The 72,089-nt window shown below is 47.9% G+C and overlaps 1 protein-coding gene across 1 annotated transcript; it reads right to left on the bottom strand.

Annotated features, from left to right (window-relative positions):
* Positions 1-2,642: 2,642 nt before the first annotated feature.
* Positions 2,643-49,141, bottom strand: RBP3 (retinol binding protein 3). The gene is made up of 4 exons (XM_073681242.1): positions 46,069-49,141; positions 29,450-29,640; positions 9,440-9,582; positions 2,643-3,357 (listed from the first exon to the last, which is right to left on the bottom strand). Exons 1-4 carry the CDS (start codon positions 49,069-49,071, stop codon positions 3,041-3,043), a joined length of 3,654 nt encoding a protein of 1,217 aa, XP_073537343.1. The 5' UTR covers positions 49,072-49,141; the 3' UTR covers positions 2,643-3,040.
* Positions 49,142-72,089: the final 22,948 nt, after the last annotated feature.

Here is a 72,089-nt window from a genome sequence, read left to right on the forward strand (position 1 = left end):
AATACAGCATCAAAACCCTCATCAGTACAGGAATACATCACAAGAACCACGATCAGTACATGGAACATCAATTGTAATGTCAGGTCAGACCCATATACATTTATATTGCATGAACCTACAACTTCCAGTACATCCTTAACAATGGTAAAGAGATACTGGGAGTTGTTGCTATCAGTCATCATCAGATTGTGGACCATACAGAAACCACAATACTGATGAGAATTAGTCTGTATCGCAAAAAATGTTTACATCCAGGTACCTTATAAATGACGTTGATTGGATTCATTCTCTTACTTTTCTTCATCTTGTCTAGAATCCATGATGATTTCTCATAGCCACATCCCTTCTCTGCAGACTTTCATCTTTGTTGGTCTTGCGCACATCCCCACACGATACTCTTAAAAATAACAGTGTTATCATAATACTCTTGAATAAAAATATCTGCCCTACGCTGAGCCCCTGAATAAATAATTGTCCCTCACTATATTCCGTGCACAAAATATGACCCACACACTGTCCCTCTTATGGTACATGCCCTCCACACTGCCCTCTCCTTTCCATACTGGGCCCCCTCTTCACACCATCCTCTCACACTGGGTCCCCCCTATAGGGCCCAGCTTCTATACTGTGTCCCCTCATCACACTCCCCCTCATTGGTATACTGTCCCAGGCTGGTTGTGCTCTTCACTGTACCCCCATGCTACTCTCCCACACTACTCAGTTCCATTTTGTGCTCACTCACACTTTTCTCCCCCCATACTATTTCGTCACACTATTCCACTCAATAATCTCCTCACACTTTTCCCCCTCTCTCCTCATACTGTCTCCTTTCACACCCTGCTCTTAACCATACTGTTTCCTCACATATTTCCCTCTTCGCTCTCCATACTGCCTCCTCACACATCCCCCCGACTCCCCATACTGTGTCTGCACCCATGCCATCACCATCACTCCCTGTACTGTGTCCGCATACATTCCCCCTCACTCATAATACTGTGTTTTCACCCATCCCCCCACTCACCATACTGTTTCTGCACCCATCCCCTCCCTCGCTCCCCATTCTGTGTCTGCATATTTTCACAGCTCACTCCTCATACTGTGTCCACACCCATCCCCCACTCACTACACTGTGTCTAAACCCATGACCCCTCATACTGTTTCCTCATACATGCCCCATCTACCCCCTTGCTCCTCATACTGTGTCCTCATATTTCTCCCACTTCCCCTTCTCCCATTCCTCATATTTTGTCTGCACCCATCCCTCCGTCATTCCCCAAACTGTGTCTTCAAATCTTCAAATATTGCACCCCCTCTTCCTCCTGTGACAATAAATCTTTGCTGTCTTCAGCTCCACTGCAGCACTTACCACAAATTATTGAAGGAAAAGGGGAGAGGGTAGTTAACAGCTCACCACGTTGGTTGATCCAAGTCTAATTTTCATATGGAGTTGCTCTGGTGGGTGCCATATCCGCTGGTGATTGCAGCCATAGTGTAAGGGAGGTAATGAAGAGATCCTATGAGTAAGGGTGCTTTCATTCACCAGAAACGCGTCAGGTTTCTATGTTTTTAAATATGGATTTTGCAAGTTACTAATAAAGGATTGAATGTTATATTCCTGGTTGGACGTGCTTGTGAAATCCTCTCCCTCCCTTACACTTACCACCAATGTCGTTCGTGACTCTACCGCCGGTAGTAATGTTAGCAGCGTGATCACATGACCTGATTACGTTGTTGATGTTGTTGCCCTGGTGATCACGGCTTCAATTGCACTCGTGTCTGAAATACGCCAGTACAATTGATCCCTGGGAGCAGGCGCACTGCACCTTCTCTGAGCCAGCTGTTAGACAGCCGGTTCAGAGAACGGCCGACTACACGTCTGGGGGGCAGCAAAATGCAGCTGCTGGGAAGACACTTCGGACCACCACATCAAGCGGCCCAATGGTGCCCCCCCTGCCGGGTGTGCCTGGGGTGGATGCCTCTCCCCCCTAGATACGCCTCTGCATGTATCACAGGTGCTATATGATGGAAAGTGATTAGTATAAAATATTTTAAAAAATGCAGGTATTTAATTGAAACAATATTTTATTTGAAAAATGTTTCTCCAGAAAAACTCTTGTGAACAATGTCATGCAAAAGAGCACCCTTAAAGACCATCTTTTATGAATATACTGTAAATAGAACCAAAAGTCAATATAATACACTTATATTCTGCTAAAGAGCTCCAAATCCCCTACACCGACATAAAGCGGATCCTTTATTTTTTTCTGGACAGTCAACAATTTTTACGGAAACCTTATAAAACCAAATCATTAAAATTTTAAGTTATAAACCTGATATAAAAACATTAGCTCCTAAGTAATTACAGTCATAAAGATCTGTATAGGTGTCATCAAGCTTCAAAAAAATTACTATTTTTTTTAATAAAGAGGAAAAAAATGGGTTCTAATTTCCAGACCGTAATGTAATTTCTGGACGGTTGCACACCCTGCACTCAGCAGCCACTTGAGGAAGGTTAGAACCTAATTGATTATTATTACTCTAGTGTCTTCAAAGTAAAAACAGCATGCAGTGGGCGCCCTCTAGTGGCAGCAGCAGAATTTTATTGTTTTACTCTTCAGGGGATATGGAGAAAAACACAACTCTGAATAATATAAAGATATATTCAACAATTAATTACCTCTTATTGTTGAAAGTGTTAAAAGGTGGACATTCACTTTACAGTTACAAAACAACTACAATGGGCAAGGGTTTATTACACAGGACAGATTAATACATACATCTATTATTATAACAGGTAATGTAAACGTTATTACATACAGAACGCATAGAACTATTGGGTTTGATTTCTGCATATAGTACCAGGGTGTGTAGTCCAAAGGATCCTAGTTTATAGATACCTGTATGTAGCATGTGTGGCATGTTGTATGGAAAGTATATGAAAATTAGAGTATATTTTATATTAGTTTTTTGGTTCTAATGCCCATAAAAATATTCTTCCTAAACCCACACATAAAATAGTCATCAGTCACCTACTACTGTCTTATAACTGAGACGCCAAGATCTGCTTTGCTTGCTGCAGAGCTGTTTCAGAGGGAACCTCCAAGTCAGGTAAGACCCCCTTTCCTTCCCAAGAATCTTTGGGCTCACCCATGGCTGATCGCAATGTAGGTATGGTTAGGTACAGGTGGGTATCATCCACATGATAGGTCTGCGGAGGGTGGCAGCCTCCACTTGTTTTTTCTCCAATGATATATGCCCTTCTCAGTCTTTTCATTATATACACAAACTCCTCCGCTGCCCCCTCCGTTACAGAGCTGGTCAGAATGATGAGGGGTTTCGCAGAGCCATATGGAACACCTGCAAAAATAAGAAAACAGAAAATTAAATCTCTTTCCAAGGCTTAGAGATTAGGTCATGTGTACAAAGCTCAGTACATGCTTGCCATTTTTATTGCACATAATACTGTCATACGACTGTATAGTGCCAAGATAAAACAGCCATAAACTACCCACAAAATACCACCACAAAGTGCAAAAATTATTATGCAAGGATTTGTCACAATTTGATTATGTAGCATTTACAAAATGTGTAGTCTTTAAAGGGGTTGTTGTTGTTGTTCACTACTCAGATAAGCCCTTCTCAATTACTATATTTCCCTTATAAAATGATAACCGCTACACTCACCCCCCCCCCATGCTGACGCAATTCCAGCAATGTAGAGCCGAGTCTCCCAGGGCTCGCTTGACGTTGTTATGCTATATGAGCCCTGCAGCCAAACAACAGCTGATTCACTCTTACCTTCTTTGGACCTAACTGACATTTGGAGAAAGTCATAGAGCAGAAGCAGCTCTCACTTCTACTGGGTGTCAGTTTTGTTCAAAGGAAATGTTTGACTGCAAAGCTCATATGGCATAACAACGTCACGTGATCCCTGCAAGACTCCGACATTGTTGGAACAGCCTCATCACTGGAGGTGAGTACAGCTGTCATTATTTTGCAAAGTTGGATATAGCAATTGAAAAGGTCCTGTCCGAGTTGTGGACAACCCCTTAAATGCCATGCTTGTAACAACATATATTATGCAATTGTGATACATTTAGTATTTTTTAAGTTTGTGACCGCTTTTTTTCTTTTGCTGTAATATGCAGATAATACTTTTTTATGTGCACTGTTTTGCTGTCATCTGTGGCCAAGCTGTGTTAGACATTGTATGCCATGAATGCAGCAGAATGTTTGAGGTCATAGGGCCATCCTGGAAAGGGTTAATTTTACTGGGAACCCCATCGATTCTGAAAACGGGCTTTGGATCACTGTGTGGGAATGCAGGAGTAGCTGCAATGGGACTGTCGGATCTCTGGTAAAATGAATTTAGAAAAATGCATGGTGCCAGTGAAACATGGTGGTGGCAGTGTCCTTATGTGGGGCTGCTTGAGTGCTACTTGTGTTTGGGAGCTACATTTCATTGATGGTATCATGAATTTGCAGACGTACTGGTGTATGTTGAAAGAGAAGATTCTACCATCAATAAGTGCCCTTTGTAGACATGCACTTTTCCAACATGACAATGATCCAAAGCACACATCTGATGCCATTCTGAAGAAGAACAGGGTGGAAGTAATTCAGTGGCCAAATATGTCTCCTGAATTGAACCCGGCACTCATGAGGAATTCTGAAGACACAAGTTGAGCATCACTCTCCATCCAGCATCCAGACTCTAAAAGCGGTCATTATTGAAGAATAGAAAAAGATAGATGATGCAATATGTCGCCAACTTGTTCATTCCATGTCTAGAAGACCTGGTGTTGTCCTTAACAATCATGGAGGTCATTAGATGTAGAAGGTTTTGATGTGGGGTGTATTCATTTCTGAAACAACTAGTTTGAATAAAACTGAAGATTTTGTAATTAAAGTTATATTATTAAGCTAACTTTCATGTTATAGATTAAAAATGTTCTATGAATCTCAGTCTTGTTAAAATTTTGGAAATTGTTCTTGTATTCAGTGAGATATTGATTAAAATCTTACCTTTCAAAGGGGGTATACTCATTTATGCTGAGCACATATACACTCCACAACAATTGCAACCTCAAGAAGGAGAAGTTGTGGACTTATGGAAATCACAGCATTGATAGATATGTTCATGATATGCAAATGATGAAAAAATGGAAACAACATTTTCAAAGTAACTCGATAATATTGAATATCGAATACTTTGGTTCTACAACCAAATAAATGCAATGCCAAGCTGTTGGTGTACATGGAATGAAGACTAGCTCTGTTTAAAATCTTGATCCTACCTCCCCATATAATTGTAGGCTTTTAGCCCGGGAGAAGCATCATGGTAGGTTTAAGGTCCCAACAAAGGGGTACGCCTTGTCGATGGCTGTTGGGCTCACATGAATTGGCCAATTTGTGCGCTAAGTTCCTTAATTTTTTAACAGCATTAATGTAGTTCCAATTTCATATATTCAATGTTTATATATTAAGGCATTTCAGAGTGCAGCTTTAATTTGTTAGCTATATAGAGTGGCTCTCTTAACTTGCACCTGTTCACACTTGTTTTTTCCTGTTTGAAAGTCAGTTTTTTGAAAATTACAGAGATGAGTCATAGATGAATGTATAGCAGGGGCGTGATGATGATCTCTGTCACAGATTGCAGTCACAGAGAGTGCAACCGGGCACATACAGGAGGGGGCTGCCGGAGTCTATTTCAGCTGGATGTCCAACCAAGGATGCACATTAAGCTGAAATGTATAGCAGCGCTGAGATCTGATGGCTCCGTACACTGCAATAGACATCAAGGGCCAATTAGAGGCCAGCAGCAGACATTGGCGTGCCCGTCACAGGCAGCTCTTGGCAGTGACGTTATGCACCGACTGTGTCTGACACGCCGATGTCAGCTTCCAGTGTCTGTCCTAGCTATGGAAGAGGATGCCGCATGTCATAGGAGTAGTAGAAGGTGAGAAGAATCATTTACCGTATTTTTCAGACTATAAGACGCACCCCAAATTTTGGGGTGGAAAATACGAAAAAAATTGTTTTGATAAGATGGGGGTCCGTCTTATAGTCTGAATAAGTATCTCACCTGGATGGGCCGTGTAGCGGGGGACACAGGAGGCAAGGTCCTTCAGGAAGCCAGGCCTGGTGCTGGTGGCTTGCGCTGGTGGCCTGGTGGCCTGGGTGCCTGGGGCTGGTGGCCTGGGGCTGGGCGCCTTGTGGCCTGGCCGCCTAGTGCTGGTGGCCTGGCGCTGGTGGCCTGGGGCTTGTGGGCTGGGGGCCTGGTGGCTTGCACTGGGCGTCTGGTTGCTGGCGCTGGGGGCTTGGGTGCCTGGGTGAGTGGTGGCTGGCGCTGGGGGCTTGGTGCCTGGGTGAGTGGTGGCTGGCTCTGGGGGCTTGGGGCCTGGGTGAGTGGTGGCTGGGGGCTTGGGGCCTGGGTGAGTGGTGGCTGGCGCTTGGGGCCTGGGTGAGTGACGGCTGGCACTGGGGTTTGGGGTCTGGGTGAGTGATGGCTGGGGGCTTGGGGCCTGGTACCGGGGCCGGTGTCTTGCTGTGAGTAGCGTGGCAGAGCGGCGTGAGCGGCTTCCAGTGCGCGCGGCCATCTTTCTGAAGCTGAGATATACAGGAAAATGGCCACCGGCGAAGCAGAGCGCAGGTGCCGGCTCCGGTGGCCATTTTCCTGTAGATCAGCTTCAGAAAGATGGCCGCGTGCACCGGAAGCCGCTCACGCCACTCACAGCAAAAAACCGGCCCCGGTACTGGGCAAGGCCCCGGCTCCCAGGCAGATACCTCTTCTGCTGCCATCGCCTGCTGCCGCCGCCTCCACCTGCTACCGCTGTCGCCACCACCGCCTTATGGTCCTTATTTTTTAAAATGTGTTGGAAAAGAGCAGCAGAACAGGGGACATTATTATATGAAGGGCCAAGGATGGGGGCCATTATATCAAGGAGGGCCCAGAATGGTGGACATTATACCAGGAAGGGGACAAAGATGTGGGACAATATACTAGGAAGGGTCCCAGAATGGCAAACATTATACCAAGGAGGGGCCCAGGATGGAGGACATTATATCAAGAAGGGGCCCAGGATGGAGGACATTATACCAGGAAGGGGCTCAGGTAAGGGAAATTATTACAGATCAGGACCAGGATGGTGGACAGAGGCCTAGGGTGGGATATATTATTACAGGAAGGGGCCCATGATGGAGGACATCATTACACGGAGGTCAAACTGTAGCTCTTTATAGGATATAAAACGCTATAGCTACAAGGGCTCATACATTTTAACAACTCGCAGGTGGGGTCCCAATTTTGCTTCGGGCCCACTGGACTCTAGTTATACAACTGATGTACAGTATATGCTTGCAATATTTGGTTATGGTCTGGTGGTATTATTTGTCTCTAATTTTGCAGGACTGATGATAATAGAGTGTTGGTACAGATGTAACGTGGCGCAGGGCGGTAGTCGTGGGCGAGGTATTCGTCTTACACGCCCTGGCACGCTACATAAAAATGGGGGTCCTGTCTGGGTGTGTGAGTTTTGACTACGGTGGCGCTACGCCCTTGCAGGCTGCATAATGCTGATGACTTCGGCTGGCCAGGACCAGATGTTATAAAATTCAGTGAGGGAGACAACTACTCAAAAATAAACTGTCATTTACTGAAAATCAATGTAGGGAGGGGTTTGTATAGTGGATAGTGGGTACATGCTTCATGGACGTTTCTCTTAACACACGGAATATCTTCATACACATTCTATCTTTTCTTTCCTAAACTCAATCAATTTGGCCTTAGTTATTTCCTCTGCCTTTACCACAACCAAGCACAGTGCTTCGGGAGGTTCCCTTGTGTCCAATAACGGCACTACAGTCCAGTCAGCGAGAGCCCTGTACTTCAATCTGCAGTCCTGCTTCCTTTTCCCCTTAGGGGAGCTCCTTATGCCACTAGGCCTTTCCTTAGGTTTGTCAACACCTTGGAACTACCACCCGGAGCACTCTCTTCGTCTCACATTATTCCCTGCACCATTTCGTGCCGTTACCTCTTCGGCTTGCAAACTCGGGAATGTCCCGCTAGGCACCCTGCTCCGGATCCCATCTCCGGTAAATCACTCACTCCAACTATCACTTTGTCTCGTCCCTACTCTGGATCTCCCTATCCGTTGCCTCTGTCTCCTCTCACTTCAAGGACACCCAATTCATGCTGCTCTGTTCACTGGTCAGACCTTAGGTCTACTTCTACTGCGCGCTGGGCCTTATCTGCCTTCCTAACAGGAAACTCCGTCTTTCCTTTCACTTTATCCCCTCCCACTCTGGGCTAGTCCCAACCGTTAATTAAACCTGACCCTATTTACTCCCTACTGCTGGGCAGACTATAACTCTATTACTAATAACATATGTCACTAAACACATTGCACATTCAAATGCATTATAACAATACACGTGCCTCCAAGGGGGAACATGGGCAACACTTCCATCTTCTTACAAAGCCATGCTTGATAATGATCAACATGGTGGCATTATTCTGCCACTATGTGGTGGTATTATGAGGTCATAGCATGACAATGTTATTTAACTAATAATAGCAGCATTATTGGTAATATTGGTCTTGCAGTAAATATTGATTTTCTCCAACTTCAAGCAGGGTAATATTTGTAATAGAGACCCCCGTCTGGGGAAGTGGGTGTTTGGTAGCAGTACAGGCTTGTGTAATTTCTAATGCCAGGGGTGAATTTCAGTCCCAGTCCTGCCCTGCATGTGTATCATTTAGCATTGCTACTTTCACATAGTAGCATATTATTTTTGCAGTGTTTGGTCACAGTTATTTAAAGGGAAACTGTTACATTAAAAATGCAGTTTTAGGAGTAACCGTTGTTTTAATTTTTATTTAGTAAATCAATAGTACAAGCAACTTTCTAATATATCTTATCAGAGAAATCTGCTTCTTGCTCCACCAGGACTGATCATAAATTCTCAAAATTATGAATTCACAGGCACTATATGAATTCAATGAAGACAGATTTTTACATTACTGAGATAGGAGATGGCAGCTGCTGATGATCAGGTTCTATGTAAAGGGAAGGGTGGGAGGGAGGAGGAGAAACTAGAGGCATAGCACCCCTTTTCTCCTTCCCCTCCAATCTACATAGAATCTTATCAGTAGCAGCTGCCATCTCCTGTCTCAGTAATGGGGAAGTCTGTCTTCACTGTATATGGATTTTATCTCAGAATTAAGAATTTTGAGAATAAATCAATTCTGAACTAGAAAGAAGTAGATTTTTATTACAAGTTATATTACAAAATGTCTTCTTTTCAAGTGTACTACTGGTTTATGAAATAAAAATTAAAATAATGGCTACTCTTTAAACTGCTGGTACTATGTTATGGGAAGGTGGGTGCCAACAGGAGGTATTGCACAGAGCACCAGGTTGTTTTAGCCCCTTCTTACCTGCAATTTTAGACAGGGTCCACACATCAGAAATGACATTTGAAATCCGACTGTAGACTTTATCTAACAGAACGGGGGTTGTCTCATCAAAGAAATAGGAGCAAAGTGCAGGGATAGAGTTGGTGGGACCTCCAATGTTGAATCTTAAAAAAAAGGAAAAGGTTACTCTGTTTATGATTGTTTTACAAAATACTGTGCATGTCATTATTATGGTTCGTACCATAAGCAGTGACTGGAAAAGACTAGACTAATGTATTTATTTTACTCACTTATATAGCACCATCATATTCCACAGCTCTTTATAGACATCATCGTCACTGTCCCACAGGCTCACAATCTAAATTCTCTATCAGTCTTTGGAGTGTGGGAGGAAACCGGAGAACCCGGAGGAAACCCACGCAAACACGGGGAGAACATCCAAACTCCTTGCAGATGTTGTCCTTGGTGGGATTTGAATCCAGGATCACAAGACTGCAAAGAAACAGTGCTAACCACTGAGCCACTAAATATTATTTAGCAGTGTATAATGGTATTATATGAGAGCTATGTATTATTTTGTTGTGAGTGCTAATATATGGGCTCTGTGAGTTGCATGTGTGATGCCCAGCTGCGCTTGGTATCACAGATCCTATAAGAGTGCATTGATGGATTCCTCCACAAGAGGCCCCCATAAACATTCACACAACTCCACCTTCCACCTTAGACCAGCAGAGGGTGCCCGTTAGGGATATAAATAGGGAAGGTGGATGTAATGCCCCCGCCCGGGCTGAGCGGCGTGTGCGTGTGATTGTAGTGATTCCACTGGACCGTGCCGGAGAGTGAATGCCTGGAGGGGCGTAACTAGGTATTCACCCGATCCGACCAGGCACACGACGGCATACGACGCCAGTGCACCAAGGAGGAACCGAGCAGAGGGACCAGGTGCTACTCCAGGACAGACCCCGGACACGGCTGTTGACCCACACAGGGGAATACAGGAACAGACTGGTAGGCTGGCACACAGACTGGTGGGTATAGGCAGGCACGACTGGTATGCAGGCAGGCGGGTATGCAGGCAGGGGGGTACAGGCAAGCACAGCTAGAGTGCAGACATGGAGGCACTAGCAGGTAGGAACACAGGCGGGATAGGACCCAGTACACACTGGGACTCAGGAACAATACAGGCAGAGGGGTACAGGCAAGCACAGCTAGAGTGCAGACAGGGAGGCACTAGCAGGTAGGGACACTGGCGGGATAGGACCCAGTACACACTGGGACTCAGGAACAGAACCACAGATGTGGCGGACAAACACAGCAGAGTGAGGCCGCCCAGAGAGGTGAGCGAGAACAGGGCAGGACAAAGCCGCCTGGAGCGGTGAGCAAGAGTAGAGCAGGACAAGGCCGCCAGGAGCGGTGAGCAAAGGGTCAGAGCTGAGCGAGACTGCCGGAGCAGTGAGCAAGAGTAAAGCAGGACGAGACCGCCTGGAGCGGTGAGCAAGAGTGGAGCAAGACTGCCGGAGCAGTGAGCAAAAGGATAAGAGCGGAGCGAGACTGCCGGAGCAGTGAGCAAAAGGGTCAGAGCGGAGCAAGGCTGCCGGAGCAGCGAGCAAAGGAGTCAGAGCAGGCTAGAACCGCCGGAGCGGTAAGCAAAGGAGTCAGAGCAGGCTAGAACCGCCGGAGCGGTGAGCAAAGGAGTCAGAGCAGGCTAGAACCGCCGGAGCGGTGAGCAAAGGAGTCAGAGCAGGCAAGGCTGAGCAGGGGGGATAGGGCTCTGTTCACACGGAACAGACAGGAAGGGAAAGGCAGAGCCAGATACCCACAGGGTACTTGCAGTGAAGTAGCGAGTGGACCACAAACTCACAAACGGGAGTACAGAGACAACAAGCAGGAGTTAGGTACGAGTTCAGACTCTGCAGAAAAAGGAAGGGAATGGACATAGAGGCAAAACAGGTAAAGGATAGGAGAGAGTTCAGACTGGAACTGAGTGTACGGAGGAGACCGACACTGCAGCGGAATACAGGAGCGGGTCTGGGAATACGGCCCCCAGAGAGGCAGGAAGAACAGGCAAGGAGCGTGTTCAGACAGGACAGACAAGATACAGGAGCGGGTCTAGGTAATCAGCCCCTAGAAGGCGGGAGGAACAGGCTAGGAGCGTGTTCAGACAGGACAGACAAGATACAGGAACGGATCTAGGTAATCGGCCCCTAGAAGGCGGAAGGAACAGGCTAGGAGCGTGTTCAGACAGGCCTGGAAATACAGCCTCCAGGATAGGCAGACAAGAGAACACAGACAGGACTCAGTTCAGCCACGGGAACTGATACCGCAAGGCAGGAGACATAGACAGGACTCAGTTCAGACACGGGAACTGAAACCGCAAGGCAGGAGACATAGACAGGACTCAGTTCAGACACGGGAACTGATACCGCAAGGCAGGAGACATAGACAGGACTCAGTTCAGACACGGGAACTGATACCGCAAAGCAGGAGACAAAGAACGGGACCTGGCACCTTCAGAGTGCAAGCACACACTGAATGAAACACTATGCTCAGGCAGGGATAGATGGGAGCAGCTGAGCTATATACCAGGTGACAGACAACAATAGGCTGAGGATGCACAAGGGGTGTGACCCACAGCAGGTACAAAAAGCAGGAAGTGATCGGGCGCCGCCCTTAAGCAGCAGAAACAGACACAAACAGACAGCATGGAGGGAAGCCAGAGAGACATTCTGGACAGGAGATCAAGTGCGCGCTCTTGCACAGTGGGAGATGGACCACTATGCAAGGACGTCGCCAGGTATGTTACAGTGGAGCTAGGTAGTTCAGTCTAGTCTAGTTTAGTCTAGTTTGCAGTCCAGTCCAGTACAGTCTGAGAAGAGTTACCTCAGAGGACAGAGCCTGTTCCAGCTCCTGCAGTTGCTAGTCTGCAGTGGAGCTCATCCAGACTAAGACTCAGTTGTAGCTCAGAATAGTGAGCTTAAGGTGTGCCGGCGCCATAAGATCGGTGAAGCGCGGCAAGCTGCCGTTAGTGTGAGTAGCCTAGTGAGGGCCCGAGTAGGCCGAAGGCAAGTGGAAAGTGAGCAGTAGTGGGGGACAGAGGAGCTTACCCAGCTCACCCCGAAACATATACCGGACACCGGGTCCGAGCTTACCGGGATCTCTACGACCAATTAAGGCATAACCGGAATCCCTGGAGAACTACAGGTCCCAGGTTCACCAGAGAGCTGATACGTAACAGAGCCAGGAGACACATAGGCCCCGTAAGCTGGGAGCATGCACTCCAAGAGAAGGCCCTACCACAACGTCAGCCGGTGCAGGACAGAGATAAAGTTAGGCCTAGCTCCAGGCAGGTCAGAAACTTACTACGCAGAGGCAAGAAACAGGAGGCCCTACACCCGCTCATTGGGGAGGATCCTGATATGCACCTTTCACCCTACAGTGCTCCGGGATGTGCCTGATTTTCCTCCAGTAAAAGGTACTGAAGTGACTATCGTGTCTGTCCCCGTTCTTGCTCTGACCCAGCTGGGTCTCGCCTGTCCTGCATCCCCCATCTCCATACGCTGCCCTGAGGCCTAGCTCCACCTGTGGGGAGCTATACCATCAAGCTGCCTTATCACCGGCCTCAGTGGACTGCGCAGTGCTGGTGATTCTCACCAGAAGCCACAGGTGGCGTCACGAACTTTCATAAAATTAACAAGCAATCCCCTTTTAAAAGCTGACCCCAGGGTATGGGCCCGGGAGCCGACCACCGCGACATCCCCAAAGGCCAGGCAAAGGCCCGGGTACCGAGTCATCCCCATCCCCTGGGCTTGTCATCTTTTCTGGTGTCACAAACAGGATCGTGTGCAACATCTAGTATGCAAATAACGGGGATCAATTCTGAGGGAATTTTTCCTCAATTACACTTGCTAAAATTGCAAATGCCTGGAGTCAGTTAAAGAAGGTACGAGGAATCAGACGATAACGCCTTTTCTCCTCCTCCTTCTTGCGCTCATTGGGCTTAACTTTGTCTAAATTTAACTTTGCTAAAGGCAGCAACGAAAATATCTCAATATATTCGGCCTTCCATATTTTTTCTATGGTTTCTTGTTTTAAAGGGGCACCCAAGGGGCCATCAAAATAGACATAGATTTCACCCCGTGCCGCATCATCTAATCTAATACCTGAATCGGCGGATCCAACGAACACCGCACCCGTGACTGACGGACCCGCGACTGACGGACCCGCAATCGCCGTAACTGGAACTGTCATACTAGATGGAAGCGGAGGGCGGGCCCAGACCCTTCACTATTTCCAACCCAAGCGCTAACCAGAGTAACTGGCCCTGTTGGCTGAGAAGCAAACTGTGACATTACCCCTCTAAATCCTGCCAAAAACTGACCAATAAACTCTCCAAATCCTTGCACGTTAACTAAACTCCCTGGATTAATTAAAGTTGGCGTACGATCCTCAACTCTACACACATGAGAAACACTAGGAGAATTACAAGACGAGGACAAACATAAAATTGGGTTCTCACCAGGCTGACTCTGGGCAGGAGCTGGAAGAGCCGCCATGATGGAATGTAAGCGTTGAACTCCTTCCCCGACATTATCACTGTCGTCCTGGTTGTCATTGCCTACCTCAGATGCTCCCTTGCTGGGTCAATCCTCTACAGCGCAAGAGGTCTGCCCTAGGACTAGCCCATCTGCCGACCGCAAATCAGCGCTGACCGCCAACTCTCTCCCCCATTGAATCCCGATGTTCCTGACCGGGGACGTTGCTGATGTGGAAAGGGGCAGAGCCATCACCTCCCACTGCAACCCCCCCAATGGAAGCAAGGCATGCAGACTCCTCCATGTCTGCCCAGAAGGGGGTGGAGCCCCATGCTCCCCCCTTGATTCTCCAGCCTCAGATCTCCTGGGCCTGGCCGCTGAAAGCCACATATGGGATCCCGCTGATGGCATGCCCTGTTGCAGGGCATCGTTGGTAACAGGCCCAGAAAAATTTTCGCAGATGCCGGAGGGGGTGGCGAAGGGCTCCTCACACGTCTGCTCCTGTGGGGGACGTCGGGGCTCAGGCATTCCGGTGCTCAGCGTCGTCTTACCAGAGGCTGCACTGGGCTGCTATCCGGTCGTCCAGCAGGGGGGCACGCTGCACTGCTGTCCTCTCGATCCCCCGGGACTTCAGCTCCTCCTGCAGCAACTCGCAGCCATGCTTCTCCCCAGCTTCTCTCAGGGAAGACATCAGGGATGGGTCCATGGCATCGCTCTCTGGTCCTGGAAAGATGGTCCACTGGCACGTTCACTGGTCCTGGATCCTGTGGAGAAGTAGTTGGTCCTGGATTCTCCTCTTCAATATAAGGCTAAGTGCCCACGTTGCAGAAATGCTGCGGAGCGTCTCTGTATCTCCCTGGCAGAAAAAACGCATGCGGATTTTACATGCGTCTTTCCTGCCAGGTAGAAGCGTTTGTGAATCGTTCTTCACATGTATTTCCGCATGCGGGTTATCAAGCACTTTTCCAAGCGATTTTAGCATCACTTGGAAAAGTGCTTGACAACTTGGTCACACTATATAAATCTATGCAACCGGCATGGATTTATGTTATGTGACCAAGTTACGATGCTGAAAATCCAGCATCAATAGTAAAAAAAAGAAAAAAATGTTGAAAAATAAAAAAACATTATACTCACCTTCCGAAGGCCTCGGTCTCCTTCTCCAGTGCGTCCAGTGTCTTCGGCGGCCGCCGGGATCAGACATGAGGCCATCAGAAGGTAAGTATATGTTTTTTTCTTATTTTATTCTTTTTTAACTACAGGTACTATGGTACCCGGGTCTGGAGCAATCCGCGCATTGAATCGCATAACATCCGCATGCATACTTGTATGCATGCGGATGTTATGCGGCTCAATGATAGTCTATGGCTGCTAAAACGCAGCGATTCCGCAAAATTAATGGACGTGCTGCGGATTTTTCCGCAATGATAATCCACAGCGGAAATTTCCGCAGCATGTGCACAGCACATGTGAATTATCATTGGGGATCATTGCAGATCTATTACCAAGCGTTTTTAAGCGTTTCCACGGTGGAAATTACTCTGTAGAAATGCTTAAAAAACGCATAGTGGGCATGCAGCCTTAGGGTACCCTATACTACTCCTCCCCCTTTAACTTTTCCTCAATGAAAACTAGTGCCCCCTGCATGACCTGCCCTTTAACCCATACCCCCTTCATCCCCACTTGTTCATGCCTACATGCAAAGCCTGCAGTTAACCCATTCCCTACCTCCTAATTTCAAACTCCTGTCATTTCCAGGTTTCCACTAGCTGCGCCCATTCCAATCCTATCTGGACGGACCCTCACTGATCAACAAGGTATCACATATCCTAACCCCTTTAAATGTCATCTCTGGTTGTCAGAATGAGAGCTTGGCCCAATTATTGAGCAAATGGTGTGACCACCAGGGTGTCTAGCCAAAATGCTGCATACAGATAAGTGGGTGAGATTCAACAAAGCCGTCAGGAGGCAAGCACTATAACTAGGTATAGTTGTTTGGGGGGCTGCATATTTACTTCTTTTACACTGGCTGCTCTAGACTACCAGGGATTTAAACATGTACTGCTAAACTACCTCAGGCCACAAAGGAGGTTAAATATAGCCACTTGACTCACCTATGAATAGCAGTATTATATGTGTGTTGTACAGTAGTAGTATCTATGTGTACTGTGGCGCCCCTGAGTGTTCAGTCGCCACAGGGGTACTGCACCTCAGATAGCGGTGTGGTATCTCCTCTTCCAGGTAAGGATGGAGCATCTCACAGGACCCCACTTCACCACTCAACACTACACCACTCCTGTCCTGTAGGGGGCCTAAATGCACCAGGGTGCTGCCCCGGTCCGGGATAGAGGAGATGGGGGAAACCAAAGATAGGGGGAACCATGTAGTGGGTGAGGGTGGAGGACACACTTTTAGGAAGCACTTATTGATTCATATTTAATCTACGGCCATCTTAAGTTCAAGGTCTTTGATTGAGGGTCTTCTGTCAGGGTCCAGCAAGTGGCTGTAGCTGGCGGAAGGTTCGCGGTCCTCGTACTCTGGCCTTGAGACGAGGTGCGGGTCAGAGTTAACCACTGTCTCTACCCAGTCAAGGTCCTGACCTAAGAAGGCCTTGGAGGGGAGCGGAGGAGATAGGCTCCACAGGCAAAAGGATCCCAGGGGAATACGGACGGAGCGGAGTCGCCACTTGTATTCTTTACTCTGGCCTAGCCAGAGGGATTCCTGCTGCAAGAGGGGTAACCGGCCCCCGATATCTGACTTTGTTACTTCACGTCTCAGTCACAAAAGCCCGGAGGCTTAGTGGATCCCAGGGGGATACGGACGGAGCGGCCTACGCCACCTGTATCTCTTAAACTGCGTTTATCCAGTGGGACCCGGCCTTACACCACGTTCATACCACACGCAGTCAGGAGAAGACTTAGTGGGAGAACTTACCAAGGAGAGGAACACACACCAGAGGGGTCTCGACAGGTGCTCCTGATCTACCTGGGAGGTGCTGAACCCCCTTCCTGGTGGCCGCAGTACGCCGTGAGTAGCAGAAGGAAGCTTTGCGGCTGAAAGTTCATCTGAAGTGAGTAAAGACCCGGATGACTTCATACACCGCCTCAGCTTCTTATTTCCTGCGCGGCACTGCACCCATCATTCCTCCTCACACTGCCCTGAGGCCTGCTCTGCCTGTGGGGAGCCGTACCATCTTAGCTACCCCTAACACCAGCCTCAGTGGACTGTAGCAGCGCTGGTGTCCATCACCAGAAACCACAGGTGGTGTAGTCGAAATACCACTCATCCTTGAAAGCCCAATACCTTCTTTTTATTGTGACAGCCCTGGGCACGGAACGGGTCGAGGCCAAGACTGCATCCCCCCGCGACCCTTACACTGACCCGGCTCCGAGTAACCCCACCGCTCAGGGAGGGCTGTGCGCCCCACAGTACTATTTATGTAACAGAGGTGTAGCTAAGGATTTGGTTCAGGGGGGGCGAAACTTCTGAGTGGGTGTCTAACCAGGTAACCTTGATTACAAAAATGGTGGTGGACCATAATAGTGGATGTAGGAGAACCTCAGGAGATGGCCGCGCTGTTACTAAAAAATATCTCTATACAACGACCAACACTGATATTACCGCCATATGGTGACCATATAGTGGTAGATATCAGTCCTGCAGAACATGTAAGAGATTACAGGACAGTTATAGATAGTGGTTTACAGCTGATGTTCTTTTTGGTGGAGTCATTCACTTATCCTGCCTTTTCCATCTGGCCCAGACCGACATGACAACTTCTCCCAGCCAGGACTCTGATTCAGAGATTACAGCAAAGACACATATGACTTCTCACATTTCCAGCACCGTCCTCATCTATCCCCAACCTGCAAAAACTTATTTTCCTGCTGATACCCCAATGCTGAGCCAATGCTGCCGTAAGTGTCCCTATCACTGCACCTACTGTGTGGTAAAACAAACCTTTAGAATATATTAATGCCCTGTGCAAGTGCCCTATAAAACAGTGCCCACATTTTGCCCCCTAGAAAGTAATACTATCCCTTTGACACTCACATTAACCAGAGTGCCCCTATAACAATAAGTGCCCACATAATATTTAATAATGTCCCGAGTCTCCCCCCATGTACAGCTCCCCTCTACACAGTATGATGCTCTTCTATACACCGTATAATGCCCCCACAATGTATAATAGCCTCCACACAGTATACTGACCTCATAGTAGCCCCCAAACTGTTTGATGGCTCCAACACTGTATGATGGCCCCTCACTGTATAATGGCCCTTACAGTAGTCCCCATACTGTATGATGGCCCCCTTGGTAGCCCCCATACTGTATGATAGCCCCCTAAGTAGCCTCCACTCTGTATCATGGCCCTTTAGTAGCACCCACACTGTCATGGCCCCCTTAGTAGCCCTCAGACTGTATCATGGCCCCCCTCAGTAGCCCCCGCTCTGTATCATGACCCTGTTAGTAGCCCCCACTCTGTATCATGGCAACTTTAGGAGCCCCCACACTGTATCATGGCCCCCTTAGTAGCCAGCACACTGTGTCATGGCCCTCTTAGTAGCCCCCACACTGTGTCATGGCCCTCTTAGTAGCCCCCACACTGTCATGGCCCCCTTAGTAGCCCCCACTATGTATGATGGCCTTCCCTTAGTAGCCGCTACTATTTATGGGGGCCTCCTAAGTAGCCCCGACTATTTAAAGAGGCCTTGTTAGTAGCCTCCACTATTTTTGGGGGGACACCACACTTTATGGCCTTAACACAATTTTAAAAGAAAAAAAATAAACATCATACACTCACCTTAACCCAGAAAGACCAGCAGCAGTCAGTAGTAGGTCTGGGAAGATGAATGTGGTGACGTCATCGCACCGACACCCACGTCCTGTGCTTGTCTCAGTGTGATTAAGTCATTGTGTCACTCCGCTCTGGACCTGCAGTTCTGTAGGCTACAGAACTAAAGCGACCTACAGCCTACAGAACAGAGAGCGGCAGTCAGGGGCATACATAAAAATCAATGGGCCCCATAGCAGAAGTTTCAATTGGGCCACCCCCCTCAAAAGAAAAAAAATAGTCCTTCATTTAGTATAATGCACTCCCCATAGTCCTCCGTATAGTATAATGCACTCCCCATAATCCTCCATATAGTATAATGCACCCCATAGTCCTCCATATAGTGTAATGCACCCTATAGTCCTCCATATAGTATAATGCACTCTTCATATTCCCTAATGCAGTATAATGCACTCCCAATAGTCCTCCATATAGTATAATAATCTCCCCATAGTCTTCCATACAGTAAAATGCACTCCCCATTGTACTCTATAGAGTATACTGCACTCCTCATAGTCCTCCATATAGTATTCTGCACTTCCTATAGTCCTCCATATAGTATACACTGCCCATATTCCTCTATATAGCATACTGCACTCTCTATAGTCCCCTATAGAGTTTACTGTACTCCACATAGTCCTCTATAGAGTATACAGCACTTCCTATAGTCCTCCATATAGTATTCTGCACTTCCTATAGTCCTCCATATAGTATAATGCACATCCCATAGTCCTCCATACAATATAATGCAGTCCTTATATTCCTCCATACAGTATAATGCACACCCCATATTCCTCCATACAGTATAATGCACTCCCCATAGTCCTCCTTATAGTATAATGCACCCCCATAGTCCTCCATATAGTATAATGCACTCCACATAGTCCTCCTTATAGTATAATGCACTCCACATAGTCCTCTATAATACACCCCATAGTCCTCCATATAGTATAATTATCTCCCCAAAGTCCTCTATACAATATAATTCACTCCCCATAGTCCTCCATACAGTATTCTGGCCACCACAATGTTCTCACTGATTAAAAAATAAAAATACCATACTCACCTCTCCTTCTGATTCCCCCGCTGCTTCAGTCTTTGCAGCGAGCGTTCTGAAGTGCCACACATCTCAGCACAGCGGGCATCATGTAGCAAAGTCATTGCGCCTGCTGCACTGAGATGTCAGACGTCTATGAAGAATGATGGGGCAGAGAGCATCTGCTGACACTCCCTCTATCATCATTGCTTTCAACTATATCGTTATCCAGGATGCTGATACAGTTGAACTCTTAATGATGGGTGGGGAGGCCTATTGCAGCCACGCGGCCAGCCGCCATTGGCGATAGTTCAGGAAAATCATGTCTCCCTGCTGTGTCACAGAGTTAAGGAGGAAAAGTTGGTGTGCACTCCATCTTGGAACTTTGAGGTGCTAATGAAATGGGATAGAACCCCGTGATTCGATTCGTAAGCAATGAATCACCGCACACTCTCAATGATATTTGCAGGTAATTTATTTCACACATAGTGAGTAAGACATAGGCACTGATACAGAAAAGGTGCAGGAAATATGCAACATAAATTAGTTTCAGTAGTGTAGCTACCCCGTTCTCAGGGGCCCACCCGGAGCTTCGCTAGTGCAACTGTATGGGCATGCACAGCCTATGGGGGTGAACCATACTATATAGACTGCTTATGGGGGTGGATTATACTATATACTCTGCCTATTGGGGTACATTTTACTATAGACTCTGCCTATGGGGTACATTTTACTATATGTAGGCCTATGGGAGGCATTATACTATAGAGACCTATGGAGTGCATTTTACTATATAGAGTCCGCCAATGGGGTTGTATTATACACTATATGGAGTTGTATAGGGGAGCATTATACACTATATGGAGGCCTATAGGGGTGCATTATACTATATAGAATCTGCCTATGGGGAGTGTAACATACTATAGAGGCCTATGGGGAGTGCATTATACTATATTGGGAACTATCTGGTGCATTATAACATATGTAGGCTATTTAGGGAGCTATCATACAGTGTGGGAGATAATGTGGGGTCTGTGCACAGTGTGTGGGCCATTATACAGTTTTGGATCCATCAGTTTGGAGGCTACTAAGGGTTCAGTATACTGTGTGTGGGGGTACTATACAGTGAGGAGGCATTATACTATGTATAGGAGAGCATCATACTGTTTATAGGGGAGCTGTATATGGGGGGAGACTCAAGACATTATTAAATTTTAAGTGGGCACTTATTGTTATAGGGGCACTCTGGCTATTGTGAGTGTCAAAGGGGCACACAGATGACATTATTATTTTCTAGGGGGCAAAATGTGGGCACTGTTTTCTAGGGCATTTCTATAGTCTAGAGGTTTGTTTTACCATTTAGAGGGCACACAGTACTACACAGTAGGTGCAGTAATAGGGACACGGCAGCAGCGGCTCTGTATTGGGGTATCAGCAGGATGAGGAGTTTGTGCAGGTTGGGAATAGATGGGGACGGTGCCTGAAATGTAAGGAGTCGAATGTGTCTTTGTTGTAATCTCTGTAGACGAGTCCTAGATGGAGAAGTTGTTGTGTCGGTCTGGGCCACATGGAAAAGATGGGAAAAGTGATTGATTTCATCAGAAACAAAGTCACCTGTCAGGTACTATATATAACTGTACTGTAATCTCTTTAGTGTTCTGCAGGACTGGTACCTACCACTATATGGTCATCATATAGAAGAATATCAGTTTTGGTCGAAACGTTATTTATCATTTTTGTCTCATATTTCCTGCACCTTTTCTATATCAGTGCCTATCTCTAACTCACTATATGTGAAATAAATTATCTGCAAATTTCATAGAGAGTGTACGGAGATTCAGTGCTTACATTTCAGAGTTTAACTGTATCAGCTCACTGCGCATCCGGATACAGTTAAAAGTAGTGTAGCTCTGGGTGGGCCCTTCAGAGAGCAGGGCTTAGGCCACCGTACACTCTGTCCCCCTTGTAGCTATGCTACTGTGTACACAATATAGCTATACTATTTACAGTACAGACCAAAAGTTTGGACACACCTTCTCATTTAAAGATTTTTCTGTAGTTTCATGATTATGAAAATTGTACATTCACACTGAAGGCATCAAAACTATGAATTATCACATGTGGAATTATATACTTAACAAAAAAGTGTGAAACAACTGAAAATATGTCTTATATTCTAGGTTCTTCAAAGTAGCCACCTTTTGCTTTGATGACTGTGTAGCACCCTGAGGATTCGGCTGCTACAGGGGTATTGCACCTCAACCCAGAGGTGTGATATTCCACTCCCGGGTAAGGATGGAGTGTGGAACTGAGCTCAGTTAGCTGCATGCACTACACACATCCCATTTCCGGGGAACAGACCGACGGTACTCCCACCAGTTTATGTGCAGGTACGACAGTGTCTGTTCCTGGCTGGAGTGGGAGGGGGGTGGAACATCCCAGTAGTGTAGGGGCAGATAGGGGGAGCAGCCTGGGTAAAGCTAGGAGCTCATTGGGTGCTGGTCACCTGAGCTCACACATAGAGGGAGTATATAAGGTGGGCACCATCTTAGGACAGGGTCTTTTGTAGAGTGAGTCAGTCTGTCAGAGTGTAACCTGAGGAGCAGACCAGAGAAGCTCAGCCAGAAGGGCTGACAGGGAGTTGTGGTTCCGGCTGGGCCCAGCTCCAAGGCCAAGAGAGAGAGAGGAGTCAGAAGGACCCAGAGAAAACAAGCAGGAACTCCAAGAACCCAAGATTAGATCAGTGGGTGAAGAGTTGGCACCTAGGGTACCGGATCCCAAGCTGGCAGAGAGAAAAGCACACCTTAGCCAGAGACCGGAGGTCGTGGGCAGGATCTGCCACGACCCTCACCACATCCACCAGGAAGGCAGACCAAGTATAGGGTCAGGGAACCCAGAGGAGGTGTACCCACCAAGAGACCCGAGGGAGCCGGACATAGGTGGATCCCTGGTGAGAACGGCCAGAAGAGAGGGAAAGTCAGACAGGAGCTGAGGACCACGCTCCAGAACTGCCTGGGGGTTAGCCGAGTCCAGGACCTGGTGGACGCAGCACGGCTCGGGTGGTCGCTTCAGGCCAGAGTGACCATAAGAACACCCGTAAGTAAAAACCCCTGAACTGCACAGCCCGACTCTGAGTCTTCTTGCTGATTCATCCTGCACCTTCACAACCACCATCCTCTACATCTGACCCCCTGAGGCTATACCCCTCCCGTTGGGGGTTATACTACCAAAGCTGCACACATACCAACAGCCTCAGCGGACCCTGCTGCAGCGGCGGCCTTTTGACCGCAAATCAACGGGTGGCGTAGTCGACATAAAAGAACATCTAGTAACATCTATAAGGACTGCCACACACTGAGCTTGACACCCTGGGCACGGACCGGGTCACCGCCACTCGGAGACTACAACCCCCATCTGATCCGGCTCCGGGTAATCCCCCAAACAACACTGGCCCAGGGGGCGCGTCAACTTTGGCGTAGTCGGCAGGATCACGTGCCCGCAACAACCGGGTACTGCGTGCCTGAAGAAAAGTTCACCGTTACCTCAAAAAGAAGTCTCCCGCCGGTTCCGGAGGGTCCCCGCCAACGGACCCCATCACAGGTCGTTTCCCGCCGGTTGTCCGCCATTTGCAGCTTTTTCCCGCCATCCATGGAGTTTCCCGCCACTGGGAGACGATTCCCGCCATTTCCAAAGATTTCCCGCCTTGGAAGAGCGGACGCCATTATGGGCGTGCCAGAGGGTGGCAAGAGGCCACCTCCCATCGTGGGCCAGGTCGAAGAATGGCGCCAAAAGCGGAAACCGCGCCCACCAACAGAGACTGTGATGCTGGAAGTGTCCATCAGCGTAAGAGAACTGCCCCTGGAACTGACAATCACAAAGTTGCCCCGGGACCACCCTAAATGTGGGCGGAGACAGAACAGGAGAGCGAAGATGGGTGCAGCCTGGAACAGTCTGGAGAGAGCGCACCCGGAGACAAGAAGTCTGGAGAGGAGTCCAGAGAGAGCCTACCCGGAGATGGAGGGAGAGTCAGGCAGCACCGACCCAGTGGTCAGGAGCCTGCTGCAAGCAACAAGCCCACGAGGCTTAGTGGAGATCCTAGCACAGCTCCCCCGAGACCGGGAGTGTGCACGGACCGCGCTGGAGGGCCTCGCACGGAGGATGGCCCGGGTGCAGCGGGAGACGTTGGCGGAGTGGAGCCGAGAGATGGCCCAGCAGACCGAAACCCATCAGCGGAGCACGCCACCCGAGACGAGGAGACAGACCGCCTCTGAGGATGGTGCAGGAGGACTGAAGGCCGGAGACGGCGCCGAGAAGGGAGCTGAACGGACGGAGGCAGGTAAAGGGGACGTCTATACCCCGAGCCGGGAAACCGCGTACCTGCCCCAGCTCCCCGTCGCAGAGCCCGAAGTTCCCCCTGCCGTGCCCGTCGCTGCATCGTCACCGCCGCCGACTAGGCCTCAACCGGAAACCGCGGCCGCGACCCCTGTGACGTCACACGCCTCGACCTCGGGCGTGGCCAAGCAGGAAACACCATCGGCCTGGTCGCAGGGCCTAGTACCCCCGGGCGCCGCAATTCCAACAGCGCCCCCTACCTCCGCGGAGCCACCGGCCTGGTCGCAGGGCCGAATAACCCAGGGCGCCGCCGTTCTTACGGTGCCCTTTGCCTTTAAGGTGCCCCAGGCCTGGTCGCAAGGCCTGGTTAACCCGGGCGCCGCTACCATCAACGCGCCCTCAACATCTAGAGTGCCGCACCTGGGTGAAAATCTATTTGCCCAGCATACGTGCCCGGATGGGCAGCCCTTCATATGGCCCCAGGAGTACATTCAGCTGGAACTCCAGAGAGCAAGGCCCATGTGCGAGCCCCTGATTCCGGCTCCGAAGCCCGTAAAGAGGACCTCGCCCCCGCTGGAGGAGGCACAGTTCGAGTGGGACCCCACTGGAGAAGACCTCATGGGGTTCACTCAGGAGACTCGGGCGGCCGCAGCGGAGCGTGAAGAGTGCTGCCGGCAGCAGCTCGAGGTCTTCGAGAGGGAGCGGAGAGAGAGGCGGGTCCGGGAACAGCAGATGCAGATAAGAAGCGCGGAGCAGAAGAGCTGGACCAGGAGGAAACCCCGTGCAGCTCATGGTCCCCGTGCCACCGGGACTGTGATAAAATTCAATATGCAGCACGGATGGGGCTTCATAAGAGACCATCATACCCCCGGCGACGTCTTTGTGACCCGCAGAGACGTAGAAAGCCATCTGCCGGAGGGACACAGAGGTCGTGACTTGTACGTAGGGGACGAGGTCACCTTCACCCGGCACAAGTGTGCCAAAGGACCCTACGCCCTCCATGTGCATCGCCTGACGGAGGAGGAGCTGCGGTGTGAGGAGGAGCAAGAGGACCCGGACGGGTCTGAAACTGAAACCAACCAACAAGAAAGAGCAGGAGGACGCCGTCGTTGAAGTACGGTAGAGAGAGACTGTACATAGTTACCCGTCAGGGTATAAGAACTGTTCTAGTTAAAATATAGTCCCCGTTGGGACCAGCCAATTGAACTGAAACCCGTGTGTCCCTATTCCCACTGACCGAGGACTGAGAGCGGTCATTCCTCCCTAATACCTGGCCGAGGACTGAGAGCGGCCATATTTCCCTTGTATATAGTTGCGCTTCCTAAAGCGCCCCCTACCGGTTTTATAGGAAACTGTTTTCTTCCAAAAGAGACTGTTGCACTTTACCCGGTCACAAGTTGCACCGTGGCCGGAGGAACAAGAATGTTATTTATGAAAAGTTTTATATGAAAAGTTTGATAGCTGATAATATATATGATGTTTTATATGTTGATGTTTATAAAAAAAAAAAAAAATTGTATGTTTGGATGTTTTGTATCTTACAGCCCGAGGACGTGCTGTGATTTACCAGGGGGGAATGTAGCACCCTGAGGATTCGGCTGCTACAGGGGTATTGCACCTCAACCCAGAGGTGTGATATTCCACTCCCGGGTAAGGATGGAGTGTGGAACTGAGCTCAGTTAGCTGCATGCACTACACACATCCCATTTCCGGGGAACAGACCGACGGTACTCCCACCAGTTTATGTGCAGGTACGACAGTGTCTGTTCCTGGCTGGAGTGGGAGGGGGGTGGAACATCCCAGTAGTGTAGGGGCAGATAGGGGGAGCAGCCTGGGTAAAGCTAGGAGCTCATTGGGTGCTGGTCACCTGAGCTCACACATAGAGGGAGTATATAAGGTGGGCACCATCTTAGGACAGGGTCTTTTGTAGAGTGAGTCAGTCTGTCAGAGTGTAACCTGAGGAGCAGAGCAGAGAAGCTCAGCCAGAAGGGCTGACAGGGAGTTGTGGTTCCGGCTGGGCCCAGCTCCAAGGCCAAGAGAGAGAGAGGAGTCAGAAGGACCCAGAGAAAACAAGCAGGAACTCCAAGAACCCAAGATTAGATCAGCGGGTGAAGAGTTGGCACCTAGGGTACCGGATCCCAAGCTGGCAGAGAGAAAAGCACACCTTAGCCAGAGACCGGAGGTCGTGGGCAGGATCTGCCACGACCCTCACCACATCCACCAGGAAGGCAGACCAAGTATAGGGTCAGGGAACCCAGAGGAGGTGTACCCACCAAGAGACCCGAGGGAGCCGGACATAGGTGGATCCCTGGTGAGAACGGCCAGAAGAGAGAGAAAGTCAGACAGGAGCTGAGGACCACGCTCCAGAACTGCCTGGGGGTTAGCCGAGTCCAGGACCTGGTGGACGCAGCACGGCTCGGGTGGTCGCTTCAGGCCAGAGTGACCATAAGAACACCCGTAAGTAAAAACCCCTGAACTGCACAGCCCGACTCTGAGTCTTCTTGCTGATTCATCCTGCACCTTCACAACCACCATCCTCTACATCTGACCCCCTGAGGCTATACCCCTCCCGTTGGGGGTTATACTACCAAAGCTGCACACAAACCAACAGCCTCAGCGGACCCTGCTGCAGCGGCGGCCTTTTGACCGCAAATCAACGGGTGGCGTAGTCGACATAAAAGAACATCTAGTAACATCTATAAGGACTGCCACACACTGAGCTTGACACCCTGGGCACGGACCGGGTCACAGCCACTCGGAGACTACAACCCCCATCTGATCCGGCTCCGGGTATCCCTAACAACATGGCCCAGGGGGCGCGTCAACTGCTTTGCACACTCTTGGCATTCTCTTGATGAGCTTTAAGAGGTAGTCACCGGAAATGGTCTTCCAACAATCTTGAAGGAGTTCCCAGAGATGCTTAGCACTTGTTGGCCCTTTTGCCTTCACTCTGCGGTCCAGCTCACCCCAAACCATCTCGATTGGGTTCAGGTCTGGTGACTGTGGAGGCCAGGTCATCTGGCGTAGCACCCCATCACTCTCCTTCTTGGTCAAATAGCCCTTACACAGCCTGGAGGTGTGTTTGGGGTCATTGTCCTGTTGAAAAATAAATGATGGTCCAACTAAATGCAAACCGGATGGAATAGCATGCCGCTGCAAGATGCTGTGGTAGCCATGCTGGTTCAGTATGCCTTCAATTTTGAATAAATCCCCAACAGTGTCACCAGCAAAGCACCCCCACACCATCACACCTCCTCCTCCATGCTTCACGGTGGGAACCAGGCATGTAGAGTCCATCCGTTCACCTTTGCTGCGTCGCACACAAACATGGTGGTTGGAACCAAAGATCTCAAATTTGGACTCATCAGACCAAAGCACAGATTTCCACTGGTCTAATGTCCATTCCTTGTGTTCTTTAGCCCAAACAAGTCTCTTCTGCTTGTTGCCTGTCCTTAGCAATGGTTTCCTAGCAGCTATTTTACCATGAAGGCCTGCTGCACAAAGTCTCCTCTTAACAGTTGTTGTAGAGATGTGTCTGCTGCTAGAACTCTGTGTGGCATTGACCTGGTCTCTAATCTGAGCTGCTGTTAACCTGCGATTTCTGAGGCTGGTGACTTGGATAAACTTATCCTCAGAAGCAGAGGTGACTCTTGGTCTTCCTTTCCTGGGGCGGTCTTCATGTGAGCCAGTTCCTTTGTAGCGCTTGATGGTTTTTGCAACTGCACTTGAGGACACTTTCAAAGTTTTCCCAATTTTTTGGACTGACTGACCTTCATTTCTTAAAGTAATGATGCCACTCGTTTTTCTTTACTTAGCTGCTTTTTTCTTGCCATAATACAAATTCTAACAGTCTATTCAGTAGGACTATCAGCTGTGTATCCACCAGACTTCTGCACAACACAACTGATGGTCCCAACCCCATTTATAAGGCAAGAAATCAAACTTATTAAACCTGACAGGGCACACCTGTGAAGTGAAAACCATTTCCGGTGACTACCTCTTGAAGCTCATCAAGAGAATGCCAAGAGTGTGCAAAGCAGTCATCAAAGCAAAAGGTGGCTACTTTGAAGAACCTAGAATATAAGACATATTTTCAGTTGTTTCACACTTTTTTGTTAAGTATATAATTCCACATGTGTTAATTCATAGTTTTGATGCCTTCAGTGTGAATGTACAATTTTCATAGTCATGAAAATACAGAAAAATCTTTAAATGAGAAGGTGTGTCCAAACTTTTGGTCTGTATGTGTACTGTATAGTAGACACATTGCTGTCAATCTAAGTTTTGGGGTGGAGGGTTGGGAATTGAGCTAAATTCTAGCAGTGTGTGTCTATGTCACAAGAGAATAAAAATCTAGGCTTGTATCTGTTCCTCATCCCTGCTGATGTGATTCTTCATCTAATAAAGTTGTTGAGTGGATTTGCAACGTTTGGTAAGTGCCGTGAATTTTCTTTTCTGATGGAACTTTTAAATACACTGAGCACCAACATTTACTCTTGTCCTGGATTTGTTGATATGTTTGTTGGACTTGGGGCTCTTTCAGATGTCAGCTTTTCACTTACAAGCTGTATACTTTGTTTTCAGTGATAGAACTTGAACCTGTCACATGAAGTCGTATACAACACATACTAGTTAAAGCAGTGAAACTCGGATGCCATCAGTGGAACTTGAATACCATGTGTGTGATGCCCCTTTTTCACGGACTGATTGATAGGAGAAGCTAGAGAAATCTCCATCTTTTTTAGCATACAAGTAAAACTGATGAAACTCTGCTGGTAAAAACCGAAACCGTAACCAAACTCTGATGAAACATTGATGAAACTCTGACCGTTTTCTGTGTACGAGAAAAATCACTTATGTCTGAATGATTTGCTGTGTTTTTTCCTGCCTTGCATTTTACAGTACCAGCAAAGTGAATGAGATTTCCTTAATAACATGCACTCGCTGCTATTTTTTTCCTTGCAGATTTGAACCTTCAAAGTGTTTTTGCAAATCAGCAACATATCAATTCTTTCAGTGTTTTTGCAGCGTTTTTCCCCTATGCAAATGAATGGGGGAAAAACGCAAGTAATAATGTATCAAAAATGAGGCAAAAATGCAGCAAAAACAGGTGTATTTTATGCAATGTTTTTCCTACCAACACTGGTTTTTGCAGCAAATACTAAACGTGTGCACATAGCCTTACCGAGTGAGTAGTGCCGTATGTTGCTTTTGAAGTAAAATCTAGAACACTAGAAGTTGTCTTGGAGGATAGAAATACTAAGCAAATTCTGAACAAATCGGATTAGTCAACCTACCTCAAGTCAATGATTAAGGCATTTGTACCAACAACTTTCTTCCAAACATGTTCTACTAAAAGATCAGATACTTGGTGAAGAATCTCACAGTCAGCAAACATATCAAATCTCAAGTAACCAATGTTCTTCTCAAACACATCATTGTGAAAGGAAAATTTGATGAGGTCCTCAAACATCTCAGGAGGTGGTATCTGAAAGAAAGAAATAACATAAGTGACATTAAAAGCCTCAAGATACCAAACCAGTCAGAAACGGGTCAGAAATCGCCTTTCAGAGCTGCTGTTGGCAGACAGAGATGTGAATGCACAGCACTCGGAAGTGCTCCATTGCGCCACCTGTGGTGGGCCGGAGTCTGCAATGCAGCAGCGCATAACTACTTTGTGGGAGGACGGTAAGGTGAGAATTTGGGGCACATTAATGCTCTAGGGTGGCTCTATCACTCTAAGGAGGCACAGGGGCACATTAATACTATAGGGTGACTCTATCACTCTAAGGAGGCACAGGTGCACATTAATACTATAGGGTGGCTCTATTACTCTAAGGAGGCACAGGTGCACATTAATACTATAGGGTGACTCTATCACTCTAAGGAGGCACAGGGGCACATTAATACTATAGGGTGACTCTATCACTCTAAGGAGGCACAGGTGCACATTAATACTATAGGGTGGCTCTATTACTCTAAGGAGGCACAGGGGCACATTAATACTATAGGGTGACTCTATTACTCTAAGGAGGCACAGGGGCACATTAATACTATAGGGTGGCTCTATCACTCTAAGGAGGCACAGGGGCACATTAATACTATAGGGTGGCTCTATTACTCTAAGGAGGCACAGGGGCACATTAATACTATGGGGTGGCTCTATTACTCTAAGGAGGCACAGGGGCACATTAATACTATGGGGTGGCTCTATCACTCTAAGGAGGCACAGGGGCACATTAATACTATAGGGTGACTCTATCACTCTAAGGAGGCACAGGGGCACATTAATGCTATAGGGTGGCTCTATTACTCTAAGGAGGCACAGGGGCACATTAATACTATAGGGTGGCTCTATTACTCTAAGGAGGCACAGGGGCACATTAATGCTCTAGGGTGGCTCTATTACTCTAAGGAGGCACAGGGGCACATTAATGCTCTAGGGTGACTCTATCACTCTAAGGAGGCACAGGGGCACATTAATACTATAGGGTGACTCTATCACTCTAAGGAGGCACAGGGGCACATTAATGCTATAGGGTGGCTCTATTACTCTAAGGAGGCACAGGGGCACATTAATGCTATAGGGTGGCTCTATTACTCTAAGGAGGCACAGGGGCACATTAATATTATAGGGTGGCTCTATTACTCTAAGGAGGCACAGGGGCACATTAATACTATAGGGTGACTCTATCACTCTATGGAGGCACAGGGGCACATTAATGCTCTAGGGTGACTCTATCACTCTAAGGAGGCTCAGGGGCACATTAATACTATAGGGTGACTCTATCACTCTAAGGAGGCACAGGGGCACATTAATGCTATAGGGTGGCTCTATTACTCTAAGGAGGCACAGGGGCACATTAATACTATAGGGTGGCTCTATTACTCTAAGGAGGCACAGGGGCACATTAATGCTATAGGGTGGCTCTATTACTCTAAGGAGGCACAGGGGCACATTAATACTATAGGGTGGCTCTATTACTCTAAGGAGGCACAGGTGCACATTAATACTATAGGGTGGCTCTATCACTCTAAGGAGGCACAGGGGCACATTAATACTATAGGGTGGCTCTATTACTCTAAGGAGGCACAGGGGCACATTAATACTATAGGGTGGCTCTATTACTCTAAGGAGGCACAGGGGCACAGTAATACTATAGGGTGGCTCTATTACTCTAAGGAGGCACAGGGGCACATTAATACTATAGGGTGGCTCTATTACTCTAAGGAGGCACAGGGGCACATTAATACTATAGGTGGCTCTATCACTCTAAGGAGGCACAGGGGCACATTAATACTATAGGGTGGCTCTATCACTCTAAGGAGGCACAGGGGCACATTAATACTATGGGGTGGCTCTATTACTCTAAGGAGGCTCAGGGGCACATTAATACTATAGGGTGACTCTATCACTCTAAGGAGGCACAGGGGCACATTAATACTATAGGGTGGCTCTATCACTCTAAGGAGGCACAGGGGCACATTAATACTATGGGGTGGCTCTATTACTCTAAGGAGGCACAGGTGCACATTAATACTATAGGGTGGCTCTATTACTCTAAGGAGGCACAGGGGCACATTAATACTATAGGGTGACTCTATCACTCTAAGGAGGCACAGGTGCACATTAATGCTATAGGGTGGCTCTATTACTCTAAGGAGGCACAGGGGCACATTAATACTATAGGGTGGCTCTATTACTCTAAGGAGGCACAGGGGCACATTAATACTATAGGGTGGCTCTATTACTCTAAGGAGGCACAGGGGCACATTAATACTATAGGTGGCTCTATCACTCTAAGGAGGCACAGGGGCACATTAATACTATAGGGTGGCTCTATCACTCTAAGGAGGCACAGGGGCACATTAATACTATGGGGTGGCTCTATTACTCTAAGGAGGCTCAGGGGCACATTAATACTATAGGGTGACTCTATCACTCTAAGGAGGCACAGGGGCACATTAATACTATAGGGTGGCTCTATCACTCTAAGAAGGCACAGGGGCACATTAATACTGTGGGGTGGCTCTATTACTCTAAGGAGGCACAGGTGCACATTAATACTATAGGGTGGCTCTATTACTCTAAGGAGGCACAGGGGCACATTAATACTATAGGGTGACTCTATCACTCTAAGGAGGCACAGGTGCACATTAATGCTATAGGGTGGCTCTATTACTCTAAGGAGGCACAGGGGCACAGTAATACTATGGGGTAGCTCTATTACTCTAAGGAGGCACAGGGGCACATTAATACTATAGGGTGGCTCTATTACTCTAAGGAGGCACAGGGGCACATTAATACTATAGGGTGACTCTATCACTCTAAGGAGGCACAGGTGCACATTAATGCTATAGGGTGGCTCTATTACTCTAAGGAGGCACAGGGGCACAGTAATACTATGGGGTGGCTCTATTACTCTAAGGAGGCACAGGGGCACATTAATACTATAGGTGGCTCTATCACTCTAAGGAGGCACAGGGGCACATTAATACTATAGGGTGGCTCTATTACTCTAAGGAGGCACAGGGGCACAGTAATACTATGGGGTGGCTCTATTACTCTAAGGAGGCACAGGAGCACATTAATACTATAGGTGGCTCTATCACTCTAAGGAGGCACAGGGGCACATTAATACTATAGGGTGGCTCTATCACTCTAAGGAGGCACAGGGGCACATTAATACTATAGGGTGGCTCTATTACTCTAAGGAGGCACAGGGGCACATTAATACTATAGGGTGGCTCTATTACTCTAAGGAGGCACAGGTGCACATTAATACTATAGGGTGGCTCTATTACTCTAAGGAGGCACAGGTGCACATTAATGCTATAGGGTGGCTCTATTACTCTAAGGAGGCACAGGTGCACATTAATACTATAGGGTGGCTCTATTACTCTAAGGAGACACAGGGGCACATTAATACTATAGGTGGCTCTATTACTCTAAGGAGGCACAGGTGCACATTAATACTATAGGTGGCTCTATCACTCTAAGGAGGCACAGGTGCACATTAATACTATAGGTGGCTCTATCACTCTAAGGAGGCACAGGTTCACATTAATACTATAGGGTGACTCTATCACTCTAAAGAGGCACAGGGGCACATTAATACTATAGGGTGGCTCTATTACTCTAAGGAGGCTCAGGGGCACATTAATACTATAGGGTGACTCTATCACTCTAAGGAGGCACAGGTGCACATTAATACTATAGGGTGACTCTATCACTCTAAAGAGGCACAGGGGCACATTAATACTATAGGGTGGCTCTATTACTCTAAGGAGGCACAGGTGCACATTAATACTATAGGGTGACTCTATCACTCTAAGGAGGCACAGGTGCACATTAATACTATAGGGTGGCTCTATTACTCTAAGGAGGCACAGGTGCACATTAATACTATAGGGTGTCTCTATCACTCTAAGGAGGCACAGGGGCACATTAATACTATAGGGTGGCTCTATTACTCTAAGGAGGCACAGGTGCACATTAATACTATAGGGTGTCTCTATCACTCTAAGGAGGCACAGGGGCACATTAATACTATAGGGTGGCTCTATTACTCTAAGGAGGCACAGGGGCACATTAATACTATAGGGTGTCTCTATCACTCTAAGGAGGCACAGGGGCACATTAATACTATAGGGTGGCTCTATTACTCTAAGGAGGCACAGGGGCACAGTAATACTATGGGGTGGCTCTATCACTCTAAGGAGGCACAGGTGCACATTAATACTATGGGGTGGCTCTATCACTCTAAGGAGGCACAGGTGCACATTAATACTATAGGGTGGCTCTATCACTCTAAGGAGGCACAGGTGCACATTAATACTATAGGGTGACTCTATCACTCTAAGGAGGCACAGGTGCACATTAATACTATAGGGTGACTCTATCACTCTAAGGAGGCACAGGTGCACATTAATACTATAGGGTGACTCTATCACTCTAAGGAGGCACAGGTGCACATTAATACTATAGGGTGACTCTATCACTCTAAGGAGGCACAGGTGCACATTAATACTATAGGGTGACTCTATCACTCTAAGGAGGCACAGGTGCACATTAATACTATAGGGTGACTCTATAACTCTAAGGAGGCACAGGTGCACATTAATACTATAGGGTGACTCTATCACTCTAAGGAGGCACAGGTGCACATTAATACTGTAGGGTGGCTCTATTACTCTAAGGAGGCACAGGTGCACATTAATACTATAGGGTGTCTCTATCACTCTAAGGAGGCACAGGGGCACATTAATACTATAGGGTGGCTCTATTACTCTAAGGAGGCACAGGTGCACATTAATACTATAGGGTGACTCTATCACTCTAAGGAGGCACAGGTGCACATTAATACTATAGGGTGGCTCTATTACTCTAAGGAGGCACAGGTGCACATTAATACTATAGGGTGGCTCTATCACTCTAAGGAGGCACAGGTGCACATTAATACTATAGGGTGGCTCTATTACTCTAAGGAGGCACAGGTGCACATTAATGCTATAGGGTGGCTCTATTACTCTAAGGAGGCACAGGTGCACATTAATACTATAGGGTGACTCTATCACTCTAAGGAGGCACAGGGGCACATTAATATTACAGGTGGCTCTATTACTCTAAGGAGGCACAGGTGTACATTAATACTATAGGGTGGCTCTATTACTCTAAGGAGGCACAGGGGCACATTAATACTATGGGGTGGCTCTATTACTCTAAGGAGGCACAGGGGCACATTAATACTATAGGGTGGCTCTATCACTCTAAGGAGGCACAGGGGCACATTAATACTATAGTGTGGCTCTATTACTCTAAGGAGGCACAGGGGCACATTAATACTATAGGGTGTCTCTATTGCTCTAAGGAGGCACAAGGAGACATTATTACTGTAGAATGGCAAAGGGGACACTTTTACTATAATGAAGCGCAGGGAAGGGCACTAATGCTATTAGGAAGTTTATTGGTTGGTTTATTGCAAGCAGCAAAAAGTTTTCAAATGTTGATAATAAGCCTAATTTGCGATGGGTGTTGAATAGTTTTGATTGCAACTGTATATGGAGACACAGAGGGCATTCTTACTACAGGGAGCCACATGGGGCATTATTACTATAAAGAGGCACAGAGGGGGCATTATTACTATAAGAAGGCAGATGGGAGCACAGGCATACATTATTTCTATAAGCATGCACAGAAGGGGCATTATTACTATAAAGAGGCACAGGGAGGATGTGGGGGGGCATTATTACTATTAGGAGACAGATGGCAGTGTAAAGGGGAAGACCGGGGTGTAAGAACTTTCAGAACAAGGGATCCGGAACTGCCAGGGCTGTGCCTCTGGTTGCAGGGGGAAGACAGACTGCGAGCACAGGAGTCAGGTGACCGGGAAGCTGGGGGCGTGTCCAGGAAGAGGGAGATGAAGGAGGTTTGCGCGGGAAAGCAGAGAGTTGACAGTTGGGGAGAAGAGACGCAAGGTCCATGGAGCCGACCAAGTAAGGTGCAGTGCTATGGACTAGGGGCTCAGTGGGTCAAACCGGAGACCACCCGCTGCCCCCAGAAGATGTCGAGCCGAGCAAGTGAGGTGCAGTGTTATGGACTAGGGGCTCAGCGGGTCAAACCGGAGACCACCCGCTGCCGCCAGAAGACGGAGCATTGTTTAGGCGAGGAAGCCAGAAGAAAACAACACCGGCATCATCCGGCAGCTGCCTTGTGGGGAACAAGAGTCAGCTAAGTGTAAAACTGCCGATTACAACCGTGTCGACTCTGCTACATCTAGCCAAACTGTGGGTTGTCGGTTATAGTCTGTAACCTGCTATTCCCCTTGTTGTCCCCATATTTCCCCTGTTACTCCCTGCGTGGAGATTGACCCTGTTACAATAAATCCCCCTGTTTATTAACCCTGTACTGGCTGCTCTGTGTTTCTGTGTCACTGCATCTAAAGTACCTGTGCTACAGCAACACCTTAGCTTAATGGTTAGCATTGAAGGTTTGCAGTGCTGGGGACCTGGGTTCAAGTCCCACTAAGGACAACATCTGAAACAAGTATGCATGTTCTCCCTGTGTTTGTGTGGGTTTCCTCCAGTTTCCTCCCACACTCTAAAGACATAGTGATAGGGAATTTAGAGTGTGAGCCCTAGTGGTGACAGTGATGACAATATCTGTAATGACACCTTTGTGCACCCTTAAGCACAAGAAAAGTCACTACTAATTTGCTCAAAACCATACAAATAAGTCACAGAAGTTTTGGGATTCTGTTCTGTGCAGTGATGAAACAAAACTGGAACTCTTTGTGCCTATGGATCAGCGGTATGTCTGGAGGAGGATGAATGAAGAGTAGGCTGAAAAGAGTGCCCTGCCTATAGGGAAGCATGGCTGTATCTTGGTGAACCTGTGGGGTTGCTTTGCTTCCTGTGGCATTGAAATCTGCAGGGTGTGGAGGGCAAGATGGATTCAATCAAGCATCAGGAAATTTTAGGAGAAAACACCATGACTTCAATGAGGAATCTGGACCTTTCAACTGGACAATGATCTTAAACATATCTCAAAATCCACTGAAGTTTGGCTTCAGAAGAAGTCCTGGAAGATTCTGGAATGGCCATCACAGGCACCTGACTTGAACTCTGTAAAAAAAAATCTTTGCTGGGATTTGAAGAAGGTTGTTGCAGCACACAAACCCAAGAATATTAGTGATCTGGAGGCGGCAAGTTGGAGGCCAGGTGAGGTAATGGACTAAGATTCCTCAGAAACGTGGCCAGAAGTTGGTGTCTGGCTACACATAATGTTTCAGCAGGTCATAACAGTCAAAAGTGCTCTACTAAGTAAAAAAGATGCTTCTGATCAAGGGGTGAATAGTTCTGAGACTTTAGTAGTCAGTAAAAGTGACATTTTGTGTTCAATTTGGAGAAACCATTAATTGTGTTGAATTATATCAATTTGTTCTTATTTGATTGGTTTATTGCATGCAGTAGAAAGTTTGTCAATTTTGATGATAAACCTAATTTGCAATGAAGGGAAGGGGTTGAATAATTTTGATTTCAAATAAGTATAAGGAAACACTTGGGCATTATTACTATAAGGAGCCACAGGATAACTGTATCACTATAAGGAGAAACAGGTTTTATTTTTATATGGAAGAATAGAGAGCCATTATTACTATGTGAAGGCAAAGGCAGGGAACTCTTACTATCTGGATTCACAGAGAGGGTATTATTTTGTGTGGTGACACAGAAGGGTTATTATTACTTTGTGGGTACTATTACTATACAGGGCAGAGAAGGATTGTTACTGTTTAGGGAATAAGCTATAGCACCATGTGGTTTGTGTAAGAGTGCTTTCACATTGCGCTTAGGCACCTTCTCAGTGGACGGGGCCAGGGGTGGACTAAGAGTAGCAAGGGCCCCGGGCAGTTTAGAAGGCGCGGGTTCCCCCCCCCCCACACACCTGATGTATCACATGTCACATGATCCCCTGTGATAGATCATGTGATAGTTCACGTGAAATTAATTTGGCACAATATTAATTATAATAATTTTTTTAGGCTGTGTGCCCACTATACGTTTATTAAGCATTTCCGCAGCGGCAATTCCGCTGCAGAAACGCTTAAAAAACGCTTGGTAGAAGGTCTGCCACGTTCCCCAATGATAATCCGCATGTGCTGTGCACATGCTGCGGAAATTTCCGCTGTGGATTATCATTGCGGAAAAAAACGCAGCACTACCAATTATTTTGCGGAAGCGCGGCGTAGCCATCTATACACAACAGGAGGCCGCACGTAGCCATCTATACACAGCGGGAGGCCGCACGGCGCCATCTATACACAGCGGGAGGCCGCACGGCGCCATCTATACACAGCGGGAGGCCGCACGGCGCCATCTATACACAGCGCGAGGCCGCACGTAGCCATCTATACACAGCGGGAGGCCGCACGGCGCCATCTATACACAGCGGGTGGCCGCACGGCACCATCTATACACAGCGGGAGGCCGCACGGCACCATCTATACACAGCAGGAGGCCGCACAGAGCCATCTATACACAGCGGGAGGCCGCACAGCGCCACCTATACACAGCAGGAGGCCGCACGGCGCCATCTATACACAGCGGGAGGCCACACGGCGCCATCTATACACAGCAGGGGGCCGCACGGTGCCATCTATACACAGCGGGAGGCCGCACTATGCCATCTATACACAGCAGGGGGCAGCACGATGCCATCTGTACATAGCGGGAGGCTGCACGGCGCCATCTATACACCGCTGAGGGCCTTACGGCGCCATCTATACACAGCGTGAGGCTGCACAGCGCCATCTATACACAGCGTGAGGCCGCACGGCACCATCTATACACAGCGGGAGGCCGCACAGCGCCCCCCCCCAGAGACAGCAGGAGGCCGCACGGCGACATCTATACTCAGCAGGAGGCTGCACGCAGTCACACAAACATATACAGACGTATACATACACGCATAAACACATTTGAAACACAAAAATACATATAAACAGACATCGCACAATATCTGCCTGCACACATACATACATACATACACACACACACACACACTCACACTCACACTCACACTCACACTCACACTCACACACAGACACACACACACTCACCATCCCCCGGCTCGGCTCCAGTCCTCCTGCTCTTTTCCGGTGCAGCACTGCAGGCCATGTGCAGTACTGCAGGCCCGGTGCGCACTGCGTGACGTCACAGCTAGGAGGCACGGCCGCGCGCAGGGCCGTGTCTCCTAGCAGTGACGCGGCCGGGCCAGCACAGGGAAGTTAACTGCTGCAGTGCTGGCCTGGCCGAAGAAGAAGCAGCTGCCGTGAGCCGCTGCTGGGGGAGCGGTCCTGGGCCCCCCCGCCACTGTCTGCCAGTATGTGCCGTGGCACCGCACATATAATGAGGGAAATCTGGCCATAGACGCCCCGGAGCCCCGGACCCCCTGGAGGTTCAGGGCCCCCCGGGCGGTAGCCCAGATTGCCCTCATTATAATCCGCCTATGGACGGGGCCATAGACTATAATGGTGCCGACAGAGTGGGGGTGGGGAAACTGAGGAGGGTCCGAATGGGCCAAAGATGTCTGTGTGTTACATTCTGTAGAGATGAGTCAAGGATGGAAAAAGTTGAAGTGGTCTGGACGGAATGGAAAAGAAAAATTAAAGTGACCAACTACGATGAGTGAGAACATCATCCGGAAGTGACTTTATCTATACAGCGCACAAGGCACATATGCAGAGCACATGTGTAGAACTGATATTACCATTACATGGTCACTGTATGGTGGTAATATCAGTCCTAGTACAGTGGTTGTGGTTAATGATCAGTATGGTGGTTCTGTCACTACTGGATTTGCTGGTAATATTTGGTTGTGGTCTATGAGCATTATTTTGCTGTTATATTACATTATTGGTCTATGTACAATCCTGTTTGGTAATGTTCAGTATTATTATTATTATTTATTTTTAGAGCACCATTGATCCCATGGTGCTGTACATGAGAAGGGGTTACATACAGAGCAGAAATATAAAATATGATCAACAAACTAACAATGACAGACTGGTACAGAGAGGAGAAGGCCCTGCCCTTGCCGGCTTACAGTCTACAGAGTGTTGGCAGGTTCACATTTGTTATAGAGTCTTCCAACCTTGGAAGTGAGTGTTGGGTAGCATTTGTGCTTTCAAATGCCAGAGCTCTGGTTCCACTGGATAAAATAACAAATGGAGCTTTATTTATTCTCCCTTGCTCCAGTGGCTACTTTTCACTGCTGCTAAAATCAATTAGTCCATTGATTAGCTGCAGTGCTTTTCATGTGTCAACACTGCAGTGTTTTTCAATAAAACCAGGGGAGGAGTCCTGAGGAGATAATTTGCATATTCCCACTGCATTTTGGGGTAAGTGAAGAGTCTCCGCGAGCTCAAAGAACACTGGATTTTGGCTGTTGGAGCTGAAAAGAGGACATCGGTAAACCAGGGGAGGAGTCCTGAGGAGATAATTTGCATATTCCCACTGCATTTTGGGGTAAGTGAAGAGTCTCCGCGAGCTCAAAGAACACTGGATTTTGGCTGTTTGAGCTGAAAAGAGGACATCGGTAAACCGCGCTCCTACCGGTGCGCGCATTTTGCAGCTTTTTTCACTGTTTTCAGAACATTAACAATAAGAACATGGAAGAGTCCAGGAGCCATTTGGTGAGCTGCATATCCTGCTACATGTTCACAGACTTGCCAGTGGAAAAGCCAAACTTCACATGCCAGAAATGCAAGCTTGTGTCCCTGTTGGAGGAAAAGTTGCGAAATCTAGAAGAGAGGTTAACTACCTTGAAAATCATTAAGGAAGGTGAAGAGTTCTTAGACAGAGCAGAATTATCTCTTCATGATTCAGAAAGAGAAGAATTTCGAACTGCACCTGACGAAACAGAGAAATGGAAGCATGTGACCCACAGAAGCAGGAGGATCGAGAGGCAGTCAGCACCCATACTGCTCAGGAACCAGTACCAGGCTCTCACGCAGGAGAACCATGAAGAAATACAGCAAAATAAGACTTTGCCAGCAATGAATAACCTTGTAAGCCCTCAGAATCCTCCTGGATGGAAAAAGAAGAATGTTGTGAAGAAAAAACGGAGAGTGGTGGTCATGGGGGATTCCCTGTTAAGAGGAACAGAGGCCGCTATCTGCAGACCAGACATAACCTCAAGAGAAATGTGCTGTCTTCCAGGAGCAAAAATTAAAGATGTGTTTGACAGGATATCAAGACTCTTCAGACCTACAGATCACTACCCATTCCTGCTAATACATGTGGGGACAAATGACACCGCAAGAAAGGACCTGGAAACCATCTGCAGTGACTTTGAAGACTTAGGCAAGAAAGTGAAAGAATTGGGAGCGCAGGTGGTCTTCTCATCCATCCTCCCAGTGGATGGCCATGGAACAATGAGGTGGAATAAGATTCTACAGGTGAACAACTGGCTACGTCGATGGTGCCGTCAACAAGGATTTGGATTTCTGGATCACGGAATGAATTACCTATACGATGGACTACTTGCTAGAGATGGGGTGCACCTTACGAAGACTGGAAAACATGTATTTGGAAGTCGCCTTGCTACACTCATCAGGAGAGCTTTAAACTAGAACAATGTGGGAAGGGAAGCAAAAGGCCAGAAAAAGCCATACAGCTGACAAATACTATTGAGGTCTCTGCTACTGGAAGTGGAAAGAAAGAACAAAGACAAAACAATTAAATAATAAAAATATGGGAGGAAGAGAAACCAATCACAAACTAAAATGTTTTTATACAAATGCACAAAGCATGGGCAACAAACAAGGAGAATTGGAACTACTAATGCAGGAAAAGGAATATGATGTCATTGGAATCACTGAAACTTGGTGGGACGATACACATGATTGGAATAAAAGGCTAAAAGGATACAACTTATTTGCAAGAAACAGACTTGATAAACGAGGAGGAGGTGTTGCATTGTATGTTAGAAAAGCGTATATCTGCACAGACATTGAAGCTTCAGAGACTGGGAGTTCTGTGGAAACTGTTTGGGTAAGAATACAAGGAGAGAACAACGGAAAGGACACCATTGTAGGCATTTACTACAGGCCACCTGGGCAAGCTGAAGATATGGATGAACTCTTTATGTATCAAATGACCAAGTTCTCCAAAAAATATGACGTAGTGGTCATGGGAGATTTCAACTATCCAGACATTTGTTGGGAATCTCTCTCAAGTAAAACTAACAGGTCAAGCAAATTCTTATCCTCTCTTGCTGACAACTTTATCTTCCAAAAGGTAGGGGAGAAAACAAGGGGATCTGCTACTTTGGATCTAATCCTTATAAACAGGGAGGAAATGGTTGAGGAGGTAAAGGTGGCTGGGACCCTAAGAGGCAGCGATCATGCTATTATAGAATTTTGGATAACTAGAGGAGGAAGACATGTGAAGACTCAAACTTCAAGGTTAGATTTTAGAAAGGCAGATTTTAAGAGACTCAGAAAGAGAATAGGAGGGATCCAATGGCTGGATGTCCTTAAGGACAAAAATGTCCAGGAAGGATGGGAAATTTTTAAAAATGAGATTCTCAAAGCACAATCGTTAACAATCCCAAAAAGTAGGAAGAATGGGAAGCATTTAAGGAAACCAGGATGGATGAACACAGAACTTAAACACATGCTAAAAAGAAAGAAAGAAATGTTTATTAAATGGAAAGAGGGAGGCATATCTAAAGAAGATTATAATGCAGTCTGCAGATCCTGTAGGGCACGTATCAGGTTAGCTAAAGCTGACAATGAATTAAGGCTTGCAAGAGATGTCAAAAGCAATAAAAAAGGATTTTGGGGGTATGTCAAAAGTAAAAGAAAAGTCAAAGATGCTATAGGATTTTTACAGGATGAAAATGGAGAAATGGTAAGAGAGGATGTTGAGAAGGCCAAACTTTTTAATTCCTATTTTGCATCTGTTTTCTCTCAGAAAGAAAATGTAACATCAACTGATCTTCACTGTCCTTTTAAAGGAATAGAGGAATCCAAGTTATCTGTAAACAGAAAGATTGTGAGGGAATATTTAGCTAACATAAATGAGTTCAAGTCTCCAGGTCCAGATGAATTACACCCCAGAGTACTGAAGGAGATCGTAGAAGAAATTTTAGAACCACTCTCCATAATCTTTGAAAATTCTTGGAGAACAGGAGAAGTCCCAGAAGACTGGAGAAGAGCAAATGTTGTTCCTATCTTCAAAAAGGGGAAGAAGGTGGACCCAGGGAACTATAGGCCGGTGAGTCTGACTTCTATACCAGGAAAGATCTTTGAACAAATTATTAAACAACATGTATGTAAGTACATGGATAAGAATGAAGTGATTAACCAGAGTCAGCATGGGTTTGTAACTAACAAGTCATGTCAGACTAACTTAATTTCCTTCTATGACAGAATCACTGACTGGGTGGATCAGGGAAATGCTGTAGATATAGTATATCTTGACTTCAGCAAAGCATTTGACAAAGTATCTCACACCATCCTTATTGAAAAAATGACCAAGTATGCAATGGACCAGGCAACTGTTAGGTGGATTCATAACTGGCTTAGTGATCGGACTCAAAGGGTGGTTGTAAATGGCTTCACATCCAGCTGGATGAATGTCTCAAGTTGGGTACCACAGGGCTCCGTCCTGGGACCTGTATTGTTCAACATCTTTATCAATGATTTAGATGAAGGAATTGAGGGTAAACTGATTAAATTTGCTGATGACACAAAGCTAGGAGGGATAGCTAATACTAGAGAAGAGAGAGAGAGGATTCAAAAAGACCTAAATAAACTGGAGCAGTGGGCAGCAACCAACAGAATGGTTTTTAACAGGGAAAAATGCAAAGTACTACATCTGGGCAATAAAAATGAAAAAAGCATATACAGAATGGGAGGAATAGAGCTAAGCAACAGTACATGTGAAAAAGACTTAGGTATACTAATAGATCATAGACTGAACATGAGTCAACAGTGTGATGCAGCAGCAAAAAAGGCAAATACAATTCTGGGATGTATTAACAGAAGCATACAGTCTAGATCACGTGAAGTCATTATCGGTCTTTACTCCTCTTTGGTCAGACCTCATCTGGAATACTGTGTACAGTTTTGGGCACCACATTTTAAAAAAGACATAGACAAACTGGAGCAAGTTCAGAGAAGAGCGACCAGAATGGTGACTGGTCTGCAAACCATGTCCTATGAGGAACGGTTGCAGGATTTGGGAATGTTTAGCTTGCAAAAAAGAAGACTGAGAGGAGACTTAATAGCTGTCTACAAATATGTCAAGGGCTGTCACATTGTAGAAGGATCATCTTTATTCTCATTTGCACAAGGAAAGACTAGAAGCAATGGGATGAAACTAAATGGGAGGAGACACAGATTAGATATTAGAAAAAACTTTTTGACAGTTAGGGTGATTAATGAGTGGAACAGGCTGCCACGAGAGGTGGTGAGTTCCCCTTCAATGGACGTCTTCAAACAGAGGCTGGACAGACATCTGTCTGAGATGATCTAGTGAATCCTGCTTTGAGCAGGGGGTTGGACCAGATGACCCAGGAGGTCCCTTCCTACTCTACCATTCTATGATTCTATGAAAACTGCAGCCAGCTACTGTGCTAAAAAGACTTTTTCATTATTATTCATTTATTTTTATTTTTTTGGGGGGGAGGGATTTTCTATATACTTGGCATTGCTAATGCTTTTATTTACTATATAGCACTCACTGACAGCAAAAGAGAAGACAGAAGTAGTGATAAACCCCTTCTGTCCTCTACTCAGGGACCCTAGTTTTCTATGGCAGCCAAGCGCTTGACCTACTCTTGCTAGATTGCAGGGACAGGAGTGTAAAAGCAGCAACGTCAAATGATGTCACTGCAGATTCAAAGCCCACACCACCTGCCAGCAAAAGTGGGTGGTCGGGAAACAGTAAAACATACCTATCTGTAAGGTTTTAGCAGCAGCATGAATTAGAAATTGTAGTCTTAATCTGGGTTACACCAATCCGGTAAGTACCTCCTGGGTGGTCTGTTAGGCCACGGCCCCACTATCCGTATTTGGTCAGTATTTTTTTCTCAGGAGTGGGAGCCAAAACCAGGTGAGGAACAATCAGAGCAAAGGTATAATAGAAACAAGTCACCAATTCTGTATTTATCATCCACTCCTGGTTTTGACTCCCACTCCTGAGAAACAATACTGATGGAATACTGACCAAATACTGATAGTGGGGCCGTGGCCTTACACTGATGATTATTCGGCTTTCTGTTTTTTAGTGATGGCTATAGCACAGTCCTGGTTGTTGCTACAGCTGTCACTCAAGAGCAGAGGGATGGAGTTGTAGATCCCTTACTGGCAGAGAGTCGAGTGCCCACTAGCTTTAGACACTACCCACTTTCTCATTCATACTGCTGCTAAAACCTTACAGAAAGACACGCTTGTACACCTTTGGGGTCTCTTATCTAATACTGTTAGCAATTTTGTTGGGTCAAACCTGCTCACAGAATTATGGTAAATTAATAGTTTCTGCCTTTTTTGAGCATAACTATATCAAAAAGATACTTTCTACAACAATAATAACATATTAGGATACAGTAAGCCAGTAGTGAGTGAACTTTTAAGGCGTTCTCCAGTCATATGATATTGATGACCTGTAAGTCATCAGTATTAAATTGGTGGGGTAAGACACACGGCACTCCCACTGATCAACTTTTATTAGCTCTGTCATTCAATGTCAAGCGCTGCTGCCGGGTACTGAAGATCAGCATCTATTCTGCTCCAAAGCTAACAGCTGATTTATGGGGCTATCAGGTGTTCAGCCATGCACTTCTGTATTCTCTATGCGAAAATCCTAGCCAGCAGCTTATCTACAGGAGAGCAAAGCAATTGGCATTCCGAAATCGGACATCAATCAGGTGGCCAGCGCCCCCATACATAGTGTCGGTTGAACCAGTCAATATCGAAGGGTGCAGCCAACATTAGTCTAATATGTATGGTGGGCTTAAGGGAGCTCCTTCCTTTTGTTGAAGCCACAATCATTTTTGATATCTCAGTGGTTTCTGTGGAGCAGCAGCCAATCACTTCAGGGTACACAGTTATGTTTCCTACAACGCCACCACAAAGGAAATTAAGTACTACATAGTGTCCATTCAAATCAATAGTTTGTTTGTATAGTACGGCATAGGCCTTTTACAGGTAGAGTTACTCTTTAAAATCGCTCTCTACTCTGACCAAGTAATGAAGATCCTGAACAGAGGGCCACCCCTTAATAATTCAGAAAGTCACAATAAAATTCATCTGAATGGCGTTCTAATATTACTTTGTTATTCTAGACTGCCCTATGTAAAAAATAATGTATATAAAGGACAGGAAAGACAGTATCGTATATTTATTACCTGCATGGGCACAACACCTGGGATGCGATCCTTTGAGTTTTCAGGTATGAATATGGCTTTCAGATGGACATCTCCAGAAAGTGTCTGAAGATCATGGTTTAATTTCTCAGCTAACTCCACTTCAGAGTTTATCATTTTGTAGTCTGTTTTCTCCACCAATGACAGAAGTTTTGAGGACACCTCTGCCCCTGTTTCTCCAACTGCATAGTTATCTGCCACGAGTTTGCCTGCAGTCTGAATGACTGAGGGTATCTTGGAGCGTAGGATAATAATACGGTGGGCACTATTCATAGCTTCATTAGCTTGAATTATAACATGGGGCTCTACTCCCGATACACTCCATATTTTACCAGTCACTGAACTGATCACTACTTGATTTGGAATTGATGCATAAAGGAGGCTTTTTTCTACTTTGTACATACCAACAGATAGGGATACCCCACCTGTTGGCTCCCCAATGATAGTTGCTCTGTTCAGATCCTTCATTGATCTTGTAAAGGCTTCAGCAGCTGATCCAGTCATATGACTTGTGAGGACATAAATGTCTTTAGTAGATCCATATCTTTGGCCAGCCACCACCGGCAGTGTCCAGATTTCTGTGCCTGTAGATGTGCTACGGTCATATACTGTGTACAGGTGTTGCAGAGGCTCTGGCTCAAAAAAATAGGAACAAAAAATGGGGATAGCAGTGGAGTAACCACCAGTGTTGAATCTCATATCGATAATTAGGGAGCTTGTATCAACGAGCTTGTTCCAAACAAGACTAACTAGTTGGGGGCCAATAGCTTTAATAATCTCTGCATCAGCCATCATGTCAAACCGCAGATAACCTACATTTCTTGGTAATACTTGAATTTTGAATAAGGCATCAATGATGTAGCTGAGTTCTTCAGGAGATGGGATCTTTGCTGTTTTTTCTTCTAATATTTCAGGCTCTATGTCACTATAAAAAACATGAAGTCTGTGATCTCCTGAGAACTCCTGAATGTCAGAAGTCAGTTGAGAAGCTAAAGATTCTAGGTCCACCACAGAGCGGTACCTACCCTCAGATAACTTGTGTTGGAGGGTCTGACTAACCTTGAAAGCCACCTCTGGAATTGCATAATGGACTTCTAAAAGTTGTCCTGTGCCTTCTACCAATGCAGATACTTCTGGATGAAATGAAATTATCTCTTTAGCTTTGTCTAAGGCTTCTTCTGCCAGGACAATTGCATCTGGAACTACACCTCCCCCAAGCCAACAGTCACCATTGTTATCTATAAAATTGATTACCGGTATCGTAACAGTTAATTGGGTTTCTTCCAGATTGAATGCCCGAGAATGCATAAGAGTCCCAGATGTAATTTCTCCAATGATAGTTGCCCGACTTAATGACTGCATCAGGTAAGCAAACTCCTCTGCAGCTGTAGATGTTTTGTGACTAGTCAATACATACACGCCTTTCTTAGACCCATAGGGTTTTCCTAGAAGTTTAGGGAAGCTGTAGAATTCTTGGGTAGAGTTGGAAAGACGGTCATATGTAGTAAATAAACGGATTCTAGACTCTGAATCTTGAAAGTAGGACAAAAGTAAAGGAACAGCTGCAGATGGCCCACCAGTGTTGTACCTTAAATCTATAATTAGATTTTCTGTGTTACTAATTTGGTCCCAAACTTTGGTGACAATGTAAGGTCCTAACTTGGCAAGTATGGAGATATCAGCAAACTCGTCAAAGCGGAAATACCCAATGTTTCCTGGAAGAATGTTAACTTTAAAGACAGTGTTGACCAAAGCTTGGAGAAGATTTTTGTCATCTGGTAAATCTTTTGCAGAAGGATAAACTTCTGGAATTAATAGGGTGTCTGATTTGCCTCTTAATATTAGCCTTGGGTCCTCAGTAATAGACTGAAGTTCATAATTTAGCTTAGAAGCAAGATCTTCCTCAGAAATGACTGCTGCATAGTCTGTATTTGAAAGGTGCTTTAGTAAGGTTGGTATACGATCATAGAAAGAATAAAACTTGCCCAAGATCACACTGAGTTGATGTAACACATTCGGAATTTTAGAACGTACAGACAGAATGGCCATGGCTTTATTCAAAGCATCTTCTGCATTAACAACCACACAAGGGAAGACTCCAGCCACTTCCCAACTCTGCCCAGTCAGAGGGCTGATAGACCTAGCTACCGGAACAGTGATATAGTAATTTGACTGGCCAATCTTTATCTTCTGTATGTCCAATGAGCCACCTGCAGTTTTCTCCCCAACAAGAACAGCCCTGTTCATATGCTTAAGAATGTATGCAGCATCTTCAGCAACACCTTGGGTGAATCTGCTTGTAAGCACAACCACATCTTTATCTTTGCTGTATCTCTCACCTATCAGTGCAGGCAATGTTCGTAGTTCAGAGGTGGTGTTGGAGGGATGGTTGTAAATGGTATCAATGTGGACCACAGGTTCAGCTTCACATAAGTAAGAAACAATAAAGGGAACTCCAGAGATCTCCCCCTGAGTGCAGTACCTGAAATCAAGGATAAGAGCAGAACTTGGCATCAATTTCTTCCATATGTTTTTAACAAGCAAAGGGCCAATTCTTTGTAGTATATCTTGACCTATTATGCAGTCAACACGAAGATAGCCAATGTTTCCCGGGAGGACTTCATACTTAATAGCTTTTTCAACAAGAAGTTGCAGCTGCTCAGTAGTTGGGATGATCTCTACCTCTTGTTTCACCATTGCATCAGTTGGCTCATATGAGACTATGAGACGAGGATCATTCAGGGAGCCTTGTACTCCAGCTGTGAAGACATTAGCCAATGTATATGGATCAGAGATGTGTAGAATTTCTCCACTTTTTATTGCTTGCTCAATAGTTTCTTGCATTCCTACCAGATTCTCTGGAAAGCAATAGTTATCCAGTAGGACTTTGGCCATGTCCAGCACAAGAGAAGGTTGAAACACAGGGTTACTCCAGGCATTGGAAAATATAAGTAGAAATATCAGTCTTTGATAGAAAGGAGGCATATTGGCTAAATCTTCAAACTCAATATTGCTGTCTCCACCGCCGTGATCAGACTCTGCTTCTAGGACCGAGAGTGAAGAATTAGAACAGGGCAAGAACAGCAAATTCTCTTTTATCTCTGCTAAACCTTTAATCACATTAATGTAATGATGAGCATCAGCAGAAAGCTTTTTCTGGGAAAACAGAGTGCTGCCTTGAATGTGAGCATCTGTTCTGGTAATTTAGTAAAAAATTAGCTAGTGTCCCAGTTTATGTAATTCTGAAGGTTGATGAAGGGTTTTGCAGCTGCTTAGGAGTATTTTGTTGAAGTTCAAAAAATGTTTACCCAAAAACTAATCATTTGTGTTTTCCCTACTGTAGGCTATATATACGGTAGATAAGGGTATGTTCACACACAGGGCTGCCACTAGGAATTTCAGGGCCCCATACTGGCAAAAAGTTTCGGGCCCCTTGAGACTCAACCTAGGCTCCACCCCAGCTTCACCTCCACCCCTAGAACCTTACACATTCCCACCGCCCACTCTTTGAAAAACTCTACTTCTGCACCACATCCTCATCAATCACACATTAACAGTTACCATCGAACACCATATCACATACATAACCATCAGCTTTTGTTTTGGCCAAAAGATTTTTTTGAACCACCACAACGACAAGGTAGACTCTTATGGCTGGGCCCTACTCTACTCTGACCTATTAAACATTTCTTATAATACTAAATACTCTTTTTAGATAGGTATATATTTTTTTCTTTTTGTTTAAGGAAATGTGTCACATACATGTTTTAAAATGACCAATAATACCACATACAAGGGACAAATACCATCACACCATGGCCAGACCACATATTACCACCACATAGTGACGACTAATACCTCATACAAGGAACAAATACCGCTACACCATGGCCATACCACATATTACCACCACATAGTGACCGAATACTAAAATACTGATCATCAATCAAAAAACACAATACTAATATTACTATAAGTGCAATTATACACAGGAGCTCTGTACATAGCATATGACGCGCCCCCTGGGCCGTGGGGTACTCGGTAGCCGGGCCGGTTGGTGCTGGGGGATGTCACGGTGGATGTGACCCGGTCCATGACCCAGGGCGGTCAATAAAAGGGGAAAAGTAAAAGGGGAATAAAGTTTTTATAGATAATGTTCGTGAAGCCACCTATGGCATGCGGCTATATGGAGCCGCCGCTGCGGTGTAAATCCTCTGGAGCTGATGGTGACTAGCAGAGTTGGTTCAGCTCTCCACAGGCAGAGCTAAGCCCCAGGGCATGAAATAGTGATGCTATGAGATAGATGTTGCTGGTGCTGTGTAGTGCAGGGCTGGTGATGGCGCAGCAATAATTCCAGGACACAGTGGGGTGAGGTCTTCAAGGTTTACTCACAGTTGTTCAAAACTCCAGGTTACCAGCGCCAGTGTGTAACCTCCAACGTCGTCCTGCGTTCACCAGGGAAGGGGTTCAACAATCCCTCAGGTAATTCAGGAGCACTTAATGGGACCCCGTTCTGTGTGCCTTCCTCGGTCGTCTTCCTGCGCTAGCTCTCATCCTCCTGCCCTGCGCCTCACAATCAGTGTCCCAAGCCAGTAGCCTCGGATCTTGGCGGGCGATGTGCAGTCCCCTGAATCCTATGCGGCCACCTTTTCGGCGATATAATTGTGGTTTTGGGCAGCTGCACCTTGAAAGTACAACAGCCTTTGGTTTTCTAGCTGAGCCTTGTAGTTCTCCACTAGTTAGGGACTGGTCCCCTCTGCGGCCTGATCCCTCCACATCCTGGTATATTTGGGCACACGAGTGGCTTCCTGCACATCCCGTGCCCCTGGGATCCCTTCTGTCTCCCTGGAGCCTTCCCTCTGCTCCCAGTCTGTCCTCCTGGGCCTCTCAGTCTAGGCCCTGCTCCTCTCTCCTCTCCTCCGGAGCAGAGCTCCTCCAGAGCTCCTGCTTCCAACACTCTCTCCACAAACTCTCTCCTCAGACTGACCCCAACTGTCTGCTTCTAGATGGTTCCCTTTCTTCTTATACTCCTACTGACGGTGCTCCCCTGATCTACTTCCTCCACCCACACTCACTACATGGTTCCCCCTCTCTTGGTTCCCCCCCTTCCAACCAGGGACAGGGCTCAGCATTGTACACGTGCATCTTGCCCCGCCTGCTGGTCTGGAATGGTGTAGTGTTGGATGCAGGTGGGTGGGTCCCGGGCAGTACTCCCTCCTTACCTGAGAGTGGGATACCACACCTCTGGGTGAGATGCAGTACCTCTGTGGCGACTGGATCCGCAGGGGTGCCACATATACAGTATAAAGTATCAGTGTACAGGTAATACAGGGATCACCAGTGACATTTTACACAGGAGCTCTGTATATAGTGTACAGGTAATACAGTGATCATCAGTGACGTTATACGCAGGAGCTCTGTATATACTGTCAGTGTACCAATAATCCAGGGATCACCAGTGACATTATACACAGAAGCTCTGTATAAAGTGTCAGTGTACAGGAAATACAGTGATCACCGGTGACATTATACGAAGGAGCTCTGTAAATACTATATAATGTATAGTGTCAGTGTACAAGTAGCACACCATTCCTGGCGGCTTGTGTTTTCCCATTCCTGGTCACTTGTGTTCTCCCATTGCTGGCCCCTTGTGTTCTCCCATTGCTGGCCCCTTGTGTCTCATTCCTGGCCCCTTGTTTTCTCCCAATCCTGGCCCCATATGTCTCCATCCTGCTCCCATATGTTCTCTCATCCTAGCCCCATGTGACTTCATCCTTCCCCCATATGTCTCCATTCTGCCCCCATTTGTCTCCATCCTGCCCCCATGTCTCCATTCTTCCCCATTTTTCTCCATACGGCCCCCATTTGACTTTATTCTGCCCCCATGTCTCCATTCTGCCCATGTGCCTCCATTTTACCCCCATTTATCTCCATTCTGCCCCATGTGTCTCCATTCTGCCTCCATGTCATCTCCATTCTGCCCCATTTTTCTACATTCTGCCCCATATGATCTCCCATCCTGCCCCCATAGTGCTGCTTTACAAAAAAAGTAAAAAAAAAATTTTTTTCCTTATCTGGCCGCGTTCCTCTGCCTCATCCATCTGAGGCGCGGACACACCGGCGCATGGCAGTGACATCAGCTTCTGGCCTGTGATTGGCTGGCGGCTGTTAACTATTCAAGTGCGGGAAGCTGGTGGCAATTGATTTCAACTGAGCATGCATCCGAGGATGCACGTTCAGTTACTGAACCGGCAGAATCCTGCTGCGGAGGGCCAGTGAGGTGAGGCAGAAAGAGGGGGGGCCCAGTCACCCCTCTGATCACCAAGCCCCATACGGCCGTAAGGGCAGTAATGCCATGGTGGCGGCCCTGTGCACACATTTGCTTATATTGAGGCAAAAATCCTCACAAAACTCTCAAAGCCACAACCAAGCAGAAAACACCTGAAGAACTGACACTTGGCTTTGTCTCTGCTAAAAGACACTCAAAAGTCTGAACATTTGAACAGCGAAATAAAGTCTGGAGGAAAATACTGAGCCTTAGGTGCTACTGGTTGAGGAAGTCTGATTGGAATGAAAAGTGGATCCAACAGGATTACAATAGGTGAGTAATTTATTGTTACAAGATTACTCAAAGGTAAAAAACCTTTCAAACTTGCTCAACTAATTGTGCCCAAAGCTCAGTATTTTCCTTCAGATTTTACTTTAAGTATTTGCGTGGATGCCCAGACATCACAATTGCTTCTTAGCTGCTGCTGCAGCTAATTCTTCATGCACTCGGATCTACACTACACCTTGACCACCAGTGTTGTGCCCGCTCCCTGCACAACCTTCTAAAGTGAACAGTTCTACAACTGGAATCCACTAGCCTCGGGCTACATACCCATCTTGACGTTATTGCCCTAGAAGGTCCTGTGTTTTCTCTCCTTTTTCTTTCAAGCCCATGGGAACAGCAAGTCATTTTTACATATGACGCGCCCCCTGGGCCGTGGGGTACCCGGTGCCGGGCCGGTAGATGCTGGGGGTTGTAGTCACATTGGCGGTGACCCGTTCCGTGACCCAGGGCGGTCAATCCAAGGGGAATTGTATATGGGTTTTATTAAAAGAGTCCGACTACGCCACCTGTGGAATGCGGTTAAAGGGGGCCACCGCTGCGGAACAGTCCTCTGAAGCTGGTGGTTTTGCAGCCAGGGTGGTATTGCTGAGGAGAGCTATAGGCTCAAATACTTAATTAACCTCAAGACATAGGAGATTGAGAGAAAAGACCCAAAAAGTGTATTATTTCACCATACATAAGGTTGTTTAGATCAAAAGATGGCTGCCATTTCCTGTTTCATCACACCATGCTCTGTTCTGGGAGGAAGCTGCATTCTATAGAAAGACTAACCGACCTTGATGAACTCATGGACTACGCCCCCTGATGACCTCATGGACTACGCCCCCTGATGACCTCATGGACTACGCCCCCTGATGACCTCATGGACTACGCCCCCTGATGACCTCATGGATCACTCCCCCTGATGACCTCATGGACTACGCCCCCTGATGACCTCATGGATCACGCCCCATGATGACCTCATGGACTACGCCCCCTGATGACCTCATGGATCACGCCCCCTGATGACCTCATGGACCACGCCCACATGGACTAACCAATCAATACATCTGGTTATTCACATTCTGGGCTAAACGAGCCCACATACAGTGTTCATATAAGTCTATGTTTGGGTTGAATAAAGACACTTGGAGCTGTGCCATAGCAGATCAAGGAGAGCTTACATCCGACTGTGTGTGTGTCTGATGTTATTCTTTCTTGCATGTACTTGATCATATCCATTAGACCAGGAGCAGGCAACTAGTGAACATACCAAAGTGTTCACCCTAACATTTTAACTCCCCACAGGAAGAGTTAGCTTCAGGGCAGTGTGTGGATGATGGTGGTTGTGCAGGGTGTCAGTAATAACCACAGAGTCAGTATAGTGCAGTCCCAGGGTCTTTACTGATGACAATTAGACAAGCCTGGACTGGAGTACTGGCTAGAAGTAAGAGTCCGGTCAGCCTGGAAGCAAACATAGAGTCCTCCTTGCCAGATGGAGTTGTAGGCCTGCCCTTCTCACTATACTCTTTGGCTTTACTGATTGTAGCTGTGTTGTTGCCCACGTCCCTGAGTGTGACGTTCTGTGCTCACCCGTATGGCTGGCAGCTCGGGCCTTGTGCATACGTCGCTCCTGCGTGGCGGTGCTGGTCCCTCTGTGCTGCTGAGCCTCCGGGCGTCAGATAGGGCCAGGAGACCTGCAATCTCCTGCCCTACGGTATCTGCTGCTGGGCCTGAATTGTCCCACAGCCTCGGACTCCGGTTCTTTGTGTGCTCCAGCTAGGACGAGCTATCTCCAGCTCCAGTCCCTAGCTCCTCTCTCTTCGATGTCCTAAACTCCACTCCTGACACTAAGACTAACTAACCCCGCCTCCAGATCCAGTTGCCAAGGGGAGGTGACTTCCCTTGCTGGTCTGGAGCCAGGAAAGTGTTGCATGTGTAGTGTACCTGACTAAAAGGACCCCTGCTTGCTTCCAGGCTTGGCAGTACCTCTTTTGAAGGAGGCAATACTGTGGCAACCAGACCCTCTGGGGTGCCACATTCCCCCCTAGTTAACTTCAGTACTCCGGGACTGAGAATATTTTTACAAAAGTAACAACAACATTTAACAAGGCATATAGAAAATTATAAACATTACAGTCTTTAACAGGTTACAGCATATTCTGCAACCAGGTGTCCATTCCACTGAGCAAGGTAAAATGGTAGCAGCATGAGGGACCCGTCCAAAACCCCCAACGTAGGCCCTGGGGTGGCTGCAGGGCATAGATGATCCAGGTGTTGGACCACGTCTTCAACCACCTCCAACGGGTTTTTGTTCAGTGGTCTTTTAATGTAGCATAAAACAAGAAGGGGCACTTTAACAAGTGCAATTATTTACAATGGAGAGTTCTTTGGTTATTCACCGTCCATAACCTACAAGTCTTTATACCCTTACCGGGTAACTGGATAAACACATATAAAATTTTTCAAACTGGCAATGTCTCTGGCATACCCTTAAGGGTAACTATATACAGCATACATTTTAATACTCTTATACTTTAATGCTTTACATTTTAATTTCTCCAACGAGCAGGGAGCTGACCTTTTGTGCTTCTGGTGGATCTACCCTGGTCCCTTGTGTCTACCCCTGGTGTGGTGGGTTCAGTGTGAACTACACTACGGGTAGTATGAGGTAGTACTGGTAGGTTGTGCAATTTCCTACGGACTCTTTGGCTCACCGTGGATATGACAGGTTCATTGTTAGCAGAGGGTAGATTCTCATGGTCTGCTGTTGATGAAACTTCTGCCTCTGGGGCCAACTGTTCTTCCAGCTGTTCTGGGACTTCTACAGCTTCCTGATGGGCTGGTTGGAGAAAGGTAAGGACTGGCACGACAATTGCATTGTTCACTTGTGTCCACGACCGGGGAAATTCTCCGAGTACTGTTTGGACCACTTCCTCCACCTCCTCTGTGGGTTGAGGGCTATCTTAGTCTTCCTTAGTGTGCTGTAATTGCTCAGGACATTTCTTCAAATGATCTCTGGAAACTGCCGCTGATGTTTCTCCTCCATCCTTGCTGATGAGGCACACTTTGGTGTTATCGTAGCTCGAGGGTAGGATGGTGTACAGCTCTACCTCCCACTGGTCATCCAATTTGTGGAGTCGTCTCTTTCTCTTAAGGACTTGTTCTCCAGGTGATAAGGGAACAGCAGGTGCGTGTTGATTATAAGTTTTCTCTTGCTTTTGTCTTGCCTGGGACAAACTTCTTTCAACACTCTCTTGCACTTTGCGGTATTGTTGCTGCCGCTCGGTATCCCAATCTGCATCTGGCGAGGTCGTCTCTGGTGTTAGGACTCCCATGTCTAAGTCGATGGGCAGCTTACCAGGTCTTGCTCTCATCAGGTAAGCAGGTGTGCAGTTGGTAGAGTTCACTGGGATATGGTTATAGAGGTCCATCAGATCTGGTAACTTTTCTGGCCACAGGCTGCGTTCTTCAAGGGGCAGCGTCTTCAACAGGTCTATCACCACCTGGTTCATCTTCTCACACAACCCATTGGTTTGGGGGTGATACGGCGTTGTCCTGATTTTCTTGCAGCCGTACAGGTTGCAGAATTCTTGGAACACCTCCGCTTCGAAGGCTGGACCTTGGTCAGTAAGCACGCGGTCAGGGTAACCGTGCGGGCGACAGAAGTGCTGTTGGAAAGCTTTGGCTGCAGTCTGAGCGGCCTGGTCCTTTACTGGCACTACTACCAGGAACCGGGAGTAGTGGTCTACTATGGTGAGAGCGTAGACATAGCCTGACCTGCTTGGGGCTAGCTTCACGTAGTCCAAGGCTACCAGTTCGAGTGGCTGTTTGGTGATGATGGGCTGCAGGGGAGCCCTCTGGCTGTCACGGTCTTTTCACCTAAGGTTGCATGGTCCGCATTCTCGACACCATCTCTCGATTGCTTTCCTCATGCCAGCCCAGTAGAATTGCTCACGTAGCAGGACTTCCAACTTCTTCCATCCGAAGTGTCCTGCTCCATCGTGGTACGCTTCTAAGACCATTGACGCATCTCGCCTCGGGACTACCACCTGCCAGACCAGTTCATGTGTCCGGGAGTTGATACTTCTTTGACACAGCTTCCCTTCGTAGATAAACAGCTTGCCCTTCTCCTTCCACAACTGTTTGGTCTCCTCTGGAGCATCTGGATCAGAGTGCGAATCAGCTTGTGTCAGCAACTCCTTGACTAGGCAGACAGCCGGGTCACTATCCTGTGTCTCTGCCTATCCATGGTGCGGCAATGGATTGAACGTGGCCTCTCTGTTGGCGGAGCACCTGTTCTTTACACAATGGGAGCACTGGGTCACCCCATGACGGTGGAAAGCGGGGATCTCTATCTCCTCCAGCTCTTCCGGATCTTCTCCCCCATCTGGCAAGTTGGGCATCCTGGACAGCGCATCAGCATTTGCATTCTTGTGCCCACCAGATACTTGATGGTGAACTCGTAATTAGACAGTCGGGCCATCCATCATTGTTCCAGGGCACCAAGCTTCGCAGTTTCCAGGTGCGTCAGCGGGTAATTGTCCGTGAAGACCGTAAATTTGGAGGAGGCGAGATAGTGCTTGAAGCGCTCTGTCACAGCCCAGACTACGGCGAGGAACTCCAACTTGAAGGAACTGTAGTTATCGGGGTTCCTTTCCGTGGGCCGGAGCTTCCTGCTGGCATAGGCAATCACTCTTTCTCTGCCTTGCAGTATCTGGGACAGCACCGCTCCTAGTCCCATGTTGCTCGCATCTGTATGGAGTATGAAGGGTTGGCCATAATCGGGGTAGACCAGGATCTCGTCTCCTGTGAGAGCCATCTTCAGCCTGCTGAAGAATTCATCTTCCAGCTTATCCCATTTGAATGGAGGCTTCGGGTTTTTGGCCTTCCTGGACTGGTCTACTAGGAGGTCCTGCATGGGTGCCGCTATCTCGGTGAAGCCTTTGATAAACCTTCGGTAGTAGCCTACCAACCCGAGGAACTGCCGTACTTACTTGATAGTGGAGGGTCTTGGTCAGTCCTTGATTACTGTGACCTTGTCAGGGTCTGGTGCTACACCTTCGGCGCTTACCACATGACCTAGGTACTGTACCTTGGGCTTCAACAGGTGACATTTTGACGGCATCACCTTCAGGCAAAAACCAGCTACGGCTTCAAACACCTCTGCCAGGTGCTTCAGGTGGTCTTCATAGGACTTGGAGTAGACAATGACGTCATCCAGGTACAGCAGGACAGTCTCAAAGTTCTTTGTGTCCCAGACAGCACTCCATCAACCGCTGGAAGGTTTCTGGGGTGTTGCAGAGTCCGAATGGCATGCAGTTGAACTCACTGAGGCCCATCGGTGTTGTGAACGCGGTCTTTTCTTTATCCGCTTCTGCCACAGGAAGCTGCCAATACCCACTAGAGAGATCCAAAGCAGAGAAAAAATTAGCAGATCTTAATGCAGCTAGTGATTCCTCAATCCTGGGTAATGGGTAGGCATCCTTATGTGTAATGCGGTTAATTTGCCTGTAGTCAACACACATTCTCATTGTACCATCCTTTTTCCTGACGAGAACTAATGGAGCTGCCCAGGGGCTACAACTATCTCTTATCACCCCAGCCTCCTTCATCTCCCGTAACATCCCTTTGGCACATTGATAGTGAGCTGGGGGTACAGGTCGGTACCGCTCTTTAAAGGGTGGATGATCTCCCGTGGGGATATGGTGTTGTACCCCTTTTACCTGCCCGAAGTCTAGTGGGTGTTTGCTGAAGACCCGCTCATACTCCTGGACCACCCGGTATACTCCATGTTTTTGGTGCTGAGGGGTGGAGTCAGTGCCCACGTGTAGCTTCTGACACCAGTCCTCCATCTGTCCCTTGGAGCCATTATCCTCCTCCGGTTTGGATGGGGGTAAGGGTTCCACTGTCTTTATAGAGTTGTTACTGACGGTGAATAATTTGGCAAGGGTAGCATATCGGGGCAAATGAACCTCTTTCTCCCCACAATTCAGGATGCGGACTGGCACTCTCCCATAGCGGACATCAACCACCCCCCTGGCTGTCAAAATGGTGGGCCTACTGTCAGAGTATATGGGTGTAGCGCCCCGAGGGCTCGGTTGCTACAGGGGTATTGCACCTCACCCAGAGGTGTGATATTCCACTCCCAGGTAAGGATGGAGTGTGGACCAGGGCTCAGTTATCTGCACACACACACCCCATTTCCGGGGGACAGCTCGACGGTGCTCCCAGCTGCGGGCACAACTGACCATGTCCCTGGCTGGAGTGGGGAGGGGGGGAGAGAACCCAGTGGTGTAGGAGCAGAGAGAGGCGGTTTCTGGAGCATAGGAAGGAGCTCATTGGGTGCAGGTCACCTGAGCTCAGGCACAGAGAAACAGATAAAAGGTGGGAACCATCTTAGTCGAGAGTTCAGTCCAGTCAGTCAGAGCGGAAGGGAGAGAGAGCTGACAGGGAGCCGAGGCTCAGCCTGAGCTCAGCTCCACGAGGCAGGCCTAGAGAGAAGGCCGGAGCCAGAGAGGAGAAGAGAATAAGGAGAAGGAAGAAAGAAGAGACAGAGGAGTGGAAGGGCTCCAGAAACAAGAAGGCAGAAGGGACCCTAAGAGTGCAGAACGGTCAGCAACCGTTGCATACCCCACTATACCGGGTGAAAGGGTCAGGCTGTGGAAAGGTACCGGATCCCTAAGTTGGTGGAGGCGAATCTACCCTCTGTGACCATTTATTGGTGCACCCCCCCCGCTAAACCTGTTAGGAAGGCACCATATAGGATAGCGGGAAGTGAAGGCCAACGCTTACCCGACACGGTCCACGGTAGCCGGACAGAAGTCAGGACACTGGTCGGGCACGAGAGGCCAGAGAAAGGACAGAAGGGGGTCCTGTGCCATACTCCTGAATTGCCTGGGGGTTGACCGAGCTCCTCACTTGGTGGATGCAGCACGGCTCGGGCAGTCCTTGCTGACAGAAGTGACTTGGATAACAACTGTGAGTTAAAGACCCTGGACTGCATCATTGGACTCTGTGATTTCTGCTGTGCCGGCACCATCACCCCCAGCATCCACCTACACTGCCCTGAGGCTACACTCTTCCCGTGGGGAGTTATCCTACCCCTGTGCTGCACACCAACACCAGCCTCAGCGGTCTGCCTCGCAGCGGCGGTTATCCCTGACCGCAATCCACGGGTGGCTTAGTCGGATATTCACAAATCTATAAATAGACTGCCACAACTTTGGTCTGACCACCCTGAGCCACGGGATCGGGTTGCCACTACTACCCCCAGCATCGTACAGAAGCCCGGTTCCGGGTACCCCACGGCCCAGGGGGCGAGTCACGGGCTCTACCAGGGCCTGGTGTTCTCGACCCCTGAGACCGATTGCTGCCCGACACCATATCAACATTTCACTCCTAGGGGGCATGGCAATGGGGAATTGGTCACTCATCCTGACACTGCCAATTTCACCACCAGACAGTTCTACCTGTTGTCTTCTCATCAGGGCTCTGATTTCTCTTTGCAGAACCCGCTGCTGACTGGAACTGGCAGTCTCCGCAACCTGCTGTAACAAGACAATAATTTCTGAAAGACAATTTTCAATGACATTAGTGCCTAAGGTTATCATGGGATGACTTTCTCGGCGATCAATGTCAACAATTATCATTCCTTGTGATGGCAACTCTACTCTGCCAATCTTTATGGTCACTTCTTTATACCCCACCTGAGGTAAGGGTTGACCATTGCTGGCATAGATGCTAAGATGGTCATCTGGACGGCGCATAATGTCTGAATCAGTCCAGTATCGTTTATAAAGAACATATGGCATAGTGGTCACCTGGGATCCAGTGTCCAGCAACGCGATCATCGGAAAGCCGTCAACCACGATAGGTAGGACCGGTCGTCCTCCCACGTACTTATTTCGCCAGCTTTGTGGGCCTGGTGGTCTTACTCCTGGGGGTTGGCCCTCTGCCCCAGGTTTTGCTAGTTTAAATTATTGCAGTATCTTGCATAGTGTCCTGTCTTGTGACAGCGGCGGCAGATGGGTTGTCCGTCCTGTCGTAGCGGTCGCTGTTCCTCCCTCTGGTTGGTGGAATCCTCCTCTGTCGTCGCCACGGGACGTCCTCCGGACTGTAAGCCAGCTGGATCTTTTCCTTGGGGGACACTTGCATGGACTGCACCGTTTTGGCTAGTGCAGCTACACTTTTAGTCAGCTCTTGGACCTGAAGGTGCAGGTCTGTAGACGGGGCATTGTCCAAAGTCTGTGCATCAGCCCCTACAGGTTCTGGGGAAAAGGATGCCACCTCCTGGTGGTATGTGATAGCTGGGCGCCGGTGGGATGTAGCGCCACCTGGTGCTGGTTCCCGCAGCACCCGGATGGCTCTGTCTTTAAATTGTGCAAAGTCCAGATCAGGGTTTTGCAGAGCCATTATGCGCAGCTGTGTCCGGTGAGCGCTGGACAGTAGCCCCTCAATACACTGCTCAGTTAGCAATTTGTTCTCGTCTTGCACACTGTCGGGTCTAGCGGTTTGATGGCCCGCAGCACCTCCTGCAGGTTTAAAGCATAGTCCCGTACACTGTCCTGCACCCTTTGTTTGCACCTGTAAAACTTCATTTTTTTTTCAGCTGCAGTGCGGGTGTCAAAGGTGTCCTTTAATCGGGCCAGTATTTCTTACACAGTACCGTTGTCTCGGCCTGGCCAGGACTTCACTTCTCTCTGGGCTGCACCGATTAGCTGGCCTATGAGGATGCTTACTTTCTGCTCCTCAGACAGGGGATACACTTTAAACAAACTGCGCAGTCTTTCCTTAAAATCATTCAGGGTGTGCGACTCTCCTGAGTACTGGGGCAACCACGCTGCTCCCGGTATGTATGGCATGGAGAACGGCATTACCGTGGCAGCGGTCGCGCCTGCGGCTGAACTTCCCTCCAAGTCGGGCGTCTTCCTCCCCCCTAGTGAACCGTGGCCTACCTTCTTTCACCTTTCTTCCGTAGGCCGCAGTTCCGCAGGCGATGGTCTCTTTTTAGGACCTGGCGTCGCACGCGTCTGACTTAAGCGCCCAGTGGGGCTCCTTCCAGGACCTGGCACTGCGTCAGTGTGTGAGGCGGGGCTTGGGCTTCGAGCGCTTCCAGCCGTTACGCCCCTCTTCTTCCCGCGCGGCGACCCGGAAATGGCAGACAATGGCGGGAAACAGCGACAATTGGCGCGAAACTTCACCACGGTATGCGACACAGTTCTTTAAGGCGCACAGTACCCGGTGGCGACGGGCACGAAATCCTGCCGACTACGCCAAAGTTGATGCGCCCCCTGGGCTGTGGGGTACCCGGTGCCGGGCCGGTAGATGCTGGGGGTTGTAGTCACAGTGGCGGTGACCCGGTCCGTGACCCAGGGCGGTCAATCCAAGGGGAATTGTATATGGGTTTTATTAAAAGAGTTCGACTACGCCACCTGTGGAATGCGGTTAAAGTGGGCCACCGATGCGGAACAGTCCTCTGAAGCTGGTGGTTTTGCAGCCAGGGTGGTACTGTTGAGGAGAGCTATAGGCTCAAATACTTAATTAACCTCAAGACATAGGAGATTGAGAGAAAAGACCCAAAAAGTGTATTATTTCACCATACATAAGGTTGTTTAGATCAAAAGATGGCTGCCATTTCCTGTTTCATCACACCATGCTCTGTTCTGGGAGGAAGCTGCATTCTATAGAAAGACTAACCCACCTTGATGACCTCATGGATCACTCCCCCTGATGACCTCATGGATCACGCCCCCTGATGACCTCATGGACTATGCCCCCTGATGACCTCATGGATCACGCCCCCTGATGACCTCATGGACCACGCCCACATGGACTAACCAATCAATACATCTGGTTATTCACATTCTGGGCTAACCGAGCCCACATACAGTGTTCATATAAGTCTATGTTTGGGTTGAATAAAGACACTTGGAGCTGTGCCATAGCAGATCAAGGAGAGCTTACATCCGACTGTGTGTGTGTGTCTGATGTTATTCTTTCTTGCATGCACTTGATCATCTCCATTAAACCAGGAGCAGGCAACTAGTGAACATACCAAAGTGTTCACCCTAACATTTTAACTCCCCACAGGAAGAGTTAGCTTCAGGGCAGTGTGTGGATGATGGTGGTTGTGCAGGGTGTCAGTAATAACCACAGAGTCAGTATAGTGCAGTCCCAGGGTCTTTACTAATGACAATTAGACAAGCCTGGACTGGAGTACTGGCTAGAAGTAAGAGTCCGGTCAGCCTGGAAGCAAACATAGAGTCCTCCTTGCCAGATGGAGTTGTAGGCCTGCCCTTCTCACTATACTCTTTGGCTTTACTGATTGTAGCTGTGTTGTTGCCCACGTCCCTGAGTGTGACGTTCTGTGCTCACCCGTATGGCTGGCAGCTTGGGCCTTGTGCATGCGTCGCTCCTCCGTGGCGGTGCTGGTCCCTCTGTGCTGCTGAGCCTCCGGGCGTCTGATGGGGCCAGGAGACCTGCAATCTGCTGCTGGGCCTGAAGTGTCCCACAGCCTCGGACTCCGGTGTCCGGTTCTTTGTGTGCTCCAGCTAGGACGAGCTATCTCCAGCTCCAGTCCCTAGCTCCTCTCTCTTCAGAGTCCTAAACTCAACTCCTGACACTAAGACTAACTAACCCCGCCTCCAGATCCAGTTGCCAAGGGGAGGTGACTCACCTTGCTGGTCTGGAGCCAGGAAAGTGTTGCATGTGTAGTGTACCTGACTAAAAGGACCCCTGCTTGCTTCCAGGCTTGGCAGTACCTCTTTTGAAGGAGGCAATACCACTGTCGCAACCGGACCCTCTGGGGTGCCACACATAGAAATTATTATGTTCATTTTTTGAGTGTTTTCTGGGCAAATTTAATGATTTTTTAGATTTTCAGATCAGACCCACTTCAAATCAGTCTGAAAAAAATGTGTGAACATACCCTTAGTGATAACTGTGATATAATGCCAAGTGATCAGACACAGGGCACTTTCTCTGGCACAAGAAATTTCTATGATGTTAGCAATGATGTCATGGAATTGCCTAGTATCTGCCAAAATACAGAAGCAGTAGCTAATGCATATAGTTTTATTTTTACACACAGAGAGCTGATCATTTCAGTTCTTTTTGTCACAGCGTCGGTCTGTCATTCAGAAAATGGCACCATGTTCAGAAGCAAGCAATGTCATCAAATAAGACATGTTACCTAAATGTCATAAGCACTGAGCTTGTAGAATTTGACTATGAGGGGTGGAGAGGAAAGGGCAAAAGGAGTTGTCCAAGCATACTATATTGATGACCTATCCTTTGAATCTACTATCAGCATTGGACTGATGTGTCTGGGGCCCACAGGATGAATTGACCCTAGGGGCCCACCATACAGCTATATGCAAATACCTGTTAGCCTTTATCCCCGTTATAGTGGAGCATCGACTGTAAATCACAGTTGGCTCCTGCACATATACTGTGCACCACTATAACTGAGATGTACAATTATAGTAGTTTGCTTTAAAGAGGTTCTTTGGTTAAAACACACTAAGCTGACTCGCCCCCTGGGCCGTGGGGTACCCGGAACCGGGCTTCTGTACGATGCTGGGGGTAGTAGTGGCAATCCGATCCCGTGGCTCAGGGTGGTCAGACCAAATTGTGGCAGTCTATTTATCAGTGTTTTGAATGTCCGACTACGCCACCCGTGGATTGCGGTCAGACCGCTGAGGCTGGTGTTGGTATGCAGCACAGGGATAGGATAACTCCCCACGGGAAGAGTGTAGCCTCAGGGCAGTGTAGGTGGATGCTGGGGGTGATGGTGCAGGCGCAGCAAAGATCACACTGAGTCCAATGGTGCAGTCCAGGGTTTTTACTCACAGTTGTTATCCAAGTCACTTCTGTCAGCAATGACTGCCCAAGCCGTGCTGCGTCCACCAGGTGAGGAGCTCGGTCAATCCCCAGGTATGCCGCTAACTGAGCCCTGGTCCACACTACATCCTTACCTGGGAATGGAATATCACACCTCTGGTTGAGGTGCAATACCCCTGTAGCAACCGAACCCTCGGGGCGCTACATTCCCCCCAGGTAAACCACAGCACGTCCTCGGGCTGGAACAGAGCAAAAACATTTGATTTACAAGACATGCAGAATTAAAGTTTTGTTGTTTTTTTTCGTTTTTTTTTTACTTTAGAAAACGGCCGACATTATTCAATTCCCTTTATGAGAAACACTTTCTCTTTCTCAACCCGGTTAACCATTTTTCTTTACCAAACATTATACTACATTTTTAATATCACCGGAACTCTTTTATCAGCCATCATGCAAAACATTTTCAATATCATGTAACTCTCCTAGCAGCATATATAACAATTCTATATATAAAACTTTTTCAGGTAAAACATTTTTTTAAGAAAATTCTCTTCTTCACTGGCCACTGTGCAACTTGCGACCAGGTGTCCATTTTTCCATAAAATGCAAACTTGGCAAAACTTTTAACAGGAGGGACCCGTTCGTAAACCCTCAACGTAGGCCCTGGGGTGGCTGCAGGGCATAGCTGTTCCAGCAGCTGGACCTCATCTTCAGCCATCTCTAACGGGTTTTTGTTCTGAGGTCAGTTGTTGTAGTTTCTTATAAAACCAGTAGGGGGCACTTTATGAAGTGCAACTATTTACAGAATTGACCGCTCCCAGTCCTTGGCCGGATAGTTCACTAAGTTGGCTGCTCCCAGTCCTCAGCCGGTTTTAACTGACCCGATGCCGGGTAGCTATGTAACAGTCTCTTTACCCTGACAGGTAACTATATACATTTGTACGCTGCCGCTCCTCAGTAGCGGTGTCCTCCTTGTGCACCTTCTTCCTCCTCATAATATTCTTCAGACCCGTCCGGGTCCTCTGGGCAGCAATGCTCTTGATACTGCTCCTCCTCCACCCTCTGGACATTGAGGGCATACCACCCTTTTAGGCCTCGATGTCGGGTATATATTACCCGATCCCACGGGAACAACTCCCGCTTCGGGTGACCCGCTGGCAGGTGACCCTCCACATCCCTCCTGTCAACATGGAGGTCTGTGGCTGTGGCAGAGTCGCGGATAAACCCCCACCCTTTCTCCTGGTGGAACTTCACCACGGTCCCAGCTACTTTAGGACCGCGTGCTGCATGGGGGTTTCTACGAGTCTGTGTCTTCTCCTCCGCGCTCCAGGCCTGCAGCTGCTCCCTCTTCCGGCACCGCGCCCGCTCCTCCTTTGCAAGCTGCTCACAGATCTCTCGCCTGCGGACTGTGGCCGCCCGCGTCTCCTGTGCAAACCCCATCACATCCTCCCCGGTCTGGTCCTATCCCATCTGGACCTCTTCCTCCGGGAGCTGAGAGACGGCTGTGGTCGGGGCAAGAGCAGAGCAAGCGGGGCCTCGGCCACTGCGGACAGGTTTTTCCGCTGACTGGGGTGAACCCATCCCTCTGGTACAGGGACCGGCTCTCCATCGGGTTCGGCGAGCTGGCTGTACAGGTCAGTCCCAAGGGGTGGTGGCTTCGGGGCCGGGGGCGCACGCGGTTGGGGGGCGCCTGGGAAGGCCAGGCCTTGCGACCAGGCCTGGAGCGGGCTGCTTCCGACCGCACCCGGGGTCTGGGGGAACGACATGGGGCGTGGTTCAGCGGCTGTGTTCGCGGCTTGAGGCCCAGGTGCATGCGGCGGGAGCGTGGAAGCTACAGCGGCTCCCGGGACTTCTGGCTCCGCGGCAGGATCCAGGGGTAAGCTTTCGGTGTCAGGACCCGGGGCAAGGGTGTCTTCCTTACCTGCCTCCGCGGCAGCGCTGTTCTCGGCCTCCGGTCTCCTCTCTCTATCCTCGGGGGCAGGCGCACTGCCGGGTACTGGCAGCGTCTCTTGCTGCCGGGTCGCGACCCGCCGGGCCATCTCCTCCCTCCATCGATGACTTCCCTCTGCGCCCGGACCATCCTCCAGTCCAACTCCTCCAGCGCTGTCCGCAGGAACTCAGGGTCTTCTGCGGGGAGCTGAGCCATCAGCTCCGTGAGGCTGCATGGGGACGCCTCGGCCTGCAGCAGGCCGCTTGCCAGGGTGCTGGAGTTGGTGCTCCTCTCCATCTCCGGGTGTGATCTGGCGAGACTGATCCAAACCACACCCTGCCCCTCGGTTTTCTTCTCTTTCCGCCCCTGTTGGGGGTGGTTCTGGGGCAATCTGCTGACAATCACTCTCAGGGGCAACCCCCCCACCTTGATGGACATCTCTACAGCCGCACTCATGGCTGTTGGGGGTGGGCTCCTTCTTTGGCGCCATTCTGGGACCAGGCCCATGATGGGAGGTGGCTTCCTGTTATCTTTTGGCGCGCGCATTATGGCGTCCGTTCTGCCGGGGCGGGCGCCATTTTCAATAGAGTGAAACAGTCTCTTTTCAGGCACGCAATACCCGTTTGTGGCGGGTTGGTCAGAATCCTGCCGACTACGCCAAAGCTGACTCGCCCCCTGGGCCGTGGGGTACCCGGAACCGGGCTTCTGTACGATGCTGGGGGTAGTAGTGGCAACCCGATTCCGTGGCTCTGGGTGGTCAGACCAAATTGTGGCAGTCTATTTATCAGTGTTTTGAATGTCAGACTACGCCACCCGTGGATTGCGGTCAGGGATAACCGCCGCTGCGAGGCAGACCGCTGAGGCTGGTGTTGGTATGCAGCACAGGGATAGGATAACTCCCCATGGGAAGAGTGTAGCCTCAGGGCAGTGTAGGTGGATGCTGGGGGTGATGGTGCAGGCGCAGCAAAGATCACACTGAGTCCAATGGTGCTGTCCAGGGTTTTTACTTACAGTTGTTATCCAAGTCACTTCTGTCAGCAATGACTGCCCAAGCCGTGCTGCGTCCACCAGGTGAGGAGCTCGGTCAACCCCCAGGCAATTAAGGAGTATGGCACAGGACCCCCTTCTGTCTTTTCTCTGGCCTCTCGTGCCCCACCAGTGACCAAACTTCTGTCCAGCGACCGCGGACCGTGTCGGGTAAGCGTTGGCCTCCGCTTCCCGCTATCCAATATGGCGCCTTCCTAGCAGGTTTGGCGAGGGGTCGCACCAAAAAATGATCACGACCTCCGGTTCTTGGCTGAGGGATGATTTACCTCCACCAACTTGGGAATCCGGTACCCTTCCACAGCCTGACCCTTCACCCGATATAACGCGGGTTTGCAACGGTTGCTGTCCATTCTGCTCTCTTAGGGTCCCTTCTGCCTTCTTGTTTCTGGAGCCTTTCTACTCCTCTGTCTCTTCTCCTTCCTTCCTTCTCCTTCTTCTCTTCTCCTCTCTGGCCCCGGCCTTCTCTCTAGGCCTGCCTCGTGGAGCTGAGCTCAGGCTGAGCCTCGGCTCCCTGTCAGCTCTCTCTCCCTTCTGAACGCACTGACTGGACTGGACCGGACTCCCTCCTAAGATGGCTCCCACGTTTTATCTGTTTCTCTGTGTCTGAGCTCAGGTGACCTGCACCCAATGAGCTCCTTCCTATGCTCCAGAAACCGTCCCCTTCTGCTCCTACATCACAGGGTTCTCTCCCCCCTCCCCACTCCAGCCAGGGACATGGTCAGTTGTGCCTGCATAAATGGGAGCACCGTCGAGCTGTCGCCCGGAAATGGGGTGAGTGTGTGTATGCAGCTAACTGAGCCCTGGTCCACACTCCATCCTTACCTGGGAGTGGAATATCACACCTCTGGTTGAGGTGCAATACCCCTGTAGCAACCGAACCCTTGGGGCGCTACAGATCCATGGGCTCCACAGGATAGGTGATAACTTATTGTTCGTTTGGGTCTGACCACTGGAAGCCGCACCGATCGGAAGAATGTTTTATCCCTGACACGACACCTCACCTTAAAATGCAGCGGCAGCTGGGATGTCTGACCGCAGCTCCATTCATTCTCTTTGGGGAAGTAAGTGCATCTTGTTCCAAGTATTAAATCTCTAATGGAAATAAAGGACCATCTCCTAATTAATATCAGAGAGAACAAATGACAATCCACTATACCAACACCAATAGTACCACATACATGGGAGAAATACTGCCACACCATGACCTGACCACATATTGCCAGCATATAGCAATCAAATAATTCCACATATAAAGGAGAAATACCACCACACCATGACTGGACTACATATTACCACCACATAGTGACAGAATAATACCACATACAAGGGAGAAATACCACCACACCATGACCAGACCACATAATACTAGCATATAGCGAACAAAAAATTCCACATACAGGGATAAATACCGCCACACCATAATGTAAGTGTACAGGTAACACACTGACATACCAGTAACGTCTCTATTTGAAGTCATTCATCTTTACTTTTCTTCTTCATCTGGCACAGGTTGCCATCACTTCTTCCAGCCAAGACTCGTCTGATCGCTTCTAGAGCAGAGCACATTCCGCACTTATTCCCCCAACTGATACACTATGCCAGAGGATGAAAAAAGGCGACATAGTGCCGCCATCCACAGTAACAGTATTCTAAAAAGTAAATTATATTATAGCAGTAATGTTCCCTGATTGGTACAGTAATTACGTCCGTCCACTTGCCACTATAAACTAATAATGTAGGTTTCTCATTTAGGCTTCCATACAGTAATTAAGTCCCTCAACCTGGCTCCTTTAATAATAAGGCCCCATGTTATGGCCTCATGCCTCTGGCCCCATGTCCTGGCCCCATGAACTAGTCCCATGACCTGGTCCCATGACTCTAGCCCCATCTCCTCGTCCCATGCCCTTGGTCTCATGTCCTGCTCCATGTCCTGGCCTCATGCCCCATGTCTTGGCCCCATGTTCTGGCCCCATGTGCCTGGTCTCATGTCCCTGGTCCTGATCCCGCATCCACATAAGAAGGAAAAAATAAGATTCTTCTTACCGATGCGTGGCATCCTCTCCTTTTAGATCCAGGTCGGCGGCAATTTTAACATGACCGCTCTATCAGAGCTGGCGGCTGATGTCAGTGCGCCCGTCAAGGTCACTTTCATGCGCTACCTGTGACGAGCGCACTGACGTCAGCCTCTGGCCTCTGATAGGACTTTGGCCATGTTTCTGCACCACAATACATTTCAACTGAATGTGCGTCCTCGGAAACCAGTGGACCTCTTCTGCGTCCTGCTGGGGGGCTCGTTGAGGACCCGGGCCCAGCGGAGAATCATTCAGTATCCCGATGCTCCAGTCAGACCCTGATTACTATCATATCAGTAGGTATTCAATGTCTGTTACCCCCTCCAATCAGCTGTTATCAGTTCTGGTGATGTCTGGATGTAAACTTTGAACAGAACAGCTAAGTTTAGTATTTAGGGGCTGCTGTTGAAAATTATAGATCAGCTCCTATTCACCTGACTATGGACAAAACTGCAGTACTTGGCAGAAGCCACTACTTATTAAATAGATTTGGGCTTTTCACCTTCCCACCGATCTGATATACTGTATATGACCTATCTTAAAAATATATAATATGCCTGGCTAACCCATTTAACCATAGTTTATTTTATAGCTGTGGTTAATATCACATTCGTGTATATGCCCCTTATATACCAGGGATTCACTCAGTATACACAATGGTGACATATCTCCAGGATATACCACAAATGTCCAAGTGGTGGAAGTCCACCAACAGGTGGTTGTGTTATTGAACCCTGCTAGTTGATAGAAAAAAGTGCCATTACAAAAGCAATATTTCATATCAGTCTCCTCATCTTTATCCGAGCACCTGCCTGGTCTCTACTTGACCATAATACGCTAGTTTCTTCGTAGCCGGTGTATGCTGCAACTTTTATCACACGCAGATTAGGTAATTGAAAAAAATCACTTATCTGAACTGCCACACTGAATAACATTGGTTCTAGTGCTGTCCATTTTTTTTCTCGGACAGTATTCGGACCGAAAATACGGTCATGTGAATGAGTACTTATTCAGAGTTTTTAATATCTACAATATTTTCTTATTCTTGATTCTTATAACTTTTATATCAAATGTGATATTTCATGGATTTGTCAGACATGTAACTTAGGCTAAGAACTTTGATTGATATCCTTACATATGGGAAACAGTATTTCGAGTTTCTTTGCATCTGGTGCAGATCATCTAATCACTCAAGAAGTGAAGGCGTTAAACTGACAGTCCCATCAAATGTTTGTTGCAAGCAGGAGACATTAATCGTAATGAATTCAAGTAATTAGGCTTTGCCTTCTGTATCTTAGTGTTATATGAGAACACATATGACACCATGTTTCATGGCCAATAGAATTTAGACAAGGGGTTAACGTAGGACATGAACTTTTCAACCTGTTAAATGACATAAAGCCGATAAGTGTGCTCTAATCCTGATTCCAGACTTACGAGAGCTGATGGGCTTTGTCTATGAAAAACAGAGTAAACATGATGAAGTAAATGGAAGGAACAAATGACTGAATGTACAAAAAATAGTGAAAACGAATCCCAACAAACAAAGCATTGTGCGATACTTTCACAATATGGGCTAGATTCAAAGAAAATGATTCCCTGAAAGCCCACATAATACTGCCAATTATTGGCCAAATAATGTTACCATACACCGCTACACAATACTTGGCCAATCTATCTAAAGTTATTCTGGCTGGTAAAGGGGATCAGGGGTAAAGAGACTTTGTCACAATTCCACCACTCACAGTGTCCTAGGGATGCAGTGAGTGACAGTTCAGCAGCCCTATAGAAACAGGGGTGTGCTGGACTGTCAGTACGGTGAGTGACAGCCCAGCCCCCCAATCTGGCCGGGGCTGCTGGGTTTCCACCAGGGGTCACCCATTCCGGGTGATTACCTCGGCTATTTAGCTGGCTGACAATGCGCAGACCATTGCCAGTCATAGCTTTGCTGAGTGGTGTGTGTGTCTTGTGCTTTGTGTTCAGCTATTCCGATCTTTGCTGCCTGACCTTAGAATTTGCCTTTTGACCACTCATTTATTTTGCCCCTTTGCCTTTGGCCTACTCTAACCTTTGCTGCCTGACCACAGACTTTGCCTTTTGACCATTCTTTTGCCTTACCCTTTTGCCGTTGTCACGCTCTCCTGGTATTTGACCCCTGACTCCTTGACTCCCTTGTCTTACGGCTTGTCCATGTGTCCATGGGAAGTGACTCAGTGTCACACACTCCTCAACTGTGAAACTGCAACACCAGGAAGGAAAAATTGTGGAATTAGTGCCCACACAGACATCCCCGCACTTATACACCATAACTGCAGACATTGAGGTTATTGCCTGAGGAATGTTCTGCCATGCTGAGTGCACTTGGGGATTTCATCAATATCCGCTGCTGGCATCTCCTTGTTCAATGGCCGACTACTGACATCCCAGATGTGCTTGATGGGGGAAAGTCCAGAAAGGCTGCACGCCACAGTAGCATGTTTAAGCCATGCAAGCTGCTCAAGCACAAGCAACATGCGCC

Source organism: Phyllobates terribilis, unplaced genomic scaffold (assembly GCF_046119375.1).
Source record: "Phyllobates terribilis strain yellow unplaced genomic scaffold, ASM4611937v1 Scaffold_5__5_contigs__length_657084704, whole genome shotgun sequence".
NCBI lineage: Eukaryota > Metazoa > Chordata > Amphibia > Anura > Dendrobatidae > Phyllobates > Phyllobates terribilis.

What these genes read in the sequence shown, in the direction of transcription:
- RBP3 (XM_073681242.1), bottom strand. Translation starts at nt 49,071, where the DNA reads ATGCCTCCTTTCTATCAAAGACTGATATTTCTACTTATATTTTCCAAT. An exon ending in CAGGTGTTGTGCCCATGCAG is followed by an intron (nt 29,641 to 46,068) that starts GTAATAAATATA and finishes TCTTTCTTTCAG; the next exon opens with ATACCACCTCCTGAGATGTT. An exon ending in GACCCTGTCTAAAATTGCAG is followed by an intron (nt 3,358 to 9,439) that starts GTAAGAAGGGGC and finishes TTATTTTTGCAG; the next exon opens with GTGTTCCATATGGCTCTGCG.